This window comes from Alosa sapidissima, chromosome 20, assembly GCF_018492685.1.
Source record: "Alosa sapidissima isolate fAloSap1 chromosome 20, fAloSap1.pri, whole genome shotgun sequence".
Classification (NCBI taxonomy): domain Eukaryota; kingdom Metazoa; phylum Chordata; class Actinopteri; order Clupeiformes; family Clupeidae; genus Alosa; species Alosa sapidissima.
The window spans coordinates 12,386,395-12,458,483 of record NC_055976.1 but is presented as its reverse complement, the minus strand read 5'-3'; the positions used below and the strand labels follow the sequence as shown (position 1 = coordinate 12,458,483).

At 43.0% G+C, this 72,089-nt stretch overlaps 3 protein-coding genes across 4 annotated transcripts in view; 1 reads left to right on the top strand and 2 right to left on the bottom strand.

Annotated features, from left to right (window-relative positions):
* Positions 1–22,169: 22,169 nt before the first annotated feature.
* LOC121694430 (saxitoxin and tetrodotoxin-binding protein 1-like) lies at positions 22,170–34,361 on the bottom strand. The gene is made up of 11 exons (XM_042074597.1): positions 34,085–34,361; positions 31,791–31,933; positions 31,575–31,639; positions 25,443–25,559; positions 25,063–25,167; positions 24,695–24,768; positions 24,383–24,525; positions 23,517–23,581; positions 22,966–23,088; positions 22,475–22,579; positions 22,170–22,265 (listed from the first exon to the last, which is right to left on the bottom strand). The coding sequence occupies exons 1-11, from the start codon at positions 34,193–34,195 to the stop codon at positions 22,216–22,218; spliced, it is 1,101 nt and encodes a 366-aa protein (XP_041930531.1). The 5' UTR covers positions 34,196–34,361; the 3' UTR covers positions 22,170–22,215.
* A 139-nt stretch (positions 34,362–34,500) lies between these two features.
* On the bottom strand, positions 34,501–48,196 carry LOC121694429 (saxitoxin and tetrodotoxin-binding protein 1-like). Its single transcript, XM_042074596.1, has 11 exons — positions 48,044–48,196; positions 46,359–46,501; positions 46,082–46,146; positions 45,657–45,779; positions 45,275–45,379; positions 38,029–38,105; positions 37,717–37,859; positions 36,805–36,869; positions 35,664–35,786; positions 35,262–35,366; positions 34,501–35,074 (listed from the first exon to the last, which is right to left on the bottom strand). Exons 1-11 carry the CDS (start codon positions 48,152–48,154, stop codon positions 35,025–35,027), a joined length of 1,110 nt encoding a protein of 369 aa, XP_041930530.1. The 5' UTR covers positions 48,155–48,196; the 3' UTR covers positions 34,501–35,024.
* Positions 48,197–70,075: 21,879 nt separating this feature from the next.
* pcdh18b (protocadherin 18b) overlaps positions 70,076–72,089 on the top strand; it is a 6,893-nt gene continuing 4,879 nt past the window's right edge. For both annotated transcript variants that reach the window (XM_042075092.1, XM_042075091.1), the window contains exon 1: positions 70,076–72,089. This exon is cut by the window's right edge and continues 828 nt beyond it. In XM_042075092.1, coding sequence (XP_041931026.1) covers positions 70,419–72,089 — 1,671 coding nt within the window. In that variant the 5' untranslated portion in view covers positions 70,076–70,418.

Genomic DNA, 72,089 nt, shown 5'->3' with positions numbered 1-72,089 from the left:
AGAAACCATGGCAGCTCATTAATAATTATATATATATATATATATATTGTTTTGTTTGTGTGTGTATGTGTTGGCGTATGTGTGTGTATATGTGTTGGCGTATGTGTGTGTATAAGTACTCTTTTGAAAGGCCTGTGCTTTTTGCGAGGCGGAGACTTGTGACGACGCAGGTCAAACGAGGACCTCATCACTAAGTAATAACATGTGCATATTATATTCATGCACAAATGCAAATCATGCATTGATTTAGGATCCAGCTGTGACAGCAGCACTTTGGTTAAAAGCTTTAAAAACAAAAACAAAAGACAAAAAAAAGAATTATTTGATTTATGAACGTGTGATATTGTTGATTGTTGCATGGAATGCTCTGACTAAAGCCTTGTGAACACACGCATACACACACACACACACACACACACACATGCACACACACTGACACATACTGTTTTCATGCCAGTTGCCACCTTTGGCTTCAGTCTCTCTCTATTTTATGCTAAGTGTTAGTTACACAGAGTGCACCTTAAACAGAACAGAGCTACCATGCCCAACTGACTCAAATTTATACCTCAAATATGTGTGTTTTAATTAGAACTGAGGAAAAAAAGATGTCAAAACTCATAGTATTTCTATTACAGTAAATAACCAAACTTCTTGTTAATGTGTGACTTGTGACTCTTGATGGAGGTTTAGGCTATCTGTCTTATGCCATGCTCTGCTACCACCATCAGTGTGCAAAAGGGTGCAGCTCTGTATTGTTCAGCATGAGCTGTCTACGCTACACAAACATAATACCACCAGCAGCAACATCAGCAAGTCCTCCAGCAATAGGATTTCAGAGACAGAGGATGGAGGAGAGAGGGAGAGGGAAAATAGAGAGAGGAGAGAGAAAGAGAGAGAGAGAGAGAGGGAGGGAGAGATGTGTGGTGGTGTGGTGATGGTGCAGCTGTATGAGGAGGGTTATGGCGAGTTCTAAGGAGATCAAACAGACTTGGCGGTGCTGTTGTGCCGAGGCCCTGTGGAAGAGCCTGAGCCCCCAGAAGCCAGCTTTCTTTTAAAGTGATGATGTGACACGAAAAACAGGCAGTGTGTCAAAGACACAGTGAATGAAAGTCTGTGTGTCTGCGTGTGTCCGTGTGTGTCTGTGCGTGTGTAGTGTGTGTGTGTGTGTGTTTGTGTGCGTGTGTGTGTGTGCATGTATCAGAGATGTACTAAGTGTAGTGCTTACAAATGTGAATTCATGTGAGAGAGATGATTTTAAGAGGGTGAATGGCGCATGCGTAGACAGAGTGTATACAGAACTAAATGATGTGCATGTGGTGCATATGGAGAGTGGGGACAAAGACACTTTGTGCAGGGTTCTGAAAAAAATGTGTGCGGGTGTGTGTGTGTGTGTAGACACAGACACATAATATGGCAAAGTTGTCACCACAAGATCACCACAAATTCCAAAGAAAAGTGAATGCTGTTAGTGATTGGGCAACAATCCAGCAGTGTGCCATTAACTATGTTTGTGTGTGTATGTGTGTATGGTGTGTGTGTGTGTGAGAGAGAGAGTCTGTGTGTTTCTCTCTGTGTGTGCGTTTGTGAAACAGCAGTTTATTGTGTGCATTTCATAGAACTAGTGCAGTGCCCGTTCAAACCATAGGTTCAAACATGCTATTCCTGTAGCCCAATTACATGCCTGCAGGTAGGCCTGCTTTAAAAAACATAATTCCAGGTAAGCATTCAATAATGAATACAGATAATATAATAATATAAAAAATGTGAAGTGAGCAGAATTTAAGCATGGCTGCATGTGACATTTTTTACAAATCAAAATGACATAATCCTAACAGCTGTTTTGAGTCAAAGCTATATGCTTAGCCTATTGAATAACTTGATGATAAAGAAAACAAACCATTTTGTTGAATGATGCATCATCATATGAAATTTGCAACGGTGTGACTCAAAAACAGTCTCTGGTGGCCTATAAGTGACATCACATTCTGTCTGAGACGTTCTTTAATTTGGGACCATTATCGCTTGTTTCAATTTAGGACCTTGCAGTTGGAATTGTCGTTTGCTTATTCAAAGTCTAAAGACGGTCCAAAGTAGCCTGGGCTATTTGAAGTGTCTGTTTATTGCACATCATTTTTTACATCATTTTGAAGAGCCACTGCATACCTGTGTGTGTTGGCGTGTTGTTGCAATATCCGCGGTGGCATTCTGAGATGTTCTTTAATTCGGGACCATTATCACTCATTTCAATTTAGGACCTTGCAGTTGGAATTGTCGTTTTTTTATTCAAAGTCTTAAGACAGTCCAAAGTAGCCTGGGCTATTCGAAGTGTCCGTTTATTGCACATGATTTTTTATGTAATTTTGTTGCATACAGGGGGTCTTTATTGTTGAGGTCAGACATGTTAACACATGTTGAACTCGCTTAACTTTTTACCCGTGTAACCTACACTGATCCAGTTCTGCCAAAGCCTTGTTCCTATCCTCACTGATCCTCACTTACAGTACAGTACAGTGCTGTGTGGGAGGGGGAGTGGCTAGCGACAAAAGCCAATGTGTGCTTCTTTTACCGATATATTTAAAGATATCTTTTGCATTTCTTATTCAAACAACGTCAAATTTGCCACTGCACTTACTCATGCCCGTAGCAAGACACGTGCCAAGTTTGAAATCAGTCTGACAAACAGTCAGCGAGATATGCATGCCACAGACATTAGGACACACATTAGGACACACACACAGACACTAACATACCTCTTCATCTATCTATAAAGCAAGAAGCGTCTGTGTGTACAGACGCTTCTTGCTTTATAGATAGATGAAGAGGTATGTTTATGAAAGGGATGACTGATACAGCAAAAGAATCCGAGAGAGACAAATATCACATGGCAAATTTGCCCGACGCCACCATGGCTTACAGCTGTGTCAAGGGTGGTGTGTGTGTGTGTGTGAGAGAGAAGAGAGAGAGAGAGAGAGAGAGAGAGAGAGAGAGAGAGAGAGTGTGTGTGTGCGTGTGTGTTTGTCTGAATGCAGGTCATACTAGAACTCTTTTAAAAAGACCTCTTCATAAAACTGTGTCATACAGAATGAGATCAGAACAAACATGCACACAAGCACGCACACAAACACACACACGCACACACACACACACACACACACACAAATCAGACCAACCTAATGGAAAGCCATTCTATAGTAATTCCATTTGCTCCAGCCCATCTCTCTGCAGGCGAACCTAACGTGCATTAAGTGATATGTGAGCGGCACAAATATCCCATCTCTGCAGGAATGTGTCGGCTAGCCGCACTCACGTTCCGCCAGGGAACCCGGCCAGGTTCATAATAGCCATGGAAACGTGTTAGGATATCGTCTAACAGCGACCCAGTGTTTCCATGGTCGCCATCAGCGCCGAAATGGAAAACAGATGAGAGGTTGTCATGAGTGATTTTTTTCTCTTCCCTGCCTCCCTCCTTTTCCCTCTCTCTCTCTCTCTCTTCTCTCTCTCTCTCTCTCTTTCTCTCTCTCTCTCTCTCTCTCTTTTAACTCGGAGCAAAACCTAATAATACAAACGCCCACTGCTAAGGCGCACGTGATTCTCGATCCCGAGTTTTCCCGTGTGTGGGTTTTATCACGAGTGAGGACAGACAAGACCTGGCTGGCTGCTGAAGATGGAACTTTAAACCAGCCATATGGGGAGGGGAAATATAGAGAGATTGATTTTAAGGAGGAGGGAGGGGGGTGGGAGTTTTGGGAAAAGAAAGATGTCTGAACATCAACTGTGATGTAAAATGCTGATCCAAGCACGTTGTGATAAATAGCAATCTTATGTTATGATCTCACTGCAAGACACAACTTTCTGGCTGTTTGGATTGGAACTGGGCATACATTTGCAAAACAGACTGTTCAACACTATGTGTTTCATGCAAATGTCACCCATCTAACAAAAAATGTGCTCTGCACATTTTGAAGTTTGCCCATAAAAACCTTTATTTTGGAGGGCAATGACTCCTGCTTAGCTGTTGCTTTGCTTGGCAGTCACATGCAGTAGTCTCTGTGAATCCAGAGGGCAGAAGGCTTTCACTTAGAGAAAAATAAACACTGGGATCTTATGGGAGGGAGGGGGGAGTTCTGTCTCCCTCTCCCTCCCTGCATGCAATACCCGATTACAGAGAGAGGGGGAGAGCAGGATGGGAGCAGAAAGAGTTCGAATATGGGGTGGAAGACAAGCGAGAGTAGAGGAGAGAGAGAGAGGGAGAAAGGGGGAGAAAGAAAACGAGAGTGACAGAAGCCTTGGGGAGATCTGAAATGCCTGACACTGGGGGGTCGTGCTTGAGTGTGGGTTTGTGTGTAGTTGTGTGAGTGTCTCTGTATGTGTGTGTGTGTGTGAGAGAGAGAGAGAGAGAGAGAGAGAGAGAGATGAAGAAAGAAAGAGATGGAGAGAGAAAGGGGAATGTTGTGTCATTGTACCCCTGTGTGTCTGCTGAAAGTGAGAGACCATTTATAATTCACAGCGAATGAGGAGACACTGACCAGATAATAGTCAAGGTAGTCAAGCAGGGGCTATCGGTAAAGGAAAATGAAAAAAAAAAAAAAACGCAAAAGAAAGAAAGAAATAAAGAGAGAGAGGAGGAAAAGATGTTCACTGCCGCAGAGATCTGTTACTTTCGTTTTACTTAAATGGCCATATGGTCTATTTGCTGTGACTTTCAATTTTCTCCATAATGGAATCTCCTTTGATTATCACTTAATTATGGTGATTTGCTCTGATTCTGTGCCTGTGCTTCACTAACTGTTGGCATATTCTCACTATCATAGTGGAAGGAGTCGAACTCCAGCAAGTGCCTGAAGACTAAGAAAACACTGACATGTCATCGAGTCTCACCAGAAGACATTTCCCTAACCTCCTTCTGAAATATTGATACAATAATATTACTAGACAACTACCCCCCATCTGCACCCCCCACCCATCCACCCACCCCCTCCACTCCGAAGTGTGTGGGGCCACTGAGCTCTCAAAGCCCCCTTTGTCTCACCAGCCCCGAACCCCCCCACCTCCCCAACCCCCATTCACATACACTCTCCCATCACCCCCCAATACACCCCCCCCCCCCCACTCCCAACTCACACACACCAATAGCTGAAGGCTGCGACACAACAACAAAAGCTTGTTTGTCCATAGCAGTGTTTGCCAACCGCGCGCCGAGACAAAGCCTGTCCCCCTGGTCTTGTGCCGGGGACTTTTTTTCCCCGAGACAAAGCTGAGCTTAATTACAGACAAATGTGAGCAGAACGAGACTCCCTATTTGTTTCGGTGAAAGAAAGAGATGGGGGCCAAGTAAGAAAAGGGAGTGACACAAAGACACAAACAGGTTGTAGAATATGCGGCGTATGTATGACAGACTGTACTCACATCCGAAACAATGAGGATTCATTGCAGACACAAGTTGTTTAACAGACATCATTAGTGAGAAAGCCTGCCGAAAAGACAACAGTCACATTATGTGATGATGAGGATTGCAAAGTCAAGATCTCCACTTGCAGCATTGCCTAGTGCTAGTGAGGAAGGAAGAGAGTTTTTGGCTTGTAATTAATTAGTAATGAGAGAAGAATTGATCTGAAAAGAGAAAAGGGAACACAACTCTCGCCTTTGCAAAAACAAATGTATAATGCAAAGTTTTAATGTAAGCACTATAAACTGTGCTCACAATGTTGAATATTGTGTTTTAAGCAGAATATCGCCCTTTAGAAGACACAAGGTCTATACAAATATAATGCTAGTTTTTAAAAAAGATTATTTATATTCTTCATATGTTTAAATGGACCCCTCTTAATGCAGGGTTCTCTCTTGTCTTGAGTAGACAGAAGTGGGCCTGTCTGTGTGTGTGTGTGTGTGTTGGTGTTGATATTCTATTTGCACACATCAGTGTAAATGTGAGTGCATATATGTGTTTGCTGTGATTTTTTGCAAGTAGCTTAATGGGTGTGTGTGTGTGTGTGTGTGTGTGTGTGTGTGTGTGTGTGTGTGAGAGAGTGCCTGTGTGTGTGAATAAGAGTGTATAGCGTTTGGGAGAGTGCATGCATGAGAGGTTTTTACTCTGATGCTATGGCAGGAGGTGACACATTGCAGACAGGAAACATGGAGGGGGTGGCGAAGCTGCTCTAAGCCCTGCTGTAAGAGCAGAAAGCAGCATGTCAACCCTTCCCCTCCTCTACTCCTCCTCTCTCTCTCTCTCTCTCTCTCTCTCTCTCTCTCTCTCTTCTCTGTTCTTCAGTGAGCCCAGTTGCAGTAGTAGCAAACTGGCATGTCATTTCTCCTCCCTCTCTCCTCTCTTCTCCCTTCCAGCTCTTCTGCCTGCCTTACTGTGTCTCTGAATTTTCGCTGCTTCTGTCAGACATAGGAGAGACTGGCACAAATATGTGTGTGTGTGTGTGTGTGTGTGTGTGTGTGTGTGTGTGTGTGTGTGTGTGTGTGTGTGTGTGTGTGTGTGTGTGTGTGTGTGGTGTGTTCAGATGGTGACACAAAGAACCAGTTCTCCTCAACATCAACCAGCTAGAGGCAGGACACACATACACACACACACACACCCTCTCTTTTTCACAGTCCGTGTTTAGACCCCAGCACATGCATGGACAGATGTACAGTAAGCACCCACATTCTTCCCGGTCATTCTCTGGAATCATATCATATTCTCTCTCCAGCGACGCTGATGCTGGACAACATGGCCCTGCGACACCTCGGAGCCTCCTGCCCACGTACTGCTGGAGCCTCTTGCTTTCTCTCTTGTTTATTGCTGTAACGTCCTCTTCCCACATTCACAGCCATATTTATTCTGACACGCTTACATGCGGAGACAAGTCTCTTGCCTTCCTTCGTTCCTTACAGAGACAAGCTTTTTTTTCCTGACCCAATATGTCTCAAAGAAAATCAGCCATTTGCCGACATGAGCCGAGGCTTGCATCTTGACACTTTCCCGCCTATTGTCCTTATTTACGTCTTGACAGAAGCCCCTTAAAGGAACTAGGACAGTGTTTTGTTTTCCCGCGCCGTGTGTACAACGCTCGGCTGTTTGTCCCCCCTGTCTCCGACGTCTTAATTTATGGAGGCTGGCAAAACCAAGACGCGCTTGTCTCCACCACTCGGAGGAGGCAACGCCGCCGCAGACAAAAGCGGGAAAGCGAAATGTAGGACAGGCCACGCCAGAAGAAAGAAAAAAAAACACCGGCAAGACGCGGTGGTAAAAAACACCAAGCCGAGTCACTGCCCCGACCGCCTCCGAGTCTCCGCCAATCAACCCCCCACAACCCCACACGATCACCCCCTCACGCATACATCTGCATATTAATTAGGCCTCACTTCTGCTCGGCCTCTTTGAGAAGGCTGAGAGGTCCCACACTCATTAGCATAATGGAGTCTAAAAATAAAAGAGCAGGTCCCTGAGCCTGTCGCACACATTGTCTTGCCGGGCCAGATTACATATTGTCTATTGTCTTCTGGCAGAGCGATGACAAAACAAAACCTGGACTTGCTGATTGGATTAGGGACTAATTTGATAACTGCCACTCAATCTTAAGTCCAGGCATCGACACAACAGGCCCGAAGATGAAATATTACTGCTCGGGTAGAAGTGTTACAGAATGCTTTTTAATGACATGATTGCAGATGGAATGACATATCTTACCTTTTCCAGCATCTTCAGCCAAAAGGCTAAAACACAGCGAACTGTCTCATGAGGACTGGGTTTGATGCTTGTCTGCTTTTCATGACAAGATTGCAGAGGGGATGCGATATTTGTGGCACTGTTGAATACCTCAATTCCTCTTCTTTACTAACTGATAATGATTTTTCCCCTGGCTTCATTTTCCTCTGAGAACAGAATGAACACAAACAAACAACACAAAAAAAACCCCCAACATATTTCACAATCCAGACTCTGACACTCATCTATCAATGTCTCACATCTGGGCACAGGTCCAACTCAGCCGGGCCAAATACAACACAGCCATCCAAAACAGGCTGACCTACTGGAGCAGGCCTGGCTAACACCAACATCGCTAATGCTAAAGTCAGTCACCCTCATTCTGGAATTAAACTGAGCTACCCTGACCATGTGTGACTCCTTGCAAAGTCCACTGGACCATCTATAAACGTATGTGGTTTAATCTTAAAGGTGTGTTCCTCAAATCTGGAGAAAAATCAGGTTTTGATAATTGAACACTGCATCCAAATAAAATACAGTCCTTTCCACAGTGCTCCTGAGGCAATGTTGGTCATTTGCTGTAATAGCATGCTGCTGCTCTGCTCTGCTTCTATTTTTGTGAGTGCACTCACAAAGCTTGGATTAGAATCAAGGGCATCACTTTTAGCTCTCAAGTCAAAGTGTAGCCAGCATTTACCACATTAGCAGGTAGCTGACTACAGTATCGGTTAACTGTTTATGTTGTTGATTGTTTATTTCAAATGTGGTTAGTGTACTACCACAACTCTTGCAAAAAAAAGAAAACGCCTCTTTGAGACAAGCCTGTGCATTTTTAGCTGCATTATTTTGTGGTAAACTACTCCATCTCCTTCTGAGATGTCTCAGAGAGCCTTAGCAACACTAAGAGATGCAGAGAGATGCAAAGTCACGGACTGGGTCTCCGGGATGTCAGTCACAAGAGCACAGCCAATGTGCTGAGGCAAGGCAAGCAAGAGGGAGGGGAAAATGAAGACCGAGAGAGAGTTCTTGTGCAATCTCGAGCTAGCGCTCGCTTGATTTTCACAGGTCTTGCTAGAAGCAATCCATATTAGCGGGTATCGCCTCAAGGTGCTAATTTTGTGCATTGCTAAAGGCGAGCAAATTAAGTCTAGTACATCAGCATCAAGATAAATGGGGCTTGTGGGTGGGGAGGGATTACATGGCTGTGTATCCATGCAATGCTATGAGATGTGAAAGTGTTGGGGATGAGAGGTCAGCCTATAGCCTCGGGGAGTTGTGATGTTGTCTTCATTCACAAATACCATTAAAGTGAACCTGAAGTAACCATGTGAAACTGGGCAGATTCATGTACACATACACACATGCACTGATGACACCCTTACACACACACACACACACACACACACACACACACACACACACAGAGAGAGTGAGAGTAAGTGAGTGAGTGAGTGAGAGATGCAGACACTCACCCGGGCATTAAATCACACATGTACATAACACCCCCCCCCCCCCCCCCCCCCCCACACACACACACACACACACACCACACTCACACACACACACACATGTACATAGCAACACACACACACACACACACACACACACACACACACACACACACACACACACACACACACACACATGTACATAGCAACCCACACACACACACACACACACATCAAAACACATACATTTCCTTTAAGCACAGAACACAATAACACAAGGAAAAAAGAGCAAAATCTCCGACCCCTTCTGCTGTGAGATATTTCTGTGTGCGTGTCAGTCAGCTGGGAGGTGGAATTAAATGAATGAAAGGCGGCCCCACTGATGCCTGGCCCATCCCAGCCCAGCATCTTGAGGGAGCACGGGTAATTCCAGAGATTCCCTGTTAGAGAGGAGCCTTTTGTCGGCTTTTCAAACTCTGTTAACGATGGGGAGACGCTGATGCAATTAGGAGAAAGACTCCCTCCTCCACGTCCCATGCGAGTTAAGTTTTAACCAATGACAGCACAGAACTTAAGTTAATAAAAGAGTTATTTTTGCATGTTGTTTGTTTTTTTTTTTTGTCTTGGTCGAAAAAATAAGTACCCCCGGCTAACATCATGCAAACAACAATTGATCGCCCGGCTCCAGTCAAAATACACCAAACACATCGGAGACTGACACTTGGTGGATGCACTCCGCTCGACACTGCTTTCACACGCACATATCTAATTTCATCACTCATTACAAAGACCTCCAGGAGGCTTGTGTTTTCTTACTTATTTATTCAGTGTGGGTGAAATCAAATTATGCTGTTTTTTTTTTTCTTCTTCCACTCTGTTAGGGAAAAATGGCCATGCCCGGAGACTCAGCGGCCTGGGTTTAAACAGCCCACGCACTTCCTGGATTAAGATATGCATAATTATGAGTCTCATGAATATGCATGAGGCTGTGCGGGTTCCATTCAAAACTGTGCATCTCTGTGTTGGTGGTGATGTCACTGAGGTCCATTAAACACAGAACGCAGCAGAGAGAAAGATCACAAGAATGAATACCGAGGGAGAGAGAGAGAGAGATGGACAGATGAGGAGAGAGAAAAAGAGAGATAGTGGCTTTGCAACGAAGCAAATAATTAATGAGAAGTGGCTCGTTACGGACAAGGAACCGGAGCGAGTCACAGAGGCCTGATGGGGCCAGTGATTGGACTGAAACAGCTGCAGAGGAGAAGGTGATTACGGGGCGAGGAGCACACCAGCGGACGGCAAGCCATCAGGGACCAAGAAAGTGCCCTGCCCTTCTGTTTTCTTGTTTGCCAGCGGCGAAATGCCTTTTCCCCCTTCTCCCCCCTCCTCCTCTCCCTGCCAGTGAAGAGGCTGTTAAAGCGAGTGTGGGTTAATGAAGGTTTCATGCCTGGTAGAGTGGACTAACAAGAGGCGGCACGATCTGAATCTCCCCGGGAATTACATGTCAGATACGCATCAATCAACGTGATTTATTTCTCCAAGAACTTTATTTGGGAGGGGGGGGGCATTCTAGACCAATTCAGTCTCAAAAAAACACGATTTTCTCCAAATATAGTGCGTAAGATCTGCTGCTCTTTGCATTGTGGGCAAACGTGGCTGCCCTCCAAAAATCTGCAGACACAGCAAATGACTCCAACACAGATTTTTAGAATGTGAAAAAAGGCGTTGGAGTAATCATGATTTAGACAAGTTTTCCATTTGAAATTACATGAACTTGGGAGTGGAAACTGCTTGTTTTAGCTCATTTCTCCTTCCATATATCATGTACACTATGTGTGCTTCATAAGGCACTCGCACAGACCAGACAGGAAATGACATATCATTAGGGCATGACTAGACACTCCAGGTACACGAAGGGGGGCAGAGAAAGGCAGAATATAACACAAAGGAAGAAGAAAGGTCAGAAGGAGTGAAGGACAGAGAAGGAGAGGGACAGAGAGAAAGAGAGAGAGAGCAAAACAAACTCACAAGGTCTGAGAGAGAGAGCAAGAGAGAAGAACCAAACTCTGAGAGATGGAGAGGAAGAAAGAGAGGGGGGGGGGGGGCAGGGATGAAGCCCCATCAGAGACTCTAATAAAAGCATAGCGTCCGTCACTAATATGATTCCTGCATGGTGAGTCACCATGGTATAAATACACACACAAACACACACACACACACACACACACACACACACACACACACACACACACACACACACACACACACACACACACTGACCTCTCAAGTCGGCCGCACTGGGAAGCGGTACATTCATCCATCACACAGGGGCTCACGCATTAGGGGTGTTTATTTGGCAGCGAGAATGCTTTTTCTTCTCTTCTGGCAGCTGTCGCAGAGAGAGAGACACACACATATACATACACAAACAGAGAAAGAGAGAGAGAGAGAGAAAAACGTGCATAGCGTCTGTTGTGTATGGTAGATTACCTCTCTAATGTGAGACCTACAATAAGTTAGATGGTCTGTCCAGCATTGACAGAATAAGTATCTGTGTGTGTGTGTTTGTTGTCATCTGTCCCGTGTTTGGAGATTATTTTTCTTTTTTGCCCAATTCTCCACGTCTGGTTGTTTATTAGTAACAGATGTGAGGCCGCATGCTTGCAAGTCCTTACCCGCTATATTTCTTAATCAGTCACACACATACACAGACACACACACACACACACGTGTTTACACACACACACACACACACACACACACACATGTATATACACACATACACAATTACAACCGTTTTACTCACTTCAAGTCAAGTCTGCATCCATCCACAAGTATTGTTTATGCCATGTGGAGTCTCTTGCACCAAAATGTGCAGGAGTATAACAAATCCATGCAAAAGCTATTATGCATATGCGCACAAACTCAAAAGACCTTAGATACATTTTGGGCTGAAAAACGTAATGTGATATTTATTAATGCTATTGTTTGCAAATATCCACATAGTCAAGACCCGTCATATGCTGCCCCCTCCCCACCCCCTTAACCACACACACACCGTCCAGCCGTCACTCTGCCACCCTCCACACACACATATGCCCCCCCCCCCCCCCCCCCCCCCAAAAAAAATCTGCCCCCTTTTCAAAAAGCCCCACTGCCCTCTTTCCAAACTCCAGTGCCCCCTTCCCAAGCCCCTGTAACCCCCTAACCCCCTGCACGTGCTGTTGACCTTCAGGCCCATTCAGTGGCTAACCCAGCGGGCCCCCTGCGCCCCTCCTCCCGCAGACAGCTGCCAGCAGCAGCAGCAGCAGTGGCCACAGTGGCAGCAGGCCCTGGGGTGAAACCTTACACCCCAACCATCCACCCAGCCTCTCCACTCCACTCCACTCTGCTCATGCATCCTCACAGAACACACACACACACACACACACACACACACACACACACACACACACACACACACACACACACAAACACAAACATACAAATTACTCTCTCTCTCCCTGTCTCTCATTCTCTCTCTCTCTCTCTCTCTCTCTCTCTCTCTCTCTCTTTCACACACAGACATATATACAAATTACTCTCTCTGTCTCTCTCTCTCTCTCTTCCTCTCTTTCTCTCTCTCTCTCTCTCACACACACACACACACATGCACACAAACACAGACACACACATAAACATTCACATACATAAACACTTCAGATATTTCCGCAGAAAATTTACACAACCACACGTCTCCGAACTTGTGTGCATATACAATGTGTGCATATGTAAATACGTTTATGCAGACACACACACACACACATATAAACACTTACACTTACAATGACATCATGCAGAAGGAAAATATAGATGTGTGTCCACAGTAAAAAACAGTGTGTTGTTTAGATTGGTGTGCACTGCGTGGGTGCATCTCAGATAGCTTTTAATAAGCTGATGATAAAAGCCAGTCATTTACTCTCTCTCTCTCTCTCTCTCTCTCTCTCTCTCTCTCTCTCTCTCTCTCACACACACACACACACACACACTGTTTCCCTTTTTCCCTGTTTTTATATCTCTTTCTTGCTGTTTCTCTCTCTTTCTCTGACTGTCTTCTATCTTGCTGCCTATGTGTTCACCAAGGCTGCTCCAGCACAAAGGCAGCCCTCTATCTCCTCTCCTGTCTCACTCTCTCTCTCATTCTCTCCATCAACGCCTCAGAAACCCAAAGAGCAACACCCCCCCCCCCCCCCCCCGTCCCACATGCAACATTCACTCTCAGTCTGAGCCCCAGATGGACGATGAAAAACAACAGATCGAGGGACAGAGAGAAGAGATAGAAAGAGTGATAGAGAGAGATAGAGACAGAGAGAATTGAAGGTAATGAGAGTGAGACAGCGGTGTAGAGAGAGAGAGATAAAGACAGAGAGAATCTACGTTTTAGAGCAAGCAAGAGAGAAGTAGAGAAAGAGAGAAAAAAATAGAAGGAAGAGAAAGAAACAAAGAGGGAAAGAGTGGTGGAGCCAGAGGTTAACAGAGAAAGTGCTTAGTGTGCTGAGCGCTCAAGTCGTGCCTTTCTGAAGTGTAGATTTGTTGCTCTCGCCTTTCCCTGTCTTTTTCTCTTGTTTCCTCTCCAGAGCAGCCGGCAGGAGGGCCATGTCTTTGCACTGGGGTTTGTCACCTAGATTGATCTGAGTGTGATTGTGTGTGATTATGTGTGTGTTTGTGTGTGTGTGTGTGTGTGCGTGTGCACGCGCACCAGTGTGTATTCATGAGAGGGTGAGAGTTTTGGCGGTGTTTTTCTATCTTGACTTGTTTTTTGTTTTTTAGTGTGTGTGTGTGTGTGTGTGTGTTTCATCCCTGGGCTCTGAGATTTCCTCTCTGTCAGGCTCTGAGGCTGCTGATTGTGCTCAGATGGTGTGCTGCAGCCATTTGAGACAAAGATACTCTTATTTCCTGTGCCAGTACCCAGCAAATAAACAGATAAATAAATAGATAAATAAAAACAACATTTCAGTCTTCCTCTCTTGGTTTTGCATTGTATGTCTACATCTATTTCGGTACCTCTGTCAAGCACTCTCTGCCCAAAGTGAAACTTCTGGTATAACATAGCTCTCTCTCTCTCTCTCTCTCTCTCTCTCTCTCTCTCTCTCTCTCTCTCTCTCTCTCTCTCTCTCTCTCTCTTCCTTTCCCCCCTTCCCTCCCACCCTCTGCATTTCAGAGATTGACTTGTGCAAAGCCTTAGGAGTGCAGTATAAACATGAGACTACAGCCAGTCTTTCTCTCATATCCATATACCCCCTGCCTCCTCTCTCTCTCTCTCTCTCTCTTTCTCTCTCGCTCTCTCTCACACATACACACACACACAGGCTTATACAGACTGTTGGAGCTAGTCCAGGCCAGTCAAAGTCCAACAGCTGCTCTCAATTATATCCCATTACCCTAAGCAGACAGACTCAGTCCCCCCTCTTTCCCTCTCTCTCTCTCTCTCTCTCTCTCTCTCTCTCTCTCTCTCTCACTTTCTTTCTTTTTCTGACTATTTCTGTGAATATGTCTGTGTGTGTGTGTGTGTGTGTGTGTGTGTGTGTGTGTGTGCACGTCTGTAGGCTGTGTGTGTATAGTCTTTTTCCTTCCCTCTGCCGTCCTCCCCTGTGTCTCACACCTAGCTCTGTCTTTAACACATTAGTCTTCAGCACATTCACACACACGTGAGAAAATGTGTGTAAAAAACACACTAATGTACAAAACGCACCAATGTTCAAATGGAAAGCCATGCAAACACGAGTACACACACACACACACACATACACACACTCTAATCAGCAGCCTATGAAAGCTCCATCAGCTCTAAAGTATGTGTGCTGGTGACATTGTGGGGCATTTCTATGTCTGCTTTGGCATGTCATTTACTGAGGAAGAGAAAATATACAGCAAACATGACAAAAATAATATTCAATGAATAGAGGAAATAAATAAAGCAAAAGGGAAAAGACAGACAGTGAGAAAGAAAGAAAGAAAGAAAAAAAGAAAGAAAGAAAGAAAGAAAGAAATGTGTCAGAAGAAAAAAAAGAAATGAAGTGAAACAAGGAAAAAAGGAAGCAAAAAGAGAGAAAGAAGAGGAAAGAACGGCACATTTCGTTATTGCAGAGCCTTTTGTCCATCTAGTGAATGTGCTGCAAATTTATCCCAGCACTCCAACAAAAGCTTTTTACCTCCCCGTTCATGTATTAAAGATGAAAGATCTCATTTCCAGCCTTCTCCCTGTGTTCGTGAGATGCCTTGTCAGCATCCGTAGCGCTTGATGAATATTTTTTACATATTTGATAGGCTTTTTGACCATGCCCTCCCCCTGAACACCATTGCCAGCTTGTAGTGATCAAATATTAATATGCAATGAATAAAAACAAGGCCTCACATTGACGAGGCGGGGATTTATGGAGTAGAATTGTTTCTCAATGACCTGGAAAAATGGAGGGTGTGAATAAATACTGAAAGAATAAACATGCAGCCTTCTTTCTATCTCTCTCTTCCTCTCTTTTTATTTCTATCTGTCTGTCTGCCAGTCTGTCCATTCTAAATTGTCTCGTTTTAGCTATTGCTTGCAGTACTGATTGATGAGTGTTCCAAAGTAAATCAAGTTGATCCCATAAAAAGCCATAAAAAAGTTAACTCACCAAATCTTATGTCATCATTCCACTGGGATTTATTTAAAAAGCATGCAGCAAGAAGTGGTTTCAGCCCAAGACGTGTGTGATAACTACCTACTACATGAAAAGGCACGCGTTAACCCACAGCGGCACAGTCGGCACTAATGACAGATTTCCAGCACCTTAATGAATGTCTTATAACTTGCCGATTGCGCTGCCAATGTCATGCTGTGAAGGTTTAATCTTACATTCTCTTACAGGCTTTCCAACCCAGACCTCAAAACTAACTGGCCACCAAATGAGAAGCACAGGTGTGCTTTTGTTGCCCCTCACCTTCAAATACATTTAAAAAGTGATTCCAAAACCAGCTACCCATAAAACTCCTCGCTTTCAGGAAAAGGTTCTTCAGATCTGCAGACATGTGAAGCTTCTTCAGTGAACCAGTTCCTTTGAGGAAGGAAACCTCCCTACTTGCCTTCAGGTGGCTGTAAATGAGAGTGAGTGAGTGAGTGAGGTTGTGAGGGAGTGAGTGGGGGAGTGAGTGGGGGAGCTCTGGGGGTGAGGTCCGGCACCACGGCACCTCAGTCCTGTGATATTTTATTCCTGCATTATCAGCAGCGCACATCCATTATTCACCTCTCTTTTAAAAAAAGGGGGGAAAAATATCAAACATATTAGCAGGGACGTGGACCTCTCTGTGCTGCGGCTCGCTGAATATTTCAGGAGAGAGGCGCTACGGAAAGCTTTTTAGACCACAAATTTGTCCATGCATCTCTGTGCATGTCTCTCTTTCTCTACTATCTCTCTGTTTCCTTTGTTTTCTTCCTCCTTCCTCCTCTGCCCCTCTCAAACTATTAACAATGACAATCAAAGCAATCATCTGCTATCAATATACAGTATTTCACTCCAATCAATGTCATGCTGAAGATCTTCTAAAGCACACCACAAATAAGTGTCAGTCACTTGCCCACGCACGCCAGAGCAGGCATTCTTAACTGACAAGCGCACAACAAACAATGGATTTGATTAACTGACACCGAGAGAAAAAGATGTGAATCATTATCCGCACGGTGGCGGTGGGAGGGTTCGGCGATGGTGTGCCGGATTGTATTGAAAACAACGGAATCTAATGTAATCGAACCTCGAAAGTTGAGTATGCTGCACTTATGTTGGTGCCTATGAGGGCCTTAAGTTTTGCTCTGACTGCATGTGTGGCATAGGAAAACCTTATTAACCCCTGCATACCTTTCCTAGAAACCATGCTCCATCCCTCCACACTCGCAACAGCCATGCGTATTACAATGTGAAGAGAGATGCAAGAATCACTAACTGCCCACAGTCACTGAAACTTTAATTATTACTTGATTATTCTTGAAACGACTATTGGACCATTCACAGTGGTTCAAATCATATTCATAATGCATTAGAATTCTTTAAAGCGTTCAGAATGGAGGATGCTCACTGATGTCATGCTCGGAACAAATATATTATGCATTATCATCGCCCTGTAAATCCTCTCATAATACATTGTATGATATACTGTTTTATGCATTGGGAACATTTATTAACAATGGTGAAGACTTGAGTTAAGAATTGCAAAGCACTGTTTCCATAATACAGTATTATCGGCATCAGCTTTGGTAATGTATTTCTGAGTGTGTAATTACACAGTTATTAATGTTATTGTTTGCTCAAACTGTGCCTAAAAAGTGATAATGTATTTGCCATGTTGTTTGTGTGGTTTATGTAGCTGTGTTTTACGGTGTCATTTATGGTTAGTGATGAATGTCCTGCCTCTCTTCCTGGAAGCTGCAAGTCCCTTGTGGACACTAACTCTATGTGTGAGATCTCCACGTGCTTCCGTGTCTGCTCACTAATTCACCCTAACTTCTCTCCACCATCCGTGCAAGTCTGTAAAATCCTTCTGTGCTGGATTTAAATAGTCTTTCCAGGCCTTCAGCTTTCTGTACCAGCACATACAGTATGCCCTGCTAATACAATATTATTAGGGCTGTCAAAATAACTGATTAATTTTGATTAATTAATTTGAGAAAAAATAACTGATTAAAAAAAATAACGCAGATTAATCAATTCTGTATGACCTCTGATCCCGAGCCGTTGTAGTCAGTAACCATTAGACTGTAAAATGAAGGAGAGAGAAGAAAATGTGCTGCCTAGATCATTGATTGGAACATTTACTTTTCAAAAACGGCTTGATGGTATTGGTAAAAATAAAGTGTTGATTAAAATAACGTCCTCTGCAATGTATGTGATAAAAAACCTTCTTCCCGAAGCACTTTTGAATTTATTTCTTCAGCATATTAGGTCATATCATAGATTATTATGGCCATTATTAAAATAATAATAAAAGAGTTTTTGAACTTTAATGTCACTGATGCTGATTATTCAATGATTGATTTGAATTTAAATATTTAAAATACTTTCACACCAAAAATCATATATGCGATAAATTTAGATTAATTAATTACAGAGTATGTAATTAATTAGATTAATTTTTTTAATCGATTGACAGCCCTAAATATTATATATATACACAATATTATATATATATATATACAATTAATATATTAGTAGTGTGTTGTTTACTGAGCTCTGTTTCTTCCTGCATATTTGTTGCTCTCTGTTTGATCTTCCTGTGGACTTTCTTTGGACTGTTGGCATGAGACTGTAGTGCATGATGAGGGTGATCCTGAAAGAGAGGAGTTGAGTATGGTTCCCATTTCCCCATGCTTTATCAGCTCCATCTGCACCTTTGTGTGTGTGTGTGTGTGTGTGTGTGTGTGTGTGTGTGCATGTGTGTGTTTCAGAGAAAAAGAGTGAATGGGAGAGAGAGAGAGAGAGAGAGAGAGAGAGAGAGAGAGAGAGAGAGAGAGAGAGAGAGAGAGAGAGAGAGAGAAAGGGAGAAAGAGGGAGGGAGAAAGATATGAAGAGAAATAACACATGTCCTGCTGGGTCTTGCTTCCTGTCTGTGGTGGATGGAGGGCGGCAGGGCAGAGCAGAGAGGAGGGGAGCAGGAAGAGGGGAGAGATGGATGCCTGCATGTCTGAGTGAGAGGTTTACAGAAGATCTACGAGCAGAACTAAACACCAGAGACACACACACACACACACACACATTACCACTCCAGAGACACCAGAACTCCAGACCTGCACCACAAATAAAGGCCTTCTGTTAGAGAGGAAACGAAAAAAAAAACAAAAAAACAATGCTGCCGCTGATGATGATTGAATTATAGTTTAACATAAAGACAAAAATAATGCTTGCATGAAGATGAAGAGGATAAGCAAAAGCAAAATGCTTTGTGTATAAGAATTCAAATATTTGAAGCACAGAGGAGAGGGTTGAGAAATAAAGAGAATGTGATGAGGACAGAAAGAGAGTAAGCACAGAAATGAGCTGAGAAAGAAAGAGGGGAGGGGAAAGACAGGACGGAAGGACAAGTGACGGAGGAGGAACAGATAGATCAGCCTGGGGTAGAGGCACACGAGCGTCGGATTGATTTAGACAAGTCGGATAGACGAGAGCTCATTATGTCCTGGGTTATGGGGCACATTTATGTTGGGCAGTCAGAGAGGGGGGGGGGGGAGGGGGGGGGGGGGGGGGGGTGAAAAGTCCTCACATAACAGGAGTGTCCTGCATAAACTCTTGAGGAAAATTCCCAAGCTGAGATGAAGATACGATGTGTGTGTGTGTTTGTGTGTGTTTAAGGACGGGAGCTATGGCTATGCCCTGATTTGTGAATGACAGAGAAATAGTGTGTAATTGCATCTCAGGGTTTTGCACATGTGTATTCTTCACACTGCGGACTTCAGACCTCTTCTTTGTTAGAGAGAAAGCACCAGAGATGTGACACTAGACTAGGTGAAGACCGTTAGACTCCAGAGTGAGTGCGTGCACCTGAGTCCTCTCTGGAACTGTAGAAATACTTTGTCAAATTCTCACCCCCATGCACAGATGATCAAAGTCTATCATAGCTTACACCAGCACTCTATATCTCTTTGTGTGCCGTGTGTGGGCGTGTGCACACGTGTGTGTCCGTTTGCTATGTTTGTGTCAGTTTGTGTATGTCTCTGTATGTCTCACTGTGAGTTTGGAAAAAAAACCTGCTCTGTTTTTCTGGTAAATGCGTTCACTTTATTGTTGCTATTCTTTATTAGAACATGCCCTTAATGTGTGTGGACAGAGAGAGAGAGAGAGAGAGAGAGAGAGAGATCATTTACAGCACTATGAAAATTAGCACCAGAAAATGAAAAGATGGATTAACATCAAGCCATTTCCATTTCTTCATTTCAAACAGATTTTATAAGTAATATATATATATATATATATATATACACACATTATGAATTGTTTTATTCGCTGAGGTCTTGTCACTGAACCACTGGATGAAGAATGCATGGTTAACCATGTTAAGACAGCATGGTTAACCATCTTAAATGTGGAAGCTTGGCCACCAGTTAGTCCCACACTGAATTCTCCATTGCATGGGAATTAAATCTAGCCTGGAAGCCCCGCCCACAAAATCCGCAGTTGGGAAATTCAGTCTGGACTTCATTGAGAAGCAACTATGCCCTAACCAGAACAGTTTGAACCAACTGCACCCATCAAATTGTCTGTGTGGGCTTTATACGATGGACAGATGCACAATGATGTCTATCGGGATCTCTCATGGGTTCTATTATGTCACCTGAGTGTGCTTCGGTTGATTTTACCTGACTCACAAGGAATGATTCTGCCTGACCTGAGGATGTCACATTTATCCAGGAGCAGAACCATTTTTAGAATATCCTGGTGGAATTGATTATGACTGACGCCCGAAAGGAACCACCACTTCCCCATCAGCTGACCTATAAGATCAACAGAATATGAAGTAATGAAATGCTCTCTGTTGCAGATATTCACTAAAGTTATCATGCAAACAAGTTATCACTGGCCAGCTCTCTTGTAATACCATGTGCACCACGTGCGATGCTGTATTACAATGCAAGTCAGTGGAAGAGTGGCATATGGCTGCATTCATGCCAACTCAAAACTCGTCATAGTTCCTCTAATTATCTTAGCCTATCAGCACTGCAGTTGTGATTGTATTTGAGGAGAATGACAGATGTCTTGTTTAGGCATCACGTCACATAAATACTTCCTGTTATGCAAACAAACAGGACGTAGCAATGTAATTACCTGTAATATAAATATTGTAACACAAAATTAAATCAGAGAGACAATCATTTTTACATTTTCTAAACCTTTGAGTGCAGGTGTGTGTTGGCTATTTTTTCAATGGCTTTCCAAGAAGTAACTGTAACTGTGTGTGTGCGTGTGTGTGTGAATCCCTCACCGGAGTTAGGTCCTCCACATGGAGGGGTTTGACAAGCTCCTCGCAAATGGGGGCTGCTCCATTAAGGGCCAACAGAGCAAAGTTGGCGGAGGCTATCGTCCGGACACACATGGCAAAGGTTTCTGTGAGGAAAGTTAGGTTCTTTATTGTCCCAAGGGATAATCTTTTTCACACGTCAGAGGCTTCAAAGCAGCATAGGAGCTAAACACGGGGAGACATCCTCTTCTACATGTGACAGATGACAAGAAGAGAATTCTGTGACTGCGGCTTGGCTTTTAAAGACCCAACCTGGATAGCCCTCTAACTAGCCAACAGAATGGTGTCCTCAGAGTGTCGTAACATGCAGATCGCGCCTTGCCAAGGTTCATGTTGATCTGTCATGGGTTCATGATCCTTTTTGCAATCATTTGGATTTCTGCCCATTGAAAGAAATATCTCCGTTAGCCAAGGTTCTGCCAATTTATGGGTTTGCTTCATCCCGTTAGATCCTCAAAGCTATTGCAATAAGGTTAATGATTATGTTTATGGGTTAAACTGCCATGGGACACAATGAACTCAGTAAATCAACAGATTTCTAAATGGACAATCTGCAGTTTATGTTCTGTGGAATAGATTTCAGTTCTGTAGCCTAGACCTATGAATCTTAGGTAATATAAACCTTTTAATGACACCAAACTTGACCTTGTCTGGTCTTGCAGAAATCTGGTATAGGATAAGAATATTATTTTTTGCTAAAGGACATGCATGTGTGTGTTGGTCTAGGGATTCTTTCTTTACTTCCAAGCATTGATATTAGACTTTAATTAGTACATTAAACTCTCCTTTCAGCCTTTGGTTGTTTTAAACAACACTGTACTAACCATACTCCTCTGTTGTGATTGTGATTGGTTTGTGGGTTTTCTGTGAGGGTGGCCAGCTAGATCTACAGAGCAAATATTCAAATGGGTTCAGAGCATGATACAATACAGCATAGTGAAATAACAACACAAAGCTGAGAATAGAAGTGATTTTTCTCAAATGATTACGTTAACAAAACATTCTCATACACACACTTGTCATTTTGAAAGGTTAATTTGACAATAGTTGATTGGATTAGTCCACAACCTTGTCTTCAGATGATTCAGGCGATTTCTCACAAAGCTCTGCAAAAGGAAATAGAGATCAGTAGAGTAGAAGACAGCAATGACTATTGCAAATACAGTAGCTAATAAAACATGCACACATGCATGCACGCACTTAAGTATAGTTAACTATACGCATGAATTGTAGCTTTTACCCTAAAGGTAGGAAGGTAACAGCTTCCCTAACTGGATCTACTGCTATTCAGATAAGTATGGTAGACCAACCCCACCTGTGACTCCATCATATGCATAATGGGCTGGTCCAATCCATCCCAAACACTCCGCTTGTTTCTGAACATTTACAAAGTCTGTGGCTGATGCTTTACTTGACCGGCCTATAAGAAACACAATTGTAAACAATAACATCCTCTTTTTTATGTTCATGAATAGTGCAGCTTCTTCTACAGGTTCAGTGTTCAATGCATGTATTCAGGTGTCATTAAATGCAGTATGTCCAAATGTCCCTAAAGATCCACAAAGCATCTCTCTCTATGCCCATAATTTGGACAAAGTTAAAGAGAAGCATGGCTGATAATTTCACATGGATGGAAGAGCTATCAGTCTGGATGGCCTGTAACAATTTTCAAGTAGGTCTGTTGGCTTTGGATAATAATTTACTGCTTGTCTTTTTATACAAACGTTTTGTAAGCTACTTTAGGCAAAAACAACATACCTGCCAAAATGTTGAACTTTAAAGTATAGAGAATGTTTTAAAATGTACCAAACATGTAGAGTGCCCAGATGTTCTGGTCCCCACTTTGACTTTTGCTATACATAACGAGGATGTCTGTGCCCGAGGGCAAAAACCAGCCCTCTGTGGTCATCAGGTGCCCTGCATACATGGCTGAAACCAATTCATTAAGGCTTTAGTTTATCATACAGGTTATCAGACAGATAATATAGGTTAAGTAATAAAGGACAAAATCTAGGCCCAAACATTGAGCTCTAAGTCCACACATTAGGCTCATAGGAATCACACATCATGACAACAGCAGCATTATTTTTCAAGATGGCACTATGTCCAACTGTAATCACACAACCAAGGACATCCTACAGATGATAACATATAGAACTATAATAGAACTATAATTAGTGGATATATTACACAAAATGTAAAAATGCCCCTATTAAGTACATCAGGATGAATGACAGTGTTCCCGATCTTGTATGCACAGGTGCTGATACTGATACGCAAATGGAAGAGAGCAGTGTTCATTCTCATGTATATATTATATCTGCAGTTCCATGGACTTCAGACTGAGAAAAGCTCACCAGATCCGCGGAAAACGCTGTCCGAGATGGTGCCGTTACTGCTGGTGATCATGCACTGTCCATTCCTGTTGAGAAGAGGAACATGTATGCCCATGAGCTGCACAGTAAAATTGGGTTAGATGATTGTCAAACTAGGTTTGATTTGATGAGAGATCCTGAAAAAGCAATGGTATTGCTGTAACTGTAAAAAACAGCAACAATAGCAAATGTAAATGATCACTACTGTCTACATTATGGGCCAGTTTTTACAATTTAGGAGCTAGAGATTTGAGATTTATCTGAAAAGCTACATGGTGTTATTCCAGAATACCGGTATGTGTACTTTGAACAAAGGCTTATAGGTACAACTACTAAATAGCTATAAATAGCCTACAGAGCCAAATCTTGCCTAAACAAGTCTGAAATGTGTGTAGTGCACTGTTTAACCCATACTATAGTGTCTAGGACATACATGTACCTAACTGTACTCCTCTATTTGAAATATGTTAATATAATGAGAGATGGGCAATGAATTAACTCACTTTTACTTGTTACTTTGCCAGCAGGTGGTTCAAAAGCTGTAGTATTGCACGGTATGACTGTGCATCCACTGCTACAAATACTATGGGCTCTAGTTTAAATTAGGGCAAAGTCTAAAGTCTAACTAGACTAATTTAATAATGAGGAAAACTCTATTTGCCAAGTTAATGCCATGAGTGAGATCCTATAGGCACAAATATCGTTGGTCGCACATGCCACATGATAGCTTTAGTTCATAGCAAAGATTTTAGAGCGCTTTAGAATCTTTGGTTTATACTTTGATCGCTGATTGAAGTGCCATTTAAATTAGGGGCCAATTTCTTGTGCACTTGGCCAACCACACTTACAGCCTATTCCCTTGGCTTATAGAGATCATATCTGTCTCGGGGGAAAGTGTCCAACCCATCCAACCGCTACTGGCAATCTTCAGTAAGTCATGGAAGATCTTATGGTCTACGAACCCCATCAGGAACACCCACCGCCCCATCAACTGCACAAGAAAAATAAATAATTTTCATTCTGGATATTGAAAATCTCCTGAAAGCCTGTCTTTGCTTTTGTTTGTGTATGCAAACATGGAGAAGTGCATGCCTTTATCTACACAATATGTGTAATGCATTCAGTGATTGTGTGTGTGTGTGTGTGGACATCTGACTCACCTGTGTTGTGTTCTTGATTTCTTGATGTTTGATAAGGGGCTCACACATTAGCTTGTGCTTAGGGTCACAAAGCTCTTGACAAAAAAAAAACAAAACATAAAACCATGACAAACAGATCATGATGACCATCCCACATGAAACAACAGCCACAAATGTCATCCCTCCAATATTTCCAATGGGCATCTGGAACAAGATCCTTTGGTTTATATATTTTCCAATCTGTTGCTCTAGGGAAGGTGTTTGATATGACATTACTACAAACCTTTACTTACAGTAGCTTGTTCAACTGTCCCCATTCTCCCCTATCGTTTATATACTGTATGTGTTGCTTTAATGCTAAAATTACACTAAAACTGTGGGTCACTCACCCGTAACTCCGTCATAGGTGTATGGGGCTGGGCTGGAGTAGCCCAGGCACTCCGCTTGTCTCTGGAACGCTTGCTGCTCTGTCTCCGACAGCTTAGCCGAACGCCCTTCAGAAGGCCAAATACATAACCAATAAAATAATCAAGAACTGCTTCATGATGATGCATTACATTAAAAAAAATGCCTGAATGTCATGTAGATCAGATTTATGGGACGTTTTTGACATGGATGCTTGAAAGCATGGCTAACCATTTTAAATGTGGAAGCTTGGCCAGCAGTTGGTCCCACACTGAATCCTCCATTGCATAGCAGATAAATCATGAGCTCATTTGAAACAGCGAGAGGAGAGGAAGACTGAGGGAAAGGGGGATATTAATCATACCAAAGAGGTAGAGTGAAGTGATGTTCAGGTCCACCATTTTGTGTTTCACGGTAAGGTAGTCCAAGCCAGATGGCAAGATGGTCACTTCAAAAATCAACAGGTTCCCCTCAGCCATTTCTGTTAAAATGTAAGGTTTTTAATCAACAATTAGATGATTCATGCACAGACTGTAGAAACTGAGTTCTGTGAAAGTGTTACACTCAGTGGGTTCATATTGTATCTTGTCATTGTAACACTGGTCCATGACCTCAAACGTGTATGGATGTCTCCTATGATATACATCTCCATATCCTATTCCCTAGGCCCTGATCATAATGTGATAGCATATGTGTTTATACACAACACACGACTTAAAGGGGTGGTTCAGGATTTTGGACATAGGACCTCATTTCCAAGTTAGCAAGTGGGTAATTTATCAGTGGAGACTGTTTTCAACACATTTTATCCAGTCCTTAGTTGGAGAGTTTGCAGGTGCTAGACTAGCGCAAGTCAACAGTATGTATTAGCCTGCCACTAAAAACCCTCTCTTACCCACTCCACAGTACACCCAAGGCAAATAAATTATAACGCCAGACTATCGATGTAAATGTCTGTGTTGATAGAATAGTGTTAGAAATAAAACTACCCTTGCATCGCATTGCAATAGTGATACATTTTTTCTCTGAAGTTGGTAGTAGGCATATAAGCAACGGCAGCGGAGGACTGATATTATCTAGGCTATTACTAGGTGTCTCAATTAGAGTGTGCTTCTCTGTTTACTTTTCGGCGCAGTACTACTAACTGGAGCAAGTAAAATTCTGCCACTGCTGAGAAACTAGTCCCTCAAAATGTAATGTGATCATTGAAATGCAAAGATAGGGACTTCCGTTTCTGCACCCTGGCTGATGGCTGTACTGTGATCAGGCTGCCAACCCCATGGACCCCTAAACCTATAATAACGAACTAATTCGAGTGATATTTTATAATAAACACATTGTGAAGACATTGAGAATCGCGCAATGAGGTCGAATTTGCGGATTTATGGTGTGAAAGAGGGGACGGAGGGCAGCGCCAATGTGTGCGACTTCACAGAGAAACTACTGAAGACTGCTCTCGGTCTCCCCGCAGAGGAAGAATTGGGCATAGAGCGTGCCCACAGATCCCTCGTCTCAAGGTCTGCGTCAAAAGCCCCAAGATCCATCATAGTGAAGTTCCATCACTTCCAAACTAAGCCGCGAATCCTGTTTAAATGTTGGAATATGAAGAATGTGCAGTATGAGGGCTCTCAGATCAGGATGGACAATGATTACTCGGCGACAGTTCAAAGACGACGAGTGGAGTACACCGAGATCAAACGGCAGCTAAAAGAACGCAGCATCAATTTCAGGTCTGGATATCCGGCGACGTTACGAGTCTATCTCGAGGAGGGAGAGAAGACTTTCAACTCAGCATGGGAGGCCGCGGAACAACTGAAACAATTGGGGATCAGCGTGATACTATCCGAAGAAGAGTTGATGGACAAAGAACTGCATCAGCTGGGATGGTCCACTAGACACAACCAAGATAAAGAGCCTATTTCGTGGACCTTGGTGAGAGATATTCAATCACTCTCCGGCTGAAAGTGAGTATGGCGAGTTATTGCATTCTGCCAATCTTTTGAAAACTCTGGACTAAAATAACATCTGAAAGAATCTCTAAGTAAACAGATCTGGAACAACAAATAAAGCAACTTGAAAGACAACACAAGATAAGTGCATCCATTGATAATTTCAATAAACTTAAGCAAGTAAAGCAAGAGATGGAAAATCTATTGACAGGAAAAGTTGAAAGAAATTTAAGGTATTTAAAGCAGAAATACTATGAGCATGGCAACAGGGCAAGCCGTTTATGGGCATCTCAGTTGAGGAAGAAATGTAGCAGCACCACTGTCCAAAAAATTAAAAACTAGATGTACCGCAGAGCGGTACAAAATATGACCGCCGCCCAGTCCAGCAAATTTTTTCCACAAAAATAAATCACGCTGAAAGGCCTATATGATTCTAACTGTCTCACTAAATTGCATTATCCACACTCAATTCTCACTGGTATCTGCTAGACAACAAGTACCAAAACATGATTAGTTCATAGATTTCACATGTAAAATTCATTTTATACAACCCCACCCCCATCTTGCCTGTTCATGATTCTGAGAAATTCTTGAATTGTGTGCATGTGTGCGTTTATGTGTGTGTGTGTGTGTGCGTGCTTGTGTGTTTGCCTGCGTATGTGTGTTTGTGCATGTGCATGCATGCGTACATATGTCTACTGTGTGAGTATGTGTCATACGTATGATAACTGTGAATGTATGTGTGTGCGTGTGTATCTGTTTATGCACATGTGTGCACATGGAATGGGTTAACATGACCCCTGGAGGCAAACATACGGAAAAAAATTGGTCATCCTAGGCCCTACGGTTCTCAAGATATTCACAGAAAACTGTGTCTGCCCTACCCTCCTTTCGGTGGGTCCAGTACAGCGGGGGGGCTACAGATCAAAACAAAAAAACGATGGTTCCATGCTATCCATGTGGGGTTACATGCCCACCAAGTTTCGTGTACCCCGGTCTTTCAGTGTCCCGGGAATCCTTGTTGGTGTACGGTCACTAAATGTACACATAAATTATTTTATTGTAAGGCCCCCCCATGAACGAAAGTTCACAAAACTTGGCATGCATTCGGAGGGTGTCATAATGATCCTACACTTTCAATTTCGTGCAGTTTTGACCATGTCAGCCAGAGATATTGTGATGAAAACACCTAATTTTTTGCTTTTTAATTTTTAACTAGGTGGCGCTATACATGAAATAAGTGGTAATGGGATGGGTTGACATGCCCCCTTAAGACCAACATACAAAAAAGGTGGACCTCCTAGGCCCTACGGTTCTCGAGATATTCACAGAAAACTGTCTCCGGCCACCTACAGGCCAGTTGGTGTATAGTAACATAAATTAATTTATTGTGTGGCCCCCCATTAACGGAATTCCACGAAACTTGGCGTGCATTCAGAGGGTGTCATAATGATCCTACACTTCCAATTTCGTGCAGTTTTGACTATGTTAGGTCACAGATACCTGCGATTACAACACCTCATTTTTACTTTTTTGTGTTTAACTAGGTGGCGCTATACATGAAATGAGTGGTTATGGAATGGGTTGACATGGCCCCTTTAGATCAACATACAAAAAAAATGGTCCTCCTAAACCTTACGGTTCTCGAGATATTCACAGAAAACTGTGTCTGCCCTACCCTCCTTTCGGGGGGTGCAGTCCAGCGGGGGGGCTACAGATCAAAACGAAAAACGATGGTTCCATGCTATCCATATGGGGTTACATTCCCACCAAATTTCGTCTACCCCGGTCTTTCAGTGTCCCGGGAATCCTTGACGGAAATTTGGACATGCGAAAAAGAAAAAAAAAGAAAAAAAAAGATCGCCGCTTCGCTGCGGTCATAATAATACTCCAGATAACTTGTTTGTTAATACACCAAATGAAATCTCAGATGTTTTTGCTGAATTCTATAAAGATCTGTACTCAGATAAAGACACAGATAGTAATCCAGATTTAATAAATGCGTATTTAAAGATACAACTCCCAAAATTAGACGAAAATACATCTGAAAATATAGACAAACCCATAACAAAACAAGAAATAGAGGAGGCAATTCGCAATTTGAAAAACAATAAAAGCCCAGGCACAGATGGGTATAACAATGAATTTTATAAGACGTTTGTAGATCTTGTCAGTCCTATTCTAGAAAGGGTATTCTCTTATGCCCTTGAGAAGAGGGAGCTACCCTCAACATGGAAGGACGCAATAATTTCAGTGATACTTAAGGGGAACACGCCAGGGCTGCCCACTCTCGCCATTACTCTTTGCATTGTTTATTGAACCTTTAGCACAGACAATAAGGGAAGACACACTTATTAAGGGGATTGAAGTAGGAGAGGAGGTACATAAAATCTCATTGTATGCCGACGACGTGCTTGTATATATCTCAGAACCATTATCCTCTGTCCGCAGACTGATGCAGAACTTCATCACCTTTGGGAAAATATCAGGTTACAAGGTTAATGTAAATAAAACTGAAGCTTTGGCTATGAATACACTTATTACCCAACAGATAAGGGATGCTTTTTCATTTAAATGGCCCAAGGATGGAATTACATATTTAGGGACCACAATTCCTCAAAATATAGATAGGTTATTCAACGCCAATTTTAGTAAACTGATAAATAAAATATCTGCTGATCTGGACAGATGGAATGTACTCCCTTTTTCTATTTCTGGTAGAATAGAGTGTATAAGGATGAATGTACTTCCAAAACTTTTATTTCTTTTCCAAGCCCTGCCTCTTGTACTCCCAAATAATACATTGACCACTTTAGATCGACTTATTTCCAGATTTATCTGGCAAGGGAAAAGGCCAAGAGTCAGATATAAATTGCTACAACTACCTAAAAGCCAGGGAGGTTGTGGTTTGCCCAACCTGAAAAATACTGGTGGGCCTGTCAATTGAGGGCACTAATTGTATGGATGGCAGACAAGACAGACACCAGATGGCTAGAGATTGAGAAGAACTCCTGCTCTTCAATGCAACTATCAGTAATACCTTTTACAAGTAATAAGGACATAGATGATTCACTCAGTAGATGGTCCAAAACTACACTTAAAGCTTGGAGGGAGGTGCAAAAATCGTATAGTCTCCCTGTAACATCAGGTCTTTCCAGCATTGCCTATCTTAAAGATTTCATTCCTCTCCAGCTGGATTCAGGATACAAAAGGTGGAAACACCTAAATCTTAATTTTGTACATCAGCTTCTTGGAGTCACAGAGCTGAAATCATTTGAAGAATTAGTGGAAGAGTTTAACATACCTAAAACAGACTTTTTCAGATATCTTCAAATTAGAAGCTTTTTGACAAAACATCCTGACTGGGATAAGATACAGTACATAGAGCTGATAGTAGCATAGAGAAATACTTGACAAAAATTCAAACACAAGGAAACATAGGAAAGCCTATCTCTATTTTGTACAAAATATTTTCCAGCATGGATCAGGCAAACAACCTTCCTGTCAAAGAAAAATGGGAAAAAGAGTTTGGTATGCTATGGAAGACATTGTATGTGTTTGGTATGCTAATCATGGAAGACACATGGGAGACTGTCTCTTTGCATAAGTTCATAAGTTCTTTAGAACGCCCTACATCCTCTCCCAATTTAATCCAAACCAGTCAGGGGCCTGTTGGAGAGCATGTGGGGAACAATGTGCTAACCACCTTCACATATTCTGGAGCTGCCCAGTCTTAAAGGACTTCTGGAAGGAGACATTTGACTCTATAGATAACATCTTCAGCTGTACAATAGTGAGGGGTCCGCTCTTGGCCATTCTGGGCGCAGTTCAGACTGAGGCAATGAATATACTTGTTACATATTCTTCTTGTTGCAGCTAAGAAGTCAATCACCCTTAGCTGGCTTAAGGTGGAACCACCAAGATATGACACCTGGCTGGACATAGTTAGGGGAATATACACAATGGAGAAGATAACATTTCAATTAAGACTACAGGAGGAGCAATTCCAGGAATGGTGGGCTCCATGGTTGAAGGTTATGGAGGGGGAGAACTGTTCTGCTTGAGTATGGGGTTTCTAGTTGGGACTATTTCATGCAGCTTACAGTAAGATGGTGTATATAGTGATTGGAGGAGACCTATTATGCATCTGCTTATGGTGTGTGTCTTGTTTTGTTTTGTTTTGTTTGGTTTTGTTCTGTAGTTTTGTTTCCTTTTTATAATGCTTCTTTGTTGGTTGGTTGGTCTTTTGATTTTTACTGTGATTGTAATCTTTTATATGAGGATTTCATTTTGTGGGTATGTGATATTTAATTTATGTCTAAAGATTTAGAGGAGAACTTTTTGTGAATGATATGAAAATCCATCCAATAAAAAATTTAAGTTGCAAAAAAAAAAAGAAATGCAAAGATAGAATAATGTTAGAAATAAAACTATCAACACAGATACTTACATTGATGGTCTGGCGTTACAATTTATTTGCCTCGGGTGTACTGTGGAGTGGGTAAGACTGTTTTTAATGGCAGGCTAACGTTGCACCCATAACTTACGCTTTGCATGCAATACACCGCTTTTAAGGGTGATATTGGAAGTGGCGAATTCACATTTCCCATCGCTGTGGGGAAAATAACAACATATCAATATCCATTCACATTATAAGTAAAAATGAATTCTTTTGAATTATTTTAATTAATTTCTAAGCTTAATGCTTATTCAAAATTCTGTGTTTGTGTGTGTTGGGGGTGGTGGGGGCGGTAAATCCTTACATCTTATTGCCGTGACTCATGATGAATGATTCTGCCTGGCCGGAGGGTGTCAGAGTTATCCAGGAGCTGTTAGACACTTTCAGAATGTTTCGGAACGACTGATTATCACTGAAGCCCGACAGGAACCACCACTTCCCCATCATCTATCAACACAGAGCATTAGACCACTTGGACCATTGGGGTACAGTAGTCTTTTTGGTAACACTTTATAATAACTATACACAATTCATCATTTATTAACCTGTTACGTATTAGTTAATGGTTTGTTTATCATTAGTAATTTATTGTTCATATATAATTTATCATCAGTAAAGCATTTGTTCACACAATTATACATGGTTTGTTCATAGTAAATAAGCCTATCCAATTTTGTAAGTACATGATTTATATGTAATAAATAATGAAACAACCACTTATAAATAAAATCATTTTCCCATTCCAGTTGCAAACTATTACAAAATGCTTTGTTCATCATTTGTAAAGCATTGCTCCTATGCTAATTCTCATAAATAAAGTATTTGTACACACAGTGTTTTGTTCATAATAAATAATAATAAGTCAATATGTTTATACATTATTGTTAATATTTAATAAATTATGCAATCATATTTTTTTGATTAAGTAATATTTTCATTATTTAACAGTTACATACACATGCACTAATAATTAGTTAGGGTGAGGATACATATTTTATAAACCACTTGGGTAACACTTTATTTTAATGTGTCGCTGTTACAGTGTACCTACCTAATTAGGTACAGTGGTACAACCTGTGTAACAACATGTACTATAAGGTACTATCATTGTACTTGCATTATGTATTTGTGGGTACCTACATATAGTTGTTACATTGTAATACTGAGTGCTTTTACAAAACTTTGCCAATTTGTCTAAATTTTCATCAGAGGCAAAGAGCTGACCTGAGACCTGCTGGATGGGGTAAATCTGGTCATGATAGATTTGATACACAAATCATTCTTAGCTCCAGTCAAGGCCTCATTGTCTTCAGTGTACATGTAACAGCTGTGCTGCTACAACCTTGTTACTCTTTGATACAGTGGAATAAACCTATTAAGTGTACCAGTTAATTACTTACATGTACATATGACATGTATGTTATGTCTTCGATGTCTTGGAACAGGTCTACTAATTCACATGTTCTGTGTGGTGTAACAGCAGACATGTTTCAACACTTCAATTACAGGATGCATGACATCATTGACAGGATGTATATAATATGTATGTACTTAACTGGTAATGTAAGTACTTAACTGGTACACTTTATTTTAATGGGTTTATTCCACTGTATCAAAATAGTAATACATGTGTACCAACACAGTTGATACATGTACTACAGTATGTAGGGTAATGGCAGACATGTTCCAAGACACCAATGACACAACATACATGTAATATGTAATTGTAAGTACTTAATTGGTACACTTCATTTTAATGGCTTTGTGCCACTGTATCAAAGAGCAATAAGTGTGTACCAACACAGTTGATATATGTACTATGTAGTGAATTAGTAGACCTGTTCCAAGACATCGAAGACACAACACAACATACATGTCATATGTACATGTAAGTAATTAACTGGTACACTTAATAGGTTTATTCCACTGTATCAAAGAGTAACAAGGTTGCAGCAGCACAGGTTGGAGCTAAGAATGGTTTGTATATCAAATCTATCATGACCAGATTTCTAGATAACTGGTCTCAGGTCAGCTCTTTGCCTCTGATGAAAATTTAGACAAATTGGCAAAGTTTTGTAAAAGCACTCAGTATTACAATGTAACAACTATATGTAGGTACCCACAAATACATAATGCAAGTACAATGATAGTACCTGATAGTACATGTTGTTACACAGGTTGTACCACTGTACCTAATTAGGTAGGTACACTGTAACAGCGACACATTAAAATAAAGTGTTACCACCACTTGTTAATACTATAATTCATGATTAATTCAGGAGTTGTATGCCTTGCAACACAGTTACAAATGAGTTATAAAGTTTACATTTGCATTCATAAGTTATCATAAGTGACCACTGCAGTAGTGGTTGTATTTGAGGAGAATGACAGATGTCTTGATTAGGCATCATATACATAATACAAAACACTTCAAGTCATGTAAAAACAAATTACATAACCCAAAGCAATATGAAAATGGTAACACAAAACAAAATCAGATAGATAGGTACTGTTACATTTTCTAATTGACAGTGTTAGTGTGTGAGTTGGCTTATGTTTGAATGGTTTGAAGTAACTGTATGTGTGTGAATCCCTCACCGGTGTTAGGTCCTCCACATGGAGAGGTTTGACAAGCTCCTCGCAAACGGGGGCTGCTCTAGTAAGGGCCAACAGAGCAAAGATGGTCGAGGCTATCGTCAGGACACACATGGCAAAGGTTTCTGCGAGGAAGATAATTCTGTGACTGCGGCTTGGCTTTCAAAGACCCAACTTAGATGGCCCTCTAACTAGCCAACAGGATGGTGTCCCCCGAGTGACGTAACATGTAGATTGCGCCTTGTCAAAGTTCATGTTGATCTGTCATGGGTTCTCATGTTGATCTCAATTAGCCAATATACTGCCAGTTTGATCCTCACGTTGGGCACTCCAGGCTATTGGCATAAGGTCAATGATTGCTTATGGGTTCAACTGAACTTTGAGCCATGGGACACAATGAACTCAAGAGTAAATCAACAGATTTTTAACATGCTTTATTTGTGTATTGACAGGAAAATAGTGGAGCTACTGCAGTTTATGTTCTGTGGGTTAGATTTCAGTTTCGTAGCATAGACCTACGGATCTTAGGTATTACAAACATTTTAAAGACATCAAGCTTGGCAAAGACCTTGTCTGGTCTTGCAGGAATCTGTTCTGGGATAAGAATATTATTTTTTGTTAAAGGTCATGCATGTGTGTGTGTTGGGGATCCTTTCTTCACTTCCAAGCATTGACATTGAACTTAAATTGGTACATTAAACTCTAACTGAATCCTTTCAGAAATACAGCAATCACATATTTCTTGCAAACAAAGGATGACTGTCTGTGTTGTGTAATACTAATGATGTCAACACAGCCTTTGGTTGTGTTAAACACTGTACTAACCATATTCCTCTGTTGTGATTGGTTTGTGGGTTTTCTGTGAGGGTGGCCAGCTAGATCTACAGAGCAAATGAAATTTCTGAAATGATTTGAAAGGTTAATTCCACAACAGTTGATTGAATTAGTCCACAACCTTGTCTCCAGATGATTCAGGCGAATTCTCACAAAGCTCTGCGAAAAGAAATAGAGTGCAGTAGGGTAGCAGACAGCAATGTTGCAAATAAAACACACACACACACATTTATGTATAGTTAACTATACATCTGTATTGTTAACTAACTTTAACCATAAAGGTAAGAGCTCCCCTAACTGCTTTGAATCTACTGCTATTCAGATAAGTATGGTAGACCAACCCCACCTGTGACTCCATCATATGTATAATGGGCTGGTCCAATCCATCCCAAACACTCCGCTTGTTTCTGGACATTTAAAAAGTCTGTGGCTGATGCTTTACTTGACCGACCTATAAGAAACACAAAACATTACAATAACATCCTCTTTATTTATGTTCATGAATAGTGCAGCTTTTTATACAGGTTTAGTGTTTAATGCATGTATTCAGGTGTCATTAAATGTAGGATGTCCAAATGTCCCTAAAGATCAACAAAGCATCTATTTATCTCTCTATGCCCATAATTTGGACACGTAGGTCTGTTGGCTTGGCTTTTTATTAAAATGTTTGGTAAGCCACTTTGGACAAAAGCAAATACCTCCCAAAATTTTGAACTTTAAAATATAGAAAACATTTTTAAAAATGTACCAAACATGTAGAGTGCCCGGATGTTCTGGTCCCCACTTTGACTTTTGCTATACATAACGAGGATGTCTGTGTCCGAGGGCAAAAACCACCCCTCAGTGGTCATCAGGTGCCCTGCATACATGGCTGAAACCAATTCATTAAGGCTTTGGTTTATCATACAGGTTATCAGACAGATAATATAGGTTAAGTTACAAATAATACAGGACAAGATCTGGGCCCAAACATTGAGCTGTTAGGCCACACATTAGGCTCTTAGGAATCACTGACAACAGTAGCATTATTTTTCATGATTGCTTGTTGGCACTATGATTGCTTATTGGCCATCTGTAATCACATAACCAAGGACATCCTATAGATGATAAAATATAGAATTATAACAGAACTATCAGATGAATGACATCAGGATGAATGACAGTGTTGTATACTGTTAAAAGTTGTATCAGCCATATCAGGCCCAAGAAAGGCCCCCAGACTGCCTTCGAGTTTCTTATGTTCTTATGTTCTTAGTTACTTTGTCCTTGTGCGACGCTAAGTCTCATGCTCATTATGCCATGTTGGAATTGTTTTCAGAAGAAAGTTTATTACTCAGCAGTAAAGTGAGTTGTGAGTTTATGATGCCAGTCACAAATTGTTATTTCTCAGAAAATAGAAAAGGTTCATATAAAGGCTTAAAATGCTTCCAGTGTAACGTTATTTGATGTCAAAGTGACGCCAAAATGAATGGGGGTCAATGGAATGCTAGCTCGAAGTGGTCGACTTCTAGCCTCAGAGAGAACCGCCCATAGTGGCTACGCTTTCCGAGCGTTCGCCTACCCCCTTGGCAAAATCTATCTCCAAAGAGCTATATCTATACTGACAAGATAATATTTCACAATTTTCACGACATTTGTCAGGCTGCCGCTCTTGAAGTTGCATGGCTGGTTTTCTCAGTAGCGACTCTCTATGTCTCTATAGCTATGCTAGGTGAATGTTTTTATATATTTGCAGTTAAACCCTTAAAGCCAGTCAGCACTTCTATATGTGATAATTACTTTATGTTAAACAGAGCTCCCGACAGCCCTTTTACCAGAGACTCAATACTGTAAAAAGGCCAAACTTTCATGCAGAATATTCCAGAGACTTCAGACTGAGAAGAACTCACCAGATCCGCGGAAAACGCTGTCCGAGATGGTGCCGTTACTGCTGGTGATCATGCACTGTCCATTCCTGTGGAGAAGAGGAACATGTATGCCCATGAGCTGCACAGTAAAATTGGGTTGGATGAATGTCAAACTAGGTGAGTATTTGATTAGATGTGTTGTCCCTATCTGGACACAGAGATGTGTTAAAAAACAATGCAAATTGTGTTGTTTTCAATGCAAGTTATTTTCAACACATTTTGTGTAACAAATAAAAAAGGAACAACACAGACGTGTGTTGTCCCTATCTGGACACAGAGATGTGTTAAAGCAAAACAAGTTGTGTTGTTTTCAACACATTTGTTTTAAGAGTATACTGAAAAAGCAATGGGATATTACAGAATATGTGCACTTACATATACAACTAGATACATACCCTACAGAGCCAAATCTCGTCTAAAAAAAGTATTTTCCAGAAGTGTGTGTAGTGCACTGTTTAATCTATACCATAGTGACAAGGATATACATGTACCTAACTGTACTCCTCCATCTGAAATGTGTTAATATAATGAGATATAATGATTTTATGTTATTTTGCCAGCAGGTGGTTGAAAAGCTGTAGTATTGCACTGTATGACTGTGCATCCACTGCCACAAATACTATGGGCTCTAGTTTAAATTAGGGCAAAGTAGAAAGTCTAACTAAAGCTAATTTAATAATGAGGCAAATTCTATTTTCCAATGCAATGCCATGAGAAGATCCTATAGGCACACATATCAGTGGATCAGCTCAATGGTCCCACATGCCACATGATAGCTTTAGTTTATAGCAAAGAGCGCTCTAGAATCATTAGTTTATACTTTGATCGCTAAATAAAGTGCCCACCATTTAAATTAGGGCCCAATTTCTTGTGCACTTGGCCAACCACACTTACAGCCTATTCCCTTGGCTTATAGAGATCGTATCTGTCTCGGGGGAAAGTGTCCAACCCATCCAACCGCTACTGGCGTTCTTCAGTAAGTCATGGAAGATCTTATGGTCTACGAACCCCATCAGGAACACCCACCGCCCCATCAACTGCACAAGAAAAATAAATAATTTTCATTCTGGATATTGAAAATCTCCTGAAAGCCTGTCTTTGCTTTTGTTTGTGTATGCAAACATGGAGAAGTGCATGCCTTTATCTACATAATGTGTGTAATCCATTCAGTGTGTGTGTGTGTGTGTGTGTGTACATCTGACTCACCTGTGTTGTGTTCTTGATTTCTTGATGTTTGATAAGGGGCTCACACATTAGATTGTGCTTAGCCTGGTCACAAAGCTCTTAGCAAAAAAAAATCAGAAAACCATGACAAACAGTTCATGATCACCATCCCGCATGAAACAACAGCCACAAATGTCATCCCTCCACTATTTCCAATGGCTATCAGGAACAAGATAAACTTCATTGGTTTATATATTGTTCAATCTGTTGCTCTGGGGAAGGCGTTTTATGTTTGATATATGACATTACTATAAGGCTACGTTTACACGGCTATTTTCATAAATGGACATTTCGTCAGTTTTCAGAAAAGTGTTCGTTTACACTAACCCATGTATATATGCCGTCAAGAGCATGCCAACCTGTAGGTGGCAGTGTAACGACAAGCTCAAACTCACGTAAGCCAATCAGAATCCCGAAAATAGCAACAACAGCAACGAATCACTTCCTCTTTGTCTTTTAAACTGTAACTGTTGAAATTGCAAACAGATGAAAAGAGTTTGCACCAACATAAATGCAACTGCTACTCTGAATGCATCCATGATCATCATTAACGTTTTTCATGTGACGTATTCTAGGTTCTATAGCTTTGTTTACATCCACCTGGTAGGCAAGGGACAAGTTGAACCCATTGAACATCGTTGTCTGCAGCTGCCTCTCAGTTAGGGTGACCAGACGACCGAAAAATTCGGGACAGTCCCGATATCCAAGCAGTTGTCCCAAATCCCTAATCCGGCCCTAATTGTCCCGAAAATGATACTCAATCAGAATACTGAGTATTTATTTTCTGATAAACATTAAAAACTGTCCGTAAAGAGGTTGAGTCGACTGCACGCAGCCCCCTATGGCAGCTAAGTGTCTGGATGCAGCCCCGGCTACTTTGTTTCTTTTTTGACGTTCTATCATTAGGCGCAAATATGCACTGATTTTAGCTCATTTTCATTCATTCCTTGACATGGCTGATGTACCGGAACCCCAACACGCCGCTAAAAAGCAAAAGCGTCTATGCAGGTACCAGGAGGAGTGGGTGGGGAGGTACCTGTGGATTGACAAAGCCTTAAGCGACGACCTTTTTGTCCCCTTTCTGTTTTATAGACTAGGCCTAGATGAAGAGAGCACAAGCTGCAGCAGCCGCAAAGCTAAGAGGACATTGAATGTGCAGGCAGCGCAGCAGGCAGAGCACGCAGTGATTAATTGGTCGCATCATGTGTGCAAAAAAAGGTCGGAAGTTCGGCCTAATGTCCGATGTCGTTTTAACATAATCTACTTAATCTAACAATTATTTTGTATTCTTACTTAATGACCCATAATTTTGGCAAGGCTTGTTATTAGGGTTAGGCTATTATTCTTATTCTGAAAGGTCTGATTTGCACTGTTACTGCAGTCATTGTTTTTTTTTCTTCCCACAATGACATTTTGAGTTCATGATTTCTCTGTTGTATTTTGAGGCAGACCTGATGGTTGAATAAAAATGTGTTTTGGTACAGATCTGAAAATTCATTATATTTTATAATAGTCTATGTAGGCCTACAACCCCCAATGCAATGTCAACATTTCAGGCATCAATAAAGGTGATGATGAAACATTATCCCATTGTTCAATATTTGATAGCCTGTCACAGGAACGTTATTTCGCTAAAATCGCCCTGATTTGGTGCATCGATAACGTTATGGGAGAACCTGCGTCAGTCAGCATCATGAATCCTGTAACATATTATAACATATAACAGCGATGGCTTATTCAAAGACGATCTGCATGGATATATAACCACCCAGAAAAACTCAGAATGTGAGTGATAAAGTTCATTAGTTGTATGAAACTTTTTATTAGTTATCCATTGCAGCATCGGCTATATTAGGCTGTTACGCTAGCTCAGCCTTTAAATATGCTGTTATTGTGGTCATGTGGACTTGATTAAACGGGTAAAGATAATTCATAAACTGCTTATTTCTTACATGACTGAATCAGTAGCCTAGGTTCAACAGTGGTGTTTGAAGTTGCTGTGTTAAGTTGTTGTGTGTGATGATCGCTAAACAATTCATAGGATCAAATCAGTTTATTTTGACATACAGGAGTTAGCCTAACTGACCTGTAGGCTATAGCACATAAGCCTATTCTGTTTTCATTTATTAGCATTTGTTGTATTTATATAATCAAATGACACTCATGATAACTTGAACTAGAAGGACAGAAGGTGATTGATGTCCACAAGCACGAATTTCCCGAGACAAATTAGAACAAACTGTTCCGGTAAAAATATTCTTGCCATGTTTAAAATGCTGCACTTTTTCCCTTCATAGCCTATCTCTGGCAATTCATTTTTGAATGACTGTAGGTATTTTAGCCTACGTCTTCATAGACAGTAGCCTAGGCTACACCATTAGGCCATCTTGAGAATAAAAGACTTCACAGCTGCTAACGATCATCCTCCACAACCATGAGGATAGGTAGGCTAAACGGTCGTTCGTCGCCTTTTTGCTTCTTATTGTAAAACCAACTGTTAGGGCCTACACAAGTGGTCGGCATCCCGGTCAATATTTGATATTAAGGGGCCGTTTATACGAGAACGATTGCGAAGGAAGACGACAAAATATTTTATCATAAGGGCCTTTCGTTTACACGGCGACCCCGCCATCGGGGCTTGAAGACGCAAAAATCTGAAGACTCCTTCCAGAGTGTAGAGTTTTGAAGACGACCCGGGTTGCGTCTCCGTCTAAACGGCTAAACTAAAGATCCTTGATTACCTCTCTGGCTAAACTGTCAAATTAGAATGTCTGCGTGTGACGTACCGGGGTTCTATCACACCACCACCCAGCGGTCTGGAATGCATATCACATACTCTTGCGTCTTCATATAAACAAAGATTTCCCTCTGAGAATGCTCGTCTAAACGCGAATAAAAAAATGAAGACGAGACGCCACTTCTGCGTCTTCTCTTTTCATCGTCACCTTATAAACGTAGCCTAAAATTTCAATTTTGAAGCTATTTGTAACTATGTGTAGCCTATGCAACCCGACTGTTGTAGGCTTGCCTACCACTCTGCAGTGCCTTGCCTACCATTCTTTCCTACCACTCTAGTTGTTAAAAAACAGTGACGTAACATTAGAATGGAGGTGCAAAATCTTAATAGCCAAATGAAAATGTAGGCTAAACAGAAGTTGCACTTTTGGCGCAGGCGCATAGGCCTAATGTAACGTTGGCTGCCTAAACCTCCGTTTTTGTCAGTTTACATGCAAACGTGCAACCGAAGTTTTCCAATATCTCTGTTTGCGGGGGGATAAAACCTCCGTTTGCGTCTAAATGACAGGGTCAAACGCAGAAAAACATCACCAGTTGCATCGTTTTCATTGGAGATTATGATCGATCGTCTATGACAGTGATAGTCACGGTGCGTCTGTGAATGGAGGTGCGTGTATACAACGGTGTCCACTAAGCATACCATGCTTGTTTCGACCCTCTGCCCAACATAGCTTGGAGGTTGCAGTGGTAATCGAGATGATAGTGTCCGTAATGGATGTGGTACAGACAGCAGGGCTAGTAAAAATAGGGCTCTAAAGAACTACAAAGTCATCCGCAATATGATGCGAACTTCTGGGTACTGCAGATTACCCGCGATAGGAACTGTTTGACCAGAATACTTTATTGTAGGCCTATATTGTAGTAATCTATTACTAAACCACAACATCTTAGGTGTTGGTATACATCTTAGGTGTTTTCCTGTTAATTTGTTATGTGGGTAATATGAAAAAAGGAAAGTAAACCTGCTTAAATATGTTCATCCAGTATTTACTGAAAGGTGCATAATTTGAGGCGCTTGCCATCCAGTGACAAATTAGATGGGTAAATGTACCCCCTTCATAAACTTTTGTTTTACTCAAAGATTTTTACATTTACAGTAGGACTTTATCTCTGACCACTTTCAAGCCATGGCCTTTTGAAATTTTGATATAAAAATCCAATGGTGTTGCTTTCTTAACCCTGATGCCTAGTTTGCCAGGTTTAAAAAAGTTATGAGAGGAAATATTTTTATTTGGTGTGAAACACACACACATACCTGTTTTTATGTTTTTCATTTATTTTATAATTTGTATTAATATTTATTTTATCATTATTTTATTTATAAGCTAAGGTTGCTAGCACAGGTGTCTAAAACTAGATAAAAACACTTGCACTTTCTGTTTGCAGTTTTTCTGTTTTGTGTGGTATTTGAAAAAAAGAACATTGCATTTTCAGAAATAGCCGGCCCTCCAATCAGATGACGTTGGCAGAATTGGCCCACAGCTCATTTGAGTTTGAGACCCCTGACCTAAGCCTTTACTTAGTGGGCCTACTCTGCGAGAGATCTGCCGCTGCCTAGGGCTGGGATAAACGATTATTTTTTAAACGATTAATCTAGCGATTATTTTTCCGATGCATCGATTAATCTAACGATTCATTTTTTCAGTCTGATTCGATTTGATTATCGATTATCTCCCCATTAATTCACTAATAGCAACTTATACATGTTTATTTACATATCTGAATGAAAAAACATGAATTCTTTAACATTGCAATATATGTTTATTGCTCTTAAGATTCCAAAATAAAAGACTGAAGTGCAAGTAACTACAAGTGCATTCTTAGTCAGAGGTAGCGTTCAATAAAGTTCAGTAGGTCTGTCTAATTGAGTGCCTGTCTTTTTAAGATGTTCGTGTGGGAATCCTTGCAATTAACATTAACACAGTTAAAAGGCTGCTGATGTGTGGATGCAATTCATAACGTAGTTAGTTCAAATAACAGTTCGTACTTCTCCTTTGGACAAGCACTTTTGAGTCTTGGAAAACACTTTTCCATTTCCATCGGGATTTTGCAAACAGAGTCAATAAAATGAGCCCTGCATGAGTAATACAAGCAGCTGCAAGTAAGCATGCTAAACTTGACATCCAAACAGTATTCTAACGTTAGCTTTGAGATAGGGCTACTGCTTGATTGCATACTGTAACTTAACTTCGTTTAGTCTCCTCAATGTACTATGTTGTGATAAGACCTTAGCAGAGTTTACTTTAACTTGCAGCGGTTTTGAACAAATTTGCGCAGCATGGTCACGATGCTAAGCGGATTTAATAGCAATTTAGCCCACTGTGTTCTATGCAATGCTTCTATGTGGCAACAACAATCCTTCAACAATCGTGAATATTTTGTTAAATGCACATGCAGAGGAGGAGCAGCGGGCTCAATACGAGAGAGAGCGGGCGGGGCGAGGAAAGGCTGTGTGAGTAAAAAGTGCAGCTCAATGAAATTATTTTATCTTATCTTTCATTTAAATAGCAGGCCTACAACATAGAACATCAATGTGTGGTGGCCGGTTTTGATTTTGCGGTGCCCAGCCACAGATTAGTCAACGTATCGAAAACACTGAAGGTGTAAAATTAAAAATATTTAGCAGCACACGTTATGCTTGACGAATCGACGCTCATATTTTGCGTCGACGTATTTTTTGCGTCGACGTCATCGATAACGTCGACGCGTTGTCCCAGCCCTACCGCTGCCGAAACCACCGAGCTGCGGCTGACCTGCGAGCTACCATGGTAGCATCTAACGTTATGCCTGGAGTCTAGCCTGACGAGCCAGACCCACATTAAAATGTAGGGTCTGGACACTCACCGTTCGCAGTGCTCAGTCCGAGGGGCGGGATAATCAGTTGTCTTTCAAATTCCCTCTGCACGCAATAGGACAGCGGCAGCGCTATGAGTCCCATGCGTTTCCCACCAGCGGAGCTAGTTGGCTAGTTCAAACGTTTGCCAACTTAATAAAAGCTTAACTCGTGTCACACTGTTCGCCAGCAGCAACATCCATCTTATTTGTTTTCAAGTAGCAGGGAATTCAAGCCAAACCGTTGCAACTCTGCCATCAATCATTATGTTAAGCCCACCTAACGACTCTATACACGATTTCATTGGCCTGATTAAGTTTCGATTTCTGGAGCTCACAAGCCAACGGAGAGTTGCTAGACTAGCCATGGCAGCAAATGTAATTCGCTGCCGCTAGGGGCGCGTCTAGATTTCTAGGCTACCTGGAGTCTGGATTGAGTAAGGAACTCTGATAACAACGTCACAAACTATGAAACAAACTGTCGCTGTCAAAATCCACCGAGCTGTTGATCAACAAGATTGTCCATGACTTCAGATGGTTCTGTGCTTCCAGTGCTCTCCAGATTGCCAGTAAATCCTCTGGGTTGGTCAGTTATAAACGCAAGTCATCATTGTCCTTGGACATTTTTCAGCCGGTTAGATGCAACCAATTGGACTAATTTAACATGAAATTTCCTTTTTTACATTTATTTTCTTTTTTACTTTTTATTGTTTGTTAATTTGTTTGTTGTCTGTCTTGTACAGTATGTCTTGGTGTCACCAGTACGCTGGCAACTACGACACTCCGTCAGGCATGTTTTGTCTTGTGTGTCATTTGTTATTTTTTAAATTTGTTTGTCATGTCTTGGTGTCACGTAGCCTGACGAGCCAGACCCACATCAAGATGTAGGGTCTGGGATCTTACCATTGACAGTGCTCAATCCGAGGGGCGGGATAAGTGGTTGTCTTTCAAATTCCCTCTGCACGCAATAGGATGGCGCTACAACTCATGCGTTTTCCCACCAGCGGAGCTAGTTGGCTAGTTGATCAAACTTTTGCCAACTTAAAAAAAAAACCTTAACTCCAGTCGGGATTCAAAGACCGCTGTTCACCAGCAGCAACATCCAATTCACGGGGAACTGTCGCAACTCTGCCGTCATTATGTTTAGCCCGTCCACCGACTCTATACACGATGTGATTGGCCTGACCGAAGTTTGGTTTTTCCAGCTCGCAAGCCAATGGATAGTTGCTAGACTACCCTGGCGCTAGGGTGCGTCTAGATTTCTAGGCTAGGTGTCACGGGTACACTGACGACAACACCCCTCTGTCCGACATCTTTTGTCCTGTGTGTCAATGTCTTGTTTGTGGAGTGCTTTGGGTTGCCCTCTGTCCATACAAAAATGTGCTATATAAATAAAAGTGCCTTGACTTGACTTTACTTGTTCATACCTCTGCCTAGCTAGATAACACAATAGGAATTCCCTTTTTTGTCCTACCTGTGACAACAATGTTGCAAAGTACAATACCAGGCATTCGGAGTGCGTATCAAAGTGTGTGTTGCTTTAATGTGGCAAGTAAACCCCAGAAAAGGCAAAATGTCAGGAAAGTTGTGGGTCACTAACCCGTAACTCCGTTGTATGTGTATGGGGCTGGGCTGGAGTAACCCAGGCACTCCGCTTGTCTCTGGAACGCTTGCTGCTCCGTCTCCGACAGCTTAGCTGAACGCCCTTCAGGAGGCCAAATACATAACCAATAAAATAATCAAGAACTGCTTCATGAAGATGCATTACAGAAAAAAACAAATGCCTGAATGTCATGTTGATCAGATTTATGGGACGTTGTTGACATGGATGCTTGAAAGCATGGCTAACCATCTTAAATGTGGAACCGTGGTCAGCAGTTGGTCCCGCACTGAATTCTCCATTGCATAGCAGTTAAATCATGAGCTCATTTGAAACAGCGGGAGGAGAGGAAGACTGAGGGAAAGGGGGAAATGAATAATACCAAAGATGTAGAATGAGCTGATGTTGATGTCCACCATTTTATGATTCATTTTCATGGTAAGGTAGTCCGAGCCAGATGGCAAGATGGTCACTTCAGTAATCACTGGATGCCCCTCAAACATTTCTGTCAAAATGTGAGGTTTTTAATCAACAAATAAATGATTCATGCATAGACTGTATAAATTGAGTTCTGTGAAAGTGTTACACTCAGTGGGTTCATTTTGTATCTTGTCATTTACTGGTCCATGATCTCAAACGTGTATGGATGTCTCCTATGCTATATTCAATCTCCATATCCTATTACCTAGGCCTATGATAATAATAATGTGAGGGAAAATAGCATGTGTTTATACATAACACACCACTTAAGACACAGCAAATTATGTTTTAAGTTGAATATTTAAGTGTGTTGCACCCATAACTTACGTATCACACGCAATTCACTTCTTTTGAGGGTGATATTGGAAGTGGTGAATTCACATTTCCCATCGCTGTGGGGAAAATAACAACATATCAATATCATTCACATGATCAGTACAGTACAAACTAGATGTACCACAAAGCGGTACACAAATGTGACCGCCGCTCAGTCCTGCACATTTTCGCCACTTCACTAGCTTGGTGGTCATAATTATTCATTAAGCTTATTTAAAATTGTGTGTGTGTGTGTGTGGGGGGGGGGGGGGGGGGGGTAAATCCTTACATCTTATTGCCGTGACTCATGATGAATGATTCTGCCTGGCCGGAGGGTGTCAGAGTTATCCAGGAGCTGTTAACCACTTTCAGAATGTCTCGGAACAACCGATTATCATTGAAGCCCGACAGGAACCACCACTTCCCCATCATCTATCAACACAGAGCATTAGACCACTTGGACCATTGGGATACAGTAGCATTTATTCCTTAAAGTTGCTATGTGGAGATTTTATTTTGTTTAAAACATGTACAAATTACCTATATGCAGATTACCTATCAACAGAATGTGAAGAAACTACTGTTTTAACATGAAGTCAAAAATGTGTATGTTCTCTGTTATCCAGATATCCACTAAGGTTATCATACAAAGCACTGGTCATATCCCTTGTTGTAGCACACGTGGTGCTGTATTAAATTCCACGCAGGTCAATGGACGAGTGCCATATGGCTGCTTTCATGACAACTCAAAGTCTACTACAAGCCTATCAACACGTGGGTTAGACTGACCACTGCAGTAGTGGTTGTAGTTGAGGAGAATGATCTCTTGTTTAGCCATCAGATACATAAACACTTCAGAGGGGTATTTCACAAAGGCAGAATTAAGACATCCAAGATAAGTGATAAAGCGAGGTTTGACATAGCGTTGTCTGGTCATCCTAGCTCAACTCATTTCACTAACGGCAATCCAGGATCAGTAGGAGCGACTATGTCAAGCCAGGTGTAATTCAGGATGTGTGCGCGTTCTCGTTTCTGCCCCAAAGAACTCACGGTTGGAATAAAAAAGACGCGGAAAATAGCGTCATTCTCACAAAGTGAACAGCCGCTTTTGATATAGACTAACAATGAAGTAAAGTTGTCCTTTTTGGAATGGGGAATCATGGCTATTTCTGTAAAACAGCAGGAGTAGGCATGGTAGACCAACTGAATGCAAATTTACGTATGCACCCACGTGTGAGTGCTTCCTTGTCTCGACACGCAACGTCATTAAAAAAAACACTTTCCATTACAAAGATGCACATAGTATGATATACCTTTATATTATAGTTGAAAACACCTTCGAAAACTTGCCCCTCCACTTCCAATCAACTACAGTAGGCTATTCATCAAACGTCTAATAAAATAAGCAAACAATGAGTACCTAGTCGTATGTTAATAATTATAAGGCTATCACAATTAAAATAATAACCATATGGTAGTAGGCAGACAATCTGTTTTGTTTTGCGAGCAAATACATTTAGCAAATAGTTTTTAAATGGAATAAAACTCTTTAAAAATGAGCACAGAGGTCTGATGTGAATGACAGCTGAACCAATAAGACAACATAATTACCATTAGAATTAACTTAGCTTGGCTGTTAGCCTGGTCGGGACCAGGCTAGGTGCAGAGAATAAATCCCCATGGTAACTTATGTGCCATCTCTTTTGTGAAACCAAGTCTAGGCTAAATTCATCCAGGATAACCAAAAAATCCCAGCTTAATCCCTATCTAGATTTTGTGAAATACCCCTCAGGTCATGCAAACAAAGACAACATAACCAATGTAATTAATATGAAAGTAGTAACACAAAACAAAATCAGAGAGACAGGTATTGCTACATTTTCTAAATGATGGTGAGTGAGTGTGCGTGTGAGTTGGCTTGTTTTTCAATGGCTTTCCAAGAAGTAAGTGTGTGTGTGAGTGTGAATCCCTCACCGGAGTTAGGTCCTCCACATGGAGGGGTTTGACAAGCTCCTCGCAAACGGGGGCTGCTCCAGTAAAGGCCAGCAGAGCGAAGATGGTCGAGGCTATCGTCAGGACACACATGGCAAAGGTTTCTGCAATGAATAGAATTCTGTGACTGATGCTTGGCTTTTAAAGACCCAACCTGGATGGCCCTCTAACTAGTCAACAGGATGGTATCCCCAGAGTGACGTAATATGCAGATTGTGCCTTGCCAAGGTTCATGATGATCTGTCATGAGTTCAAGATTTGTTTTGCAATCACTTGGATTTCTGTCCATTGAACGAGATATCTCCATCAGACAGGGTCCTGCCAGTTTCTGGGTTTCGATTCATCATGTTAGATTTTCCAGGCTATTGCAACAAGGTCAACTTTGAGCCAAGGGACACAACAAGTCACGAATAGAATAGATTTCTTAAATACTTTCTTTGTGTTTGTGTGTGTGTGTTTGTGTGTGTGTGTGTCTGTGTGTCTGTGTGTGTGTGTGTGTGTGTGTGTGTGTGTGTCTGTGTGTGTGTGTGTGTGTGTGTAATGTTCCATCAGATTTATCCATAGCTATTTGTAGACTACTAGCCTGGCCTTGGCCTGTCTACGTACTTCCGGTCGATTTCTTTTCCCTACAGTACTCCGTCTGGAATAGGTTGATTCACGCTCGTTTACTTCGGCAGTTGGGCAGCCGACCAACCAGCGAACAGTGGGCGTCCCTGAGAGCGATTACGTACCCAGGCATGGTGTTTCAATTACTACGTCCCCGCCCCTGAAGCAGAATACATCAACGTAGGGAGCAAAAATGACTTATACTTATGAAATCTTTGAGCAAATGTAAATAATAGTTTAGCCTATTAACAGGAGTGTCATGAACGAAGTCACAGTGGAGTAGGATGTTATATCGTCAGCTAAACTTTAGTCATAGATTTTGTCACTAAAGGCTATGAACGTACCCGAGTCAAACTGTAGTTTAGTAGGCTACATGGTCGGGTCAAAATCGCTATTTTTCAAACACTAAGAAGGCTCGACATAACTTGAAACTTTGATCGAAGCATCATCAGTGTCTCTACATATGAACTCGAGCATTAAGAACATTGTTCGTGTACACATAGTTTACTAAAAAGAAAGATTTTGGACAACTCACTCCTTGCAAGATGGCAAGATGGCAGCGAGCAGAAAAAATAAGTGAGTTGTTCAAAATCTCTCTTTTAGTAAACTCTGTGTACACCAACAATGTTCTCAATGCTCGAGTTCATGTGTAGAGACACTGATGATACTTCGATCAAAGTTTCATGTTGTGTCAAGCCTTCATAGCATTTGAAAAATAGCGATTTTGATGCGATTGTATCAAAAAAGTAATAGCCCTATAGGAATCCCATTCAAAAGGTCATTTCACCCGAAAACGACAACGCATACAAGCTTAAAAGTGGCGCTTTGGACGTACTTATGCATTTATATGAAAGTTTGACTTTGGTACATTCACAAAACACTATATGAAGCATTTTGGCGAGAGTTGACGCAGATGAAACGTGTGATTGTTTGCTGATAAGATGCACCCGTGCTTGTTATGGGCGTGCTGCAGAGAAACTTCTCTGTATGACGAAACGCCGGTTGTTAGTGATTGGTTCAAAGCGGTACAAAGGAACTCCAATGATTTTAAACCTCAAAACTGTGCCCTCCCACCCGGAAATAAACGAACGCCTATGGATCTAGGCCAGACTCTCTGCGAAGTCAGAGAGTCTGGTTTCCAGCCTAGTAGACTACTGAATGTTCAACATATGTTCTACAAACATATTGGTTGAGGTGTTTTGTGAGTAATTATCAAAGGACAATTTGAACCTTATTATCCCAAACCTCACAGAATGACCATATACATCTCAAATGTTGACTTCAGTATTCACTCTCTCACATAGGAGATAGTCAGCCTTTGTGTTGAAGCAATGCTCACTGGGCTTTAACTGGGTTTTACACTTAAGATCACTATCTGACACATTCATCAGCAGAATCCAGACAGTCATATGGTCTACAGAGAAACCATGCAGGAATGCAGGAAAACATGTTTGAACTATGTATTTCAAAGGGACTTTATTTTGATGAGCATGGGGCATATACATTGGTGTAAAATCGTATAAGATTAGAAACAATGAATCTTTTTCACTTAAACTTTCTCTCTCTCTGTTCTCTCTCTCTTTCTCTCTCTCTCTCCCTCCCTGTTTCTCTCTTCCTTCATCCCTCTTCTCAGTCACTTCTTCACTACTCTCAGTGCACCAGCAGCTGAGGTTTAGGAAAAGGAAACTTCTATAAAACATAATCATGCTTGGACAAATGGGTGATATTTTTAGATGGCATTTCGTAACAGGCAACGACATCAGCATCGTCCCTGCCTCTTTCATTGGTGCCGCAGGCACTGTTCCTCTCTTAAACTGCTTGGATTGTTTTAGCTGTGAAAAGAAAACCTTTTTTCTCTAGAAATACTTCATGAAAATGTTTATTATTAAATAGATTTCAAAAACATAAATGACTAAATATATGCATACTGTTAATGTACCAGATGCCATAAGAAGGGTATGCATAACCCAGTGTGGAAAAGAAAACCTCCAGTTATTAGAACCCTGTTTTTAGTGTTGGGAATAGGAAAACAATATGAAAACCTCCAGTTATTAGAACCCTGTTTTTAGTGTTGGGAATAGGAAAACAATATGAAAACCTCCAGTTATTAGAACCCTGTTTTTAGTGTTGGGAATAGGAAAACAATATGAAAACCTCCAGTTATTAGAACCCTGTTTTTAGTGTTGGGAATAGGAAAACAATATGAAAAAGTGATGAGGAAGAAAGTGGAAGAGTAAGGAAAGAGAAATAGCCAGGCAGAGGGATAGAGGGAGAGAGAAAGATGGAGAGAGAGAGAGAGCGAGAGGAGAGAGAAAGAGAAAGCTAATGAGCAGTGGATTGCAAATATGGGACTTTCCATCTGGTTGTGTACACAGAGAGCGTAGGCTCCTTGTCCTCCAGAGACCTCATCACCCACTCCCAACTGCCCCTGGTTCAAGCCCCCATCCTGGGGCTCACTGCACTGGACACACAAAACACATGTGTGCCCACATACACTAATTCACATTCAACCATGCACACACACACACACACACACACACACCACACACACATGCATTCACAGACAAACGGAAATGAGTGAATGAAAATGCTTGTCTCTGGCTCTGTGGATGACCCTGCTCTCACATGCTTCACATTTTTTTCTTATCTGATGTGTATTCCCAACATGTTTTCCCCATTTTTCCTGAGTCCAGACATTTAGGCCACTACTTGTTTACATATTTCCTCAGAGGAGTTATATGTGTCCTCAAAACAGCTATGAACATTGTATTGCACTGAGGTTAACAATTAACTCCATGTGACTCCTCAATTAAATAAGGCTTTGTTGTTGTCATGATCGTGTTACAGGTGAAGAATGTTACTTGTACTTGCACGCAAACCTTCGTGTAAAATAATCAAGTGTAAATAATTGAGTGTTATTGTGTTATTGTGTTAATGTGTGTGTGTGTGTGTGTGTGACCATGGCAGTGGGTATGTATTACGTTGTGTTTGTTGTGCCTCTGTAATTTGAGAGGTCTAAGTACGTTTGGGTGTGGTGAGACGCTGGCCTTGTCTGGTATGACATATGTACATAGCAGGCAGACACATTTGACTGAGGCAGCCTCCTCAAGCATAAATTAAACCCAACAATTTAAGGCTATTTGAGGCGCTCATCTTAAGATGGAAGCCCTCTTTTTAGCAATACGATTGTGTCTTCCTGGAAAACAAATGAAAATGGCAACTTTAAAACACAGGCTCGGCCCACACACACATAAATCTGAGTGCTTCATCGCGGTGAAGCAAGCACATGTACAATCACATTCATAAGCTTGCACTCAGAGCGGCGCAAGTGGGTACACCAAAAATACACAAGAACACACTCGTAGTGCCACAGCAATGTTTGGACATCAGCCGGACCACAACATAGTGCGGTGACATCACGCACAGAAATGTGCTCATCCAGTCAGAGGGAGTAAACAGAGAGGAGCAGGAAGTGTGCTTTGTCACGGCGTCTCAGAGTGCTTCAGTGAGACGTGCAGAAAGGGCTTCTTCCAGGAAGACCGAGTGAATATTGTTCACCACGACTGTGCCGTGGTGTTTTCTCTCGAGGCCTCAAAAATCACGACATCTGCTATGAAATAATTACTTTCACAAAACTCCCCCTGACTGTCATTCTCTCTCTCTCTCTCTCTCTCTCTCTCTCTCTCTCTCTCTCTCTCTCATTCTCTCTCTCTCTCTCTCTCTTTTTCTCTCTCTCTTTCCCCTGTATCTCCCTGCGTTACTTTCTTTCTGCCTTTCCCTGCTTCTCTTTCTTCTCCCCCTCCCCTCTTCTCTGCCTTCCTCCGCCATGCTGTTGGGCCTGTGAGAGGGAGTGCTCACTGACAGGCTACTCTGTTCCTGCTGCTTTATTCAGACCAAATGTGGGGAGCAGAGAGAAGTCCATTTGGACCGGCTGTGGATGAGGAGATGGGCACCAAGTCAGCGTTTTCTGCTGAGCGCTGCAGATCCAGCCAGCATAGCCCCCCCCCCACACACACACACACACACACCAACCTCCAGACTTCATGGCAGGAGATGTGTGTGTGTGTGTGTGTGAGTGTGTGTGTGTGTGTGTTTTATTGCCGTCATTTCAAATTAGAAATAGCACTGATGAGTTTTAGGAACAAACAACACCATGCTTAGTTTAGGCTGCTGATCAAATAAGGAGGAGGAGGAGGAGAAGAAGAGGGGGATGTGTGGGAGAGAGGAAACGACAGGATGGAGAGAGGGGGAGGAGAGGAAAGGAAAGATGAAGTGAAACAGAGGAGAAATAAAGTAGAGGAAGGCATGAAGGGGACAAGGAGGAACAAAATGAGACGTCAGCCTTGGCTGCCTGAAACTGTGGGCCACATAATAAGAGCCAACATAAAGATCAGGATGGTGTGTGTGTGTGTGTTTGTGTGTGTATGGGAGGTGGTGGGTGATGGTGTGTGTGTGTGTGTGTGTGGGGGGGGGGTGTATGGTGTGTATGTATGCATGTTTGGTGTGTGTGTGTGTGTGTGTGGGGGGGTGTATGGTGTGTATGTATGCATGTTTGGTGTGTGTGTGTGTGTGTGGGGGGGGGTGTATGGTGTGTATGTATGCATGTTTGGTGTGTGTGTGTGTGTCACAGGCCATGTAAACAGATGTGGTTTGAAGGCAGAGATGTGTGGAAGCGAGAGGGGAAAACGGAAAGCTGGACAAGACAGAGGGAGTGGGAGGGGCCTCAAAGAGTTCATTGTTCTGCTGCCTGTTGTGGTGTTTGTGTGTGTATACTTGTGTATACTTGCATGTGTTCATGTGAATGTGGGTGTGTATGTCTGTGCGTGCATGTGTGTGTGCATGTGTGTGTGTGTGCATGTGTGTTTATGTGTGTGTGTGCGCGTGTGTGTGTGTGTGTGTGTGTGAGAGTGAGAGAGAGAGAGAGAGAGCAAGAGAGAGAGAGAGTGTGTGGGAGACGATGTGTATACTTGTGTATACTTGCATGTGTTCATGTGAATGTGTGTGTGTATGTCTGTGCGTGCATGTGTGTGTGTGTGCATGTGTGTTTATGTGTGTGTGCGCGTGTGTGTGTGTGTGTGTGTGAGAGAGAGAGAGAGAGAGCAAGAGAGAGTGTGTGGGAGACGATAGGAACTGTCCACTCTGCTCTTCAGAAGAAGGGGAGAGAGTGAGGGAGGGAGCAGTCCGGAGCTTTGTGGTCTCCAGGCTGCCTTCAGCTTCAACAGTTTCCTATGGAAATATTCCCATTTTCCCATCCCCCAAATGCCGATTCCACACTCCGAACCCAGTTCCAGATGTGTTTCTGACTCCACACAGCGAGGAGGAATGTGAGAGGAGTCAGCAAAAGAGAAGGAGGGAGGGAGAGAGAGAGTGTGTGGTAGAGAGAAAAACAGAGTGAGAGAGAGAGAGAGAGAGATCAGTTGGAGTGAGAAAGAGAGAACCATAAAATTGGGGAAATATTTTAAGAAAGAAAAAAAACCCTCCTTAACAGAACACATTTAAAATAACTGAAAATGCATGTGTATTTTCCCCCCTGTTACCCCTCACAGAGTATTCAACATGCAATTTCCACTATGTTTGTGTTGTTGTGGTGCATATTTCACCATCAACATTCCAATCTTTGCATTTCGTAACAGTCACAATTTATTGCAGCCTTGCAGCGCATCCCCTCACTCCCCGGCTGTGTGTCGGAGGCGAGGGGCGCAGGGATTTGACCGCGAGCGTATAAACATGACGGTCAGCCGGTTTGGTTGGCGGCTCTTCCCAGGATGCAACGCTTCATTATTTTAGCAACCCCTGCCGCTACACGGCTAAGTTATCGCTCCAAGGGGGACACTTGTAAACATGGGATACCTGTCATTTTTTACGGTCATAAAAACTCGGCTGATCACCAGTGAGACAGGGGAATATCAATATGGAATGGTGCTCAATTTGGTGTTTGTGTGTGTGCCTCTGTGTGTGTATTGGTAATGTGTGTTAAGGGAGTGTAAATCAAATATACATTTACCTGTTTGTGCTGGGCTTGTGAGAATGTGAGTGTGTGTGTGTGTATTTGTGTGAATATATAGTATGCTCTATGTGTAGATGCTTGTCTGTGTCTTATGCTTGTCTCTGAGTATTATGTCTGTGTGGAGGCTGTATATGAATAATGATGTTTGTTTTGTTGGTGAACATCATAATGTGAGTAGTGTGTGTGTGTGTGTGTGTGTCCTCTGTGTAACCACGTGACAGGGCAGATGAGCTTCAGCACCACTTCTCCATAAATAACGCCATACAGGGGTGGGCTGTGTGTGTGTGAGTGACTGTGTGAGTATGTGAGAGTGTGTGAGTATGTGTGTGTGTGTGGACTTAAGTGGGTGTGTTAGTGTGTGTGTGCGTGTACATATTTAACCTCCACGGGGTATTAAAGAACCTTAAATCATTTGCTCAGCTGGTGAATCCAATGTATGCTGCAGACAAATGCAACCCCCCCCATCTTTTTCTACACAGAAGGCACTCTGGAGCGAAGCCTACAAGCTGTTGAGAGGGAGGCATAATTAAAGCCCTTTACCCCCCCTCTCCCTCTCCCTCATGTCTGACTCTCATGTCTCACCCTCTACACCATCCTTCTATGTGACGTCTGTCTTTCCTCTGCTTGCAGGCACTAGAAGATCAATTTGGCACAATGTATAACATTTTAAAATAGGAATAAAAACAAAGAAAACAAAGAAAAAATGTGAAATGTGTGCTTTAGTCAGGGATTCAGCCATTTCCAAGAAGTGGAAGGAGAGGAAGTGTGAGGCAGAGATGGAGGGAGACAAACAGAGAGAGAGAGAGGGAAAGGGAGGGTGGTGGAGGGGTTGTGGGTGGCTGTGGACTCAGCTTCCTACAGAAGTCTGCTATTGAGTGCTTCTGCTTCTAATTCTTAGCATGATGTCTACACCCAGATCTCAAACAGAATACATGTAAATAAATAACTATACTTATGTGCAAGTGTACGTTTTATCGTTCAGTAAGGACACATGGTGTTGTGAATGTGTCTGCGCTGTGAGGAATCTCGTCTCTGAAGAGTACTTTCGACTAACAGTGAGTTTTAGCCTTGGAGAAGAGTCTCGTAGGAATCTTTAGATTTTCAAGGAGCCTCCCGGATTGTCAAGCCGGCGGTGGGAGAGCCACCGAGCAAAATGGAAAAAGGGCGAGAGAGAAAACAAAGGCGCTGATTGATAATTTAGGAGTAGGGGTGTGTGTGTGTGTGTGTGTGTGTGTGTGTGTGTGTGTGTGTGAGAGAGAGAGAGAGAGAGAGAGAGAGACACACACATCTGATCCTGATTTCTTTAAAAGGAAAGGGAGCATAATGGGGGAGGTGTGACTGAAATCTAAACCACCTTCCTCTGAGTACCATAACAACAGTCCACTTTCTTTTTTCTCCTACAGGAGAGAGAGAGAGAGAGGGAGAGAGAGAGGGAGAGAGAGAAAGAGAGAAAGGGAATTGGAGAGAACAGCAGAGAAGTGTTATCCAGAGAGAAGGGCATTGGCTGAGACTGGAGTAATTGTGCTGACACCTGAATGCTGCTGATGAGCTGAAATTCTGCCCAGATACACACACACACACACACACACACACACACATGCACGCGCACACACACACACAGACACACATGCACACACACACACACACACACACACACACATGCACGCGCACACACACACAGACACGCACACACACACACAGACACACATGCACACACACACACACACACACACACACTTTTTTAAAGGGCTGAAATGACCCTCCATGCCACACTTCCAGTCTGCTTTGTTGACTTCCACATAAACTGTAAATATCCCTCCTACATAATAACACCTCTTTATGACTTCATTCAGCCATTATGGCTCCATTATTGTGCCAGCCTTCCTCCAGAAGACCTGAAACAGGACAGTGTCCTCTGTGAAAGCGAAGGACAAATGCCAAACTTTGATGGAGTTAATTCCATGTGGGCAGTCGGGAGGGGGTTTGATCTTGAACATACGTTCCACCTTGAGAGCTCCTCCCTCACGTTCCAACGGGCAGGAGGATACAGGTGTTCTGCCAGGGTTCTTTAATCAAATCCGGTGACGGAAGGGCACCACAGGACCTGCTGTCACGCAGCTGCCTGACAGTTTTGAGAGAAGGAGAAAGAGGGGGGGGGGGGGGGGGGGATGATCATCGCCACGGATACTGACAAAGTCTGCTCTGCTCTGAAAACTGTCTTTTTTGGAGCCACTGAGAAAGAGGGAGGAAGAGAGGGTGAGAGAAATGATCATCACACCACATCAGCTTGCCTTATCGGAGCCTCAGAAAGAAGTAGAAAGACAAATAGAGAGAGGAGAGGGGATATAGAGAGAGTGATGTTCATCATATCAGCTTGTCTCCGTGGACCCTCTGTAGAAAGAGAGAGATAGGGGGTGGGCTGATGATCATTACACCAGCTTGTCTTTTTGGAAACTCTGGAGGAACAGATAGACAGAGGGAGAGCGAGCGAAAGAGAGAGGGATATAGAGAGAGTGATGATCGTCCCTTCAGCTAGTGTGTTTGGAGCCTCCGGAGAAGGTCACTCTTCCTCAACTTCTCCTGACACACGCGGGCACCGTCTGCTGCCACGCTGGCTGGCACACTTGCTCAATATGGCGCGCCTGTCCGTCAAACACACCCTCGTGCCCAGTGACCGAGTGGCACTGGATGAGCAGAGAGGGAACCAATATGCAGTACCAGAGTTGGGTTCAATTCCGGTGCAAAGAGGCAAATGATTCAGGCGTTTTCTTGATCTTGGACTTTTTACATTCGAAACCGTATGTGGAAACATAAACATTTTTTTCTATTTCAATGGTAACCCTTAATCCAGAGTCCATGTTTGTTCGCTGAGTACTGCCTCTTTAGACCATGTTTTTGTGTGTGTTCACAAGACATAAAACAAAAAAAGGAATCTGTTTGAAAGTGTTTAGAAACATTTTCCTTTGTTCACTAATTTGACCAGACCTCAGTGAAGTGCACAGAGGGACATTCTGAGCTTTATCCTGCCCAAGTTAGATACAACCTTACACAAAGATATATATATATATATATATATATATATATATATGCATAAGTGTAGGGTTTAAGGACACATGGTGTGAATGTGTCTGTGCTGTGAGGAATCTCATCTCTGAAGAGCACTTTCCACTAACAGTGAGTTTTAGCATGTGTATATTCAGAGATATATGGATGATACTCTCTCTCACTCTCAATGATGATTGGAGTTCTGATGACTGCACTACTCAATAATTATAGTTCAGAAAGAAGGAACATTCCATATGTCATTAAAGAGACACAGCTGTTGCAAAACCTGTACAAAACCTGTGCCCTTTAGAGAAGGATAGAACAGGGTCCCCCTCCCTCAACAGTGTCCATTCCTGGTGGGAGATGAGGCTTGGTTTTGTGCTACGCCCTTTCCCACAGGGCCAGCGAGCAGACAGGCATGGTATACATTTGAGTTGTGAAATGCAGAAGTATGGATTTGATTTTCCCTTTGAGCCTTGGGAAGTTATGCTGCATAGAGGAAGGCTGTATAACATCAATGTTGCAATCAATTGCAATCTAAATGGCCTGAGGGAATTAACTGTGCTGTGATCACACACACACACGCGCGTACACACACACACACACACACACACACACACACACACACATGCCCACACAGATGTACACACACACACACACATACACACACACACACACACACACACACACACACACATACATACCTACTCACACACACACACATACATGCACACACACACACACACATTTATTACTTGCTATCCTCTTCCTACCACTCATGTCAGCCACCTTGGCACCAGCAATGCAGAGGGGCATGTGAGGCAGTGACTTACAGTAATCCTCCTTAGTGCTGTTCATCAGTCTTACCTTCCTTTGATCTGTCCATCAGCAGGCCAACACACAACCATATCAGAACCATCAACTGTATCACACATATCCTCTTTGCTTAGACATGATGTCTGTCTCTTGAGGGAGGGTGAAACTAATGTTTAAGCTCACCACTGAATAAAGGATACTTGTGATGTAAATGTGGCTGCAAAGAGGCTTGAGAGAGAGAGAGAGCAAGACAGTGAGAAAGAGTGAGAGATAGAAAGATAGAGAGAGAGAGAGAGAGAGAGAGAGAGAGCAATGTGCAGAAAATGAGGAAAAACAGAGAATGAAAATGCTCGCTTTTCATGCCAATCTCAACATGGCTGAACATTTTGTCTGAGAACAAGATTTCCACCCCCACACGATGCACGCTAATACATTTAGCAGAAAAAGACCTCAGTGTTGTGGATTTTTTTCAAGTTGACATGTTTTCACTGCTACACAGACACTCAGACACTCACACAAAGTTTTTTTTTTACTTGCAACCTTTTATTACTGTGTGGAATCCAAATGAACAGCCAATGGTGAGCTTTCCGTCATTTAGCGTCACCAGGTATCATCCCGTCTGCTCATAAATCACAGTATTAGCATTTAGAAACCATTATCACACGGCATCATTATTCTATCATAATGCATTATGCAAATATGCCACAGTCATGAACAGTTTTCCCCATTTGAATTTACATGTGTCCTGGGCTGTGGACCTGGAGGTCTATGATAAGCCAGTACCCTAATGTTCATTACTACTGCTTCATCACTGCAACGAAAGTTGCCACTAATCAATAAAGAAAATGGAGAATGACTTGTCAGAAGCTTGTTGCAAAGATCCATGCCCATGAAAACCCCTCAGCAGTTTGAAGGAAGTTCAAAAAGAAAGACCCGTAAGGCACGTCCTGTGTGATCAGAACCTTTCGTTTTGTTAACCTACCTTCAAAGGGATTTAGCCAAGAGAGAGGCAATAAGCTGGTAGGGGAGTGGTCAGCCAAGCAAGCCCTGCGTTCAAGACATCTTATGGAAATCTTTTGCAGGTCAGCGCTCGGGTGCACCTGCGGGGGAGAGACGTGGGCTGTGGGGTGCCGAAGAAGACCAGTCTGACCCCATTCAGTCAGATGGGATGAGATCAAACACAGGACGGGGCAACAGTGAGGACGGGCAGGAGAGCAGGGCAGAGCGAGGGGGGCCTGGGGCAGGAGAGCACCAAGCACCAGCACGCATGAAGGTGTGGTGCCAACGGGAGATCCACTCTTACCTGCGCAACACACACACACACACACACACACACACACACACACACACACACACACATACACACACACACACATACACACACACACACACACACACACACACACACACACACACACACACACACATACACACACACACACACACACACACACACACACATACACACACACACACACACACACACACACACACACACACACACACACACACACCACCACATAAACACATCACACACTAGACACACACATACAGGTGGTTTGTGTGTGTCTGTCTGTGTGTGTTTGTGTGTGTGTGTATGAGAAAGGGACCAACAAATAGAGCTGGATGATGATACTGATGATGATGAGGTCTCACATTTCCCCACCCTCCCTCTCTCCCTCCTTCCTTTTCCCTGACCCAGCAGCATCGCTCCAGATGAAACAGAACACTGGAATGGATCTAATGATCCACACACACACACCGCCCCACACACACACACCGATCACAACCACCACCAGTGACACCCAGCCCGCTAGGACCCTCTCCTATGTGTTGCAAATCAGCATCCATCCATCTGCTATTTACTGCTATTCCCCTGTCTTCTCCTGACCAGTGCTTCAAATCTTCAAGGGCCAGGGGCGAAACACGCAGCCATCTACTGTCGAGATGAAAACAATCCTTGATGCGCTCGCGTGATTTGCATTGCTTCAAAAACTGCTGACTGTGGAGGAACAAACAGTATAATATCTCTCGCCCAGCTCAACAGCTCTGTGTGTTTTCAGAAACCCCGGGGAATGCTTCATCAACGCAGAGAGGAGAGTCATTGGAGCGCGCTCAGTGGCGTCCCAATGCAAACTTCAGGGCTGAGCTTCACTCTAGCACAGTAAGCAGTAAGCTATGTAAGTGCTTAGGCTCGTTTAAGGGACACACATTCCTTTCCCGAGGTAAACATGGGGAAAAGTACCACTTTTGGAAGAGAAAACACAATTAAAATTCTCTGCATTTTCAAAGGTTGCAGGAAGAGCTTTACTTCATGGTCAATACTGGCTATGCAGCTATGGTAGGTCTCACAGAGACATGCAAGCATACAAGCATTAGTACAGAATATATCCATCCTTCAGTACTTACCACATAAAGCCATGTTTTAATGTTTCAATCCAATCTGAATACAAGTAAAACATTCCCATTTACATGTTCAGAATCTCAATATATAAATATAACATACTAAATATATCTAAATATTGAAACTGAATCATGTTTTTTTTTTAATTCTCATGTAGTGAACATTGATAGTAGTTCTTCTATATTTCTAAACTTAAACCATTTTTTTAACTCATTCAACTACTACCCCCTTTAACTTTGTTTTAATTCCTTTTCAGATGTATCCCTCCCCAAACAATAGTTGCTAATGACTTGTAGAGATTGCACCGAACAAAAAAGACACCAACAAAAAAGAGGATTTAAGTGAGTGTGACGTGGGGTGGGTGAGTCCTAGTTGGGAGGCTTTTCAGGAACAAGTGTGTGTTTGTGTGTGTGTGTGTGTGTGTGTGTGTGTGTGTGTCTTTGTCTGTGTGTCTCTGTGTGTCTTTCTCTATGTGTGTGCATGTGATGGAGTGTGCCAGTGGGGGGTTGGGGGGGGGGGTTGTATTGTGCTGTTGTTTCAATGTGGCACACAAGTGTGTGTGTGTGTGTGTGTGTGTGTGTGTGTGTCTGTGTGTGTGTGTGTGTGTGTGTGTGTGTGTGTGTGTGTGTGTGTGTGCGTGCATGCATGCATACATAAGTGCTTTTATCTCTATTTGCATACATATCAGTAGGTGCATGTGTGCGCGTGAATAAAAGCCTGTGGGTTGCATCTGTGTATCAGCGTGCGTATGTGTGCATAGGCAAGGGCATATGTGTGTATGCATAAGTGAGGGCATATGTCTGTGTGTGTGTGTGTGTGTGTGTGTGTGTGTCTGTGTGTGTGTGTTTGTGATGATCTTATTCAGCAACTCTTTGTCATCCCTCTGTCACTTTTCCATTCAGCTGGCCCTTTATTCTGATTGGAGGGTGAGGCGGAGGCCAGAGGTCACCCTGTGCCTGACAAAGGACACAAAAGTCACTAAGTATGTCGGACCGCAGGCTGGTGTGTGTGTGTGTGTGTGTGTGTGTGTGTGTGTATGTGTGTGTGTGTGTGACTCATTGCTGTCCCCCTTTGCATGGACACTAACAAAGACGGATCTGCATCTGCGCTGCCTGAAGTGTCAGCACCCTCCCCAGCACCCTCACTAACACACACACACACACATACACAAACTCTCTCACACACACACACACACACACACACACACACACACATACACACACAGAAAAACAGGGGATGCCAGAGGAGCGTGATTCTCCTGGGGTGGGGAGAGTCAGAGGGGGGTTACTTTGGATCACAGGCCTGCAGATTGTGTGTGTGTGTGTGGGGGGGGGGGGGGGGGGGGGTGGCTGCTTTCAGGACAAAGAGGCAAAGAGGGGTCTTCTACGTCATTTTGTTTTCTTTTAAAAAAAATCAGAGTGACTAACTTTGGAGGGAAGGTGGCGTAGGAGTGCCAGGCCCCAGTTCTAGTTCTCTCTCTTTTCAGCATGTGCATCTGGTATGATGGAGAGTCTGCATTTTAGAGGAAACCGCTCTTGTGTCTTTTAACACTCTGAATTTGGCAACCAGTGCGCAAGTCATTTACATAGCTGGATTTCATATGAAGATAGAGTCCCAGAGGAAATATGCACCACGATGGAACTATTTTATGTGCACACAACCATTTCATGTGCAGCCAACAGCAGAATGGTGTCCATGGGAGTCGATGGTAGTGATTGAGTTTTTTGTGGCATGTGCATATCTTTGTGTGTGTGTGTGCAGGTGTGTGTGTGTGTGGTGTGTGTGTGTGTGTGTGTGTGTGTGTGTGTGTGTGTGTGTGTGTGTGTGTGTGTGTGTGTGTGCGTGTGTGTGTTATTTAACCACAGGAAAAGTAATGGAGACATCTTATTGATAGTTGACTGGTTTAATCTAAAGCAATATGTTCAGCCACCAGCCCATCAAACATAGATATGGCCTTTTCTTTTTCCCCTCCTTCCTCTATTTCATTCGTCCTGTGCCATCCCTCTCTCCCTGTCCCACCCCTCCACGGCTTTCTTTGTCCTGGACTTCTTTGTCACCCCTCTCTTTCTCTCCATCTAACTGTCAGGCTTAATGTGCTTCTGCTAACTCTCTTTATCTTTGTTTTTTTTTCTGTCTCTCCCTCTGTTTTTTCTCTCTCCCACACTATGTTACCTCTCTTTCACACTCTCACACTCTAGACTCTCTCTTTCTCTCTCTCTCTCTATATGTCTCTCTCTCTCTCTCTTTAACTGAGCTGTGGAAGCTGCATGTATACACTGACTGTGCTTCCTGGCAAAGTGCAAATGGCAAGAAAACCACATCATTAAAGCAACACTTTTCCTTCTTATTTTTATTTACCCCGTGCATGTGCATTATAATTTAAATTAAAAGCCCATTAGCCAGACAATTAGCATGCCCCAACGTGGCTACTTTAAGCAAGCGGTGGATTTCAGCAAGCCCCATCGCCTCTAAGTAGCAGTTAGCACTTTGACATTTCAACTTCTAATTTGAATACACATTTTTTTTTTTCTCGACTAGGGAGCAGCACAGCCGGTGAGATGATGAATGATTAATGTGTTGGTGAGGAGGAGAGTGTTTGGAGTTCTAATGTGCATTCTTGGTGCTTTTAATGTGTCATGTGTGATTTGGGTTAACCACCGCGGTATCAGAGTTTTGGTTTTTTTCTTCTTGCGTTTACTTCCTGCGGCAGCCACAGGCTTATGTGTCATGTGATCTGGAAACGTGCAACATCACCGAAATCTGACGACACAGCGAGCACAAAAAACAAACAAAAAACCTTGTATTTCCCCGCTGCCTTCAAACCATAATGTTTATCAATGTATTTTTCCCTCTCCTATGATTTATTTTTAGAGGTTATGCATTTACATGTAATAACATTAACCTGGATGTCTCTCCGGATATCAGAATCATCGTTTCTGCTATTTTTGGCCCATGTCCTGCACATATTTACATATTTCTAAGCCAAGAGCTCTGCAAACACAATTGTTTTGAACTGCACCAACATTTCAATCCAGCGAGATTTCCGAGCCAAAATCTCGGGACTCAGTTAAACAAATACACTCCGAAACGTTGCTCCTTTTAAAGTAACTTAACCTCGATAAGGCACTGTGGAAAAGTCAAGCTGGAGTGGAGCCAGCGAAGGCCCCATTATTGGTATTTGGTAAAAAACACTTTTTTTCCATGGTTAGTCTTTTTTTCTCCTTCTCTCTCTCCCTCTTGACTCCTCGCGTCTTAAAGACGCAGACGCTAATTTCCTCCAGAATCCGTAGGAAGATGGAAGTGAAATAAGGAAAGGAGCACGCCGAGGTCAAAGCAGATCAAGGCCTCAGAGCTCTGAGGAATCTCCCCCCCCACACACACACAAACACACACACACACACACACTCATACACACACACACACACACTTTTTTTTTTACACTCATACACACACACACACACTTTTTTTTTACACACACACACACACACACACACACACACACACACACACACACACATCACACACACACACACTACCCACCCCCCCATTCCCCACAGAAAAACTCAATCTCCTGACCTGTGGCCAAGAGAATGTTTTGGTTTTGGTTGAGGATGGGCAGGGGAGATATTAGCTTTCAGTGGCTGTAATGTGCAACGTGAAGGGCCCCCCTCTCCTAGTTTTACCCTCCACCACAACCTGGGCGATAAATACAGGCACTGTTTTCCGTGTCTGAGCTTTTTTAATTGAGGTCATAAACCTTCGGACCCCACAGTGATGGCCGACATTACTCAGCTACACCCCTTTCCTTGCTAGCGGGACCGATCAAGGCCCGGATCTGTGGGCACTGGGGAGAGCGGCTGCGATGGCAGCGACACATAAAGCTAATTTATACGCCTGGGTGTTAACGGCCGATGCAGATGCCTCGGAAGCCTCATTCTTTAGCAGTGAGGCCCCCACTGTTTTCTTTTTTCGTTTTTTTTTTTTGTCTGGGAATTCAACAAGGGACGGATCAGATTGCTCACGACCAGAGCTTTCGCTGCCGAGTGAAATGCCTTTATACGCGCTGAATTCTGCAGTCAATCAGAAATGTTTAGTTTGGACTGTGGTCATGCGGAGTGCGTAAAGTCTCGTCCATCTAAAACAGAAGGGGGTGAGCTCTCAGAGTATATGTCTTTTTGCGCCCATTACCAAAATCAACCCCCAAATGCATGGAGTGTAACCTTTTCCCCTCCTCCTCCTTCTCCACACACAACCATGCACGCCTTCAAAGCGGCACACTTTTGGGGCTCGTGTGGCTGGCAGAAAAGTGATCCACCTTCCCCCCTAAGAGTTTCCACGGAAACTGGCCTGACTTGGGGTACACGTGGCAGAGGGCCCTGCTTGCCTGCCTCCCCCCAAAAAGCCCACCACCACCCTTTGTGGACACACACACACACACACACACACACACACACACACACACACACACACACACACACACACACACACACATCTGCCAAGGGAAGCAGACAGACAGGAGAGTCGAAAAGAGAGAGAAAGAAAGGAGAGGAGTCGGGGAGTGAGGGGGGGGGGGGGGCGTAAATCAAACCCCCACAAAGAACAGAGCCCAACTCTCTTCCCACCCACCCACCCCCCTTCCATCCCAGCCCAAAAAAAGAAAAAAATATGTCACCTTTGAATGGCTCGTGCGGGGCATATTTCCCACAGCCTGTGAAGTGTCTTTGTGTGTTGTCCCCCCTCTCCGACAGAAGCGTGCTTTGTGGCTAACAATGGACCTTGGTTGTCGAGGTCCCTTTTTTAGTCCTCATTCGCATCGTGTTCATTAAATTTAGTGTTAAGGTGTCCAAACAGAATCTTGTGGTGTGTTTACAAAAGCTGCCTGGCGGGAGTTTACAGGTCACTCTTCTTTCTCTCTCACTCTCTCTCTTTCTCTCTCACTCTCTCTCTTTCTCTCTCACTCTCTCTCTTTCTCTCTCACTCTCTCTCTCTTCTTTCTTCTCCGGCTAACATTCACTGATCTCATGTGACAGCTGCGGGTCTGCTCAGCTAGCCTGTCGAAATGTGATCAAAGGCTTTCCGCTCGTGCAAAATCAAAAACTCAGCTTAACCCTGTACACCTGTTGAAGATCCAAGAACAAGTACAAGAACAAATACTGAGTCAAGTCAGACAGAGAGAGAGAGAGGAAAAGAGAGAGGGAGGTGAGAGAATCCCCCAGACAAAAGAGACAATTATAAACGCCATGTCCAGGGACTGATACCTGATAGGCCCCCGCCCGTGGTAGCGTGAAGCATGAGACCTGGCCTTGGACAAAAACAAATGGATAGAGTGACCGCACGACATATGCCAGGCGCACGGGAATCAAGACACGCGCCATTATCCTGCGCGCGGAGCAAACAAATCTCTCCGAGAAACTCCCGGATGCTGTTCATCCACGACCATATTGTTTTCAGGGGCCTGTAACACAAAGCCTGCTGCTTGGCTGTGCTACTGTGCTCCAGCGCTTCAAAAACGTCTTTTGAGACTTTCAAAGCAGAGACATTATTATGTATCGTTGTCATGTGATAGCCATGCGTTTTGTTCATTTCAGAGGGTGGTTCGTTTTAATAATCTGACATATTGTAAGAGGCTCCTGCCAGAGTTTGAATAGACTTCAGCAACGCTGGTCTGACAAAGGCCTCCATTTTACCTCCAGCAATGCTTTGTGTCAGTGTTACTCATTGTGCTTTCATAACCAGCCCTTGCCTTAAAAATATTTCCAAGTCTTGATATTATAAGCTGTAATACACTGGCAAATCTGACTTCCTACATCTGAGTAACCCATGGTGACATAAACACAAAAACACATTTGGCTCCATGTGGCTTAAACAAATACACCCAATAGCAGGTGTATTGACCACTTAACCAGTGAATTGCATTAACAGCAGGCACAAGATGATTAGGAACGTACAGAGTCTCTCAGCTTTTGTTTCATGTGTGGGTCAGTTTAGGGACACTTAACAGCCCCCTTCACCCATACAGGATGTTAATGCAGTGCCAAGCAAATCACTGGGACAAGTGGAGCAGTAAAAGCATGCAGGACAATCAGTGAGGAGGAGAAGAGGACATTTAAGGTGCCAATACAGTCACAGTGAATGTGTGTGTGTGTGTGTGTGTGTGTGTGTGTGTGTGTGTGTTTGTGTGTGTGTGTGTAACAAAAAGAGAGAGAAAGATAGAGAGAGAAATACAGGGACAGAGAGAGAGAGAGCAACTAATATGCAAACCCCATCAAATCAATGTCAAATGCAGATTTTGTGACATCTGTTGGTGGAGTGATAACCATATCTCTCTCTCTCTCAGTGCAACTGCAACAGTTTCATCTACATTCCCATCATCGTCACATTCCACTGATTTGGCAACCGAAGATTTGATAACATTTGCTTCATGCAGAGTAAAATGCTGATTTAGGCTCTTCTTATGTTATACTGTGTATTGCTGACTTTGCATTACATAGGTTAGTGGTCCTGGAGTTATGAACCAACTCCTAACTTTCTTTCCACCTAAAATGCTTGCTGTCAGCACTATACAGCTTATCAGACTCTGAAAAATCACTTTATTTCTGCATCGTTACTGTAAAAGATGTACATTTATTCTCAAGCGTTCCCCCTCAAAATTACTGATGGTGTTAGGAAGGTACAAGTCATGGACACTCGCCCAGAAATTGAAGTGCTTGCCACTTGTTGTTACCATTTCCTTCAAATCATCCTCCCAAACTTTATGAGGAGCCTCAGCACGTGTCTTAAAAGATGGAGACAGAAAAAAAGTTAGTTTGGAGGATGGGGATAGTCATGTTTTCGGCCTGGCCCCAAAATGAATAACAAAAAAGGCATTGTGCATACGCGCGCCGCGAATGACGGGGGTTGCCCTCGAGCGCATGCCGGGGGCAGCCTGTGTGCGTCACCTCATTTCGACTCCCCCGGTAGAGCCGACCATCGAGAGGATGATTATTCGGGACAGGAGTAGCGGGGACCACTGGAGGAGGGGTGGGAGTGGGAGGGAGGTCGACCCAGGCGGCAGATGCTCGCGTGCCTTTACAAAGAAAGCAACCCCAACCCCCGCTCCATCAGTCCCGCGCGCGGCTGCGGAGACATTCCGCCGAAACCCCTTTTCCCTTGACATTTAAGAGTAGCGCACCCCCATCCTCCTTCAGCCGGCTCACTCCGCCGCGGCTCGCTCCCACCTGCTAAGCTCTATTGTGCTCGGGATCTCTTTCATTTCAATGACAAAGTTCCCCCTCCTCCCCCCACCGTGTGTGACTTTACGACCACAGCTCGGAAACAGCAGAGCAGCACCCAAAGAGCGCCATCTGATCTGCCATATGACAAGTCACTTCTGCCTGCTGCAGCGCAGAATAACTCAACCTATCGCACATAATACATGAGAGACACTTAATTCACTTGATTAGCCGGTGCACAAGCATCCTCCTCCTCTGCTGTCACTGGGACAGACCATAAAACGAAATTGCTTGTCACTTTTGTGAATGCAGTTCTTACTGAGGCTTTTAAACCAATTTTGTTAGTCATCGCATTACCACACTAGTATCCGTATCTGGCAATATAATGGTCCATTATTTGTTGAGTTTATAAAGATCCGCATCTAAGCTTGTGTTGAAAAAAATTACTCTTGCACTCTTCTCTAAAGGTTCTTATAGGGCATTGCTCGCCCCCAAAACATTGCTGATGTGGAATAAAAACACCAGTATAGTGTGTTGTCACGAATCACAGAGTAGGTATATGTGGGAAATGAGATTTCCAGGCCGTCTGGTCAGTGGCAGATGGACTAAAGTCGTGTCGATGCGTTTCGCTCCCATGTCTGAGACAATGCGCAAGCAGTGGCACTCACCGTCCCAGGAGACCGGGGTAAGTGACCATATGCAGTCTGAGAGAGAAAGCAATCGCATGTTACCACAAGCATCCACAAAATAAATCCAGGGAAAGTTTCACCAACGCAATTCACCAGTAGGACAGAAACGTCACTTAAGTCGTGCTTTCGCCCCCGCCATAGTGGCAATATTAGGCTACGTTATTTTTTTGGCGAATAGGCCTTTCCTCATCAGTTGTAAAACAATGAGACCAAGCAATCTATCTACCCCTGGAAAAGTACTAATTCCCTTTTCGTGTTTCAGGATGGTTTTATTATTGGTGCTATATTGATAATTGTCGAATCAGGTTGTCTGAGGGTTTACGCCAGATGGCTTATACTGGTCTCAAAAAAGGTCCAGTTGCTCCTATTTGCGCTGCTGCTGTGTGCGTCCCTGTGTGTGCGCGCTTGGGCATAAGGATGCTAATTAGGTTGGATGGGAGAACGTACGTCGTAAAACGCATAATGCAGCGGGAGCAGTGTGTGTGCTGAGGTGACCCCCGGGAAAGCTCATTCAGGCGGGGGCAAGCGTGTGCTGGGGGAGTCTTTTCACCGCAATTCGCCACACGCGCGTATTCAAAAGCCGAGACACAAAGAAATGGCCGCAGTGATTTTTCTTTCTGTTGAAATTTAATCGGAGTCACTCTCCCCACCCTTACCCCTGAGCTAACTAAACACCTTTCTGTATTTTGTATTGGTGAATTGGTCAATTGCTGACGAATCTGATGGTGCAAGGTCTACTCTCATGCTGCAGCATTCTTAAAGTCAAACTTTTCTATACCCTATCTATAACTAAAAAAAAAAAAACAGCTTCAGTATAAACTGGAGGGAGCATTCCGTGGCCGTTAGTTGCAGCATCTGTTCACGCTGTTTTCGTGCAGATTGGCCATGGATCCGCACAGGAATTTTGTAAATAGTATTGTCGAGGGCTTATTTAGTCTAAGTGTGTCTGTTGGCATGATAAGACAGAGGACCTGTAAAACTTTGTCTTGAATAAATGTATGCGCCTTTTTGTCCTGCATTGTTCAGGCACACTTCTACGAAACCTCCATTAGGCGCAAGTTTATTCGTCTGCTCGGTTTTATCAGTCATCTTTTATGCCTTTTTTAGTGGACACCCGTGGGCGGGGAGAAGCACACTGTTTTTTGGGGGAAGGGGGAGTTTTTTGTGAGCAGCAGTCTGACAGCGGGGTGGGCTGAAAGGGCCTGATAGTCTATTCGGGGGCGCAGACAGCGAGAGGGAGCGCAACAGAGCGCACACACATACACTCACTCCCAACACTACGGAGCTGCGCTTCCCACAGGCACTTACTTCTTTTCACCCTCATCCTAGACCCTTAAGTGGATGTATGCAACAGATCCGTCTGTGGAAGGAAAGCTCGGAATTCGGGTTGAAATGGTGTTTTTGTGAAAACAGAAGAAAAGAGCGGTTTTTTTTTCAATCATATTTATTTTCAAGATACGGAGGATACGACACACCGTCGGAGAGAGACCCAAGGAAATACAATGAGCGACGTATAACGGCATTTTGCTAACTCTCTTTTGTGGAAGTATTGCCTTTTCCCCGGGCACTGAATACAGGAATGAAAATGAATCCAACGACGGGGAACACCTCATTTTGCACTTCTTTTCTGAAACTTATTCTCTTGGCAACCTTAGTGCACTGCGGTTCGGGTATGACTTTAAAATACAAAGTTTACGAGGAGCAGAGAGTGGGAACGGTGATTGCAAGGTTGAAAGAAGATGTCTCAGCTTATCTGTCTAAACTCCCGAGGTCTGTTACTCCACTGTTCCGAGCCATGCAAGGGGGGAGCACCCCGTTCCTTTCAGTAAAGGAGGAGGACGGAGAAATCAGCGTCGGGACTAAAATCGACCGGGAAAAGCTTTGTGAGAAAAACCTTAATTGTTCTATTGAATTTGATGTCATCACCTTACCAACAGAATACCTACAACTGTTTCACGTCGAGGTGGAAGTGTTGGATATAAATGATAATTCTCCGCAATTTGCCCGTGCCATCATACCCATTGAGATCTCGGAGAGCGTCCCGATGGGTACGCGCATCCCCCTAGACAGCGCCACCGACCCAGACGTGGGAGAGAACGCACTTCACACGTATTCTCTGACGCCTAATAACTTTTTCAAAATCGACATTCGGACAAGGACAGATGGCGCCCGATATGCGGAGCTCGTTGTAGTCAGGGACCTGGACAGAGAAGTGCAGTCCAGTTACCAACTGCAGCTGACCGCGTCCGACTCCGGCATACCGCCGAGGACCGGCACAACACTTCTCAAAATCAGCATCTCCGATTCAAACGACAACAGCCCCGCTTTTGATGAGCAAGCGTACGTCGTTAATCTGTTTGAGAATTCGCCACTGGGGACTCTGTTGGTCGACCTGAACGCTACTGACCCGGATGAAGGAAGTAACGGGAAAATAGTCTATTCCTTCAGCAGTCACGTTTCGCCTAAAATCCTCGAGACGTTCAAAATTAACCCCGACAACGGCCAAATCACACTCATTAAGAAAGTGGACTATGAACAGACCAACTCATACGAAATCGATGTGCAAGCTCAGGACATGGGTCCCAACTCCATCCCTGGACACTGCAAGATTATCATCACAGTGGTGGACGTGAACGACAACAAGCCCAAGATCAACATCAACCTCATGACCCAGGGGAAAGAGGCCGTGGCCTACATCTCAGAGGCCGCCCCACTGGACACATTCATCGCCCTGGTGCGGGTGGACGACAGCGACTCGGGCCTCAATGGCGAGGTGGTGTGCCGCCTCCATGGCCATGGCCATTTCAAGCTCCAAAAGACCCACGAGAAGAACTACATGATCCTGACCAATGTGTCGCTGGACCGGGAAAAGCGCTCGGAGTACAGCCTCACGGTCATCGCTGAGGACCGCGGCTCACCCAGCCTCTCCACCATCAAGCACTTCACCGTACAGGTGCTGGACGAGAACGACAACCCACCGGTGTTCGAGAAGAGCCGCTACGAGATCTTCAAGTCGGAGAACAACTCGCCTGGGGCCTACCTGACCTCGGTGGTGGCCACAGACCCTGACTTGGATGGCAATGGCCAGGTGACCTACACCATTCTGGAGAGCCTCATCCAAGGAAGCTCCATTTCTACCTATGTCACCATTGACCCATCCAATGGCGCCATCTACGCCCTGCGTAGCTTTGACCGCGAGGATGTGAGCCGGATCTCGTTCACAGTCCAGGCACGCGACAGCGGCGTTTCG

Bases quoted from the DNA above. Each gene is read 5' to 3' on its own strand.
- LOC121694430 (XM_042074597.1), bottom strand. From the start codon at position 34,195: ATGTGTGTCCTGACGATAGCCTCGACCATCTTTGCTCTGTTGGCCCTT. The intron at 25,560-31,574 runs GTAAGTTATGGG...ACATTTTAACAG, and splicing joins CGGTGTATTGCATGCAAAGC to AAATGGCTGAGGGGAACCTG. The intron at 22,266-22,474 runs GTGGGGTTGGTC...TTCCTTTTGCAG, and splicing joins TGCATATGATGGAGTCACAG to AGCTTTGTGAGAAATCGCCT.
- LOC121694429 (XM_042074596.1), bottom strand. From the start codon at position 48,154: ATGTGTGTCCTGACGATAGCCTCGACCATCTTCGCTCTGCTGGCCTTT. The intron at 45,780-46,081 runs GTAAGTTATGGG...ACATTTTGACAG, and splicing joins AAGTGAATTGCGTGTGATAC to AAATGTTTGAGGGGCATCCA. The intron at 45,380-45,656 runs GTATTATTCATT...GGCCTCCTGAAG, and splicing joins CAGCTCATTCTACATCTTTG to GGCGTTCAGCTAAGCTGTCG.